Source organism: Giraffa tippelskirchi, chromosome X (assembly GCF_054371585.1).
Source record: "Giraffa tippelskirchi isolate mGirTip1 chromosome X, T2T-mGirTip1v1.2.pri, whole genome shotgun sequence".
Taxonomy (NCBI): domain Eukaryota; kingdom Metazoa; phylum Chordata; class Mammalia; order Artiodactyla; family Giraffidae; genus Giraffa; species Giraffa tippelskirchi.
Window position 1 is genome coordinate 98836848 of NC_137289.1, and position 71448 is coordinate 98908295.

The 71448-nt window shown below is 42.0% G+C and overlaps 4 protein-coding genes across 9 annotated transcripts in view; all 4 read right to left on the reverse strand.

The window, feature by feature from the left end:
- Nucleotides 1-14867: 14867 nt before the first annotated feature.
- Nucleotides 14868-25320, reverse strand: LOC145537179 (uncharacterized). The gene is made up of 6 exons (XM_081567992.1): nucleotides 25117-25320; nucleotides 20597-21338; nucleotides 19598-19677; nucleotides 18985-19123; nucleotides 18453-18611; nucleotides 14868-14980 (listed from the first exon to the last, which is right to left on the reverse strand). The coding sequence occupies exons 2-5, from the start codon at nucleotides 20736-20738 to the stop codon at nucleotides 18499-18501; spliced, it is 474 nt and encodes a 157-aa protein (XP_081424118.1). The 5' UTR covers nucleotides 20739-21338; nucleotides 25117-25320; the 3' UTR covers nucleotides 14868-14980; nucleotides 18453-18498.
- Nucleotides 25321-28812: 3492 nt separating this feature from the next.
- Nucleotides 28813-39284, reverse strand: LOC145537185 (uncharacterized). 2 transcript variants are annotated; one of them, XM_081568007.1, is made up of 6 exons: nucleotides 39064-39284; nucleotides 34545-35286; nucleotides 33546-33625; nucleotides 32932-33070; nucleotides 32400-32558; nucleotides 28813-28925 (listed from the first exon to the last, which is right to left on the reverse strand). In XM_081568007.1, exons 2-5 carry the CDS (start codon nucleotides 34684-34686, stop codon nucleotides 32446-32448), a joined length of 474 nt encoding a protein of 157 aa, XP_081424133.1. In that variant the 5' UTR covers nucleotides 34687-35286; nucleotides 39064-39284; the 3' UTR covers nucleotides 28813-28925; nucleotides 32400-32445. The 2 variants fall into 2 exon arrangements, with proteins under 2 accessions (XP_081424133.1, XP_081424134.1); XM_081568008.1 differs by lacking the exon at nucleotides 39064-39284 and having other exon boundaries at nucleotides 34545-34763; nucleotides 34929-35166.
- Nucleotides 39285-42759: 3475 nt separating this feature from the next.
- On the reverse strand, nucleotides 42760-58166 carry LOC145537184 (uncharacterized). 5 transcript variants are annotated; one of them, XM_081568005.1, is made up of 11 exons: nucleotides 57923-58166; nucleotides 53899-54147; nucleotides 53408-53626; nucleotides 52179-52350; nucleotides 51881-51960; nucleotides 50055-50652; nucleotides 48489-49230; nucleotides 47490-47569; nucleotides 46876-47014; nucleotides 46344-46502; nucleotides 42760-42872 (listed from the first exon to the last, which is right to left on the reverse strand). In XM_081568005.1, exons 7-10 carry the CDS (start codon nucleotides 48628-48630, stop codon nucleotides 46390-46392), a joined length of 474 nt encoding a protein of 157 aa, XP_081424131.1. In that variant the 5' UTR covers nucleotides 48631-49230; nucleotides 50055-50652; nucleotides 51881-51960; nucleotides 52179-52350; nucleotides 53408-53626; nucleotides 53899-54147; nucleotides 57923-58166; the 3' UTR covers nucleotides 42760-42872; nucleotides 46344-46389. The 5 variants fall into 5 exon arrangements, with proteins under 5 accessions (XP_081424131.1, XP_081424130.1, XP_081424129.1 ...); XM_081568004.1 differs by lacking the exon at nucleotides 57923-58166 and adding an exon at nucleotides 55473-57420 and having other exon boundaries at nucleotides 49916-50652; XM_081568003.1 differs by lacking the exon at nucleotides 57923-58166 and having other exon boundaries at nucleotides 49916-50652; nucleotides 53408-55747.
- Nucleotides 58167-61619: 3453 nt separating this feature from the next.
- LOC145537183 (uncharacterized) overlaps nucleotides 61620-71448 on the reverse strand; it is a 15408-nt gene continuing 5579 nt past the window's right edge. The window contains exons 2-8 of the mRNA XM_081568000.1: nucleotides 70742-70821; nucleotides 69405-69513; nucleotides 67351-67569; nucleotides 66351-66430; nucleotides 65737-65875; nucleotides 65205-65363; nucleotides 61620-61732 (exon numbers count right to left, since the gene is read on the reverse strand). Coding sequence (XP_081424126.1) covers nucleotides 65251-65363; nucleotides 65737-65875; nucleotides 66351-66430; nucleotides 67351-67569; nucleotides 69405-69462 — 609 coding nt within the window. The 5' untranslated portion in view covers nucleotides 69463-69513; nucleotides 70742-70821 and the 3' untranslated portion in view covers nucleotides 61620-61732; nucleotides 65205-65250. The remainder of the gene's footprint in view (nucleotides 61733-65204; nucleotides 65364-65736; nucleotides 65876-66350; nucleotides 66431-67350; nucleotides 67570-69404; nucleotides 69514-70741; nucleotides 70822-71448) is intronic.

Genomic DNA, 71448 nt, shown 5'->3' on the forward strand with positions numbered 1-71448 from the left:
AGAACAGTGTCAGGCACATGCACATAGTACGTACTCTATAGAGATGTCTCTTTAGCCAAGGAAGTCTTTGATCCAGCAGTCTCACTGCTATGAATGTGCCTTAAGGAAATATTCCCACATGCTCAGAGATGTGTGTACAATGACAGCCAATTTCTAGGGAAAACTCTAGTGCCCATTGATAGTCAGTGATCACTTGTTTATATTTTCATTAATTTCTTTCAACTAGGTTTGTCACTTTCAATGTACAAATCTTACACATCCTTGGTTAAATAAATTCCTAAGTACATTGTTCCTTTTTACTGTATTGTAACTGGAATTTTCTTACTTAATAGGAGTATTCACCACCAATATAGAAATACAGTAGAGTTTTGTATCTTGAAGCTGGTGATGATTTCACCGGTGTGTACACAGCTTTTTACATCTCAAACATACCGCAATAAAGTGGTTTAAGAAAATACAGAAGAAAGCAAAATAAAGGTATGCCCAAATTAAAGAAAAAACAATTCAGGGAATTTGTTGGTAGAACTGGCTTACAAGAAAAACTAAAGGAAGTTCTTCAGGCTGCAACAAGTGAATTCAGACGTTATTCAAAATCCATGTGAAAAAGCAAAGAGCGCAAGTAATGGTAATTATATGAACAAAAGTACTTTATGAATACATATTTCACTCTTTTCTTCCTGTATTTAAAAAGCAACTGTCTAAAACAGTATCACATAAATTATTGTTGTGAAAGTGGTGGTTGCTCAGTTGTGTCTGACTCTTGGCGACCCCATTACTGTAGCCCGCCAGGCTCCTCTGTCCATGGGATTCTCCAGGCAAGAGTACTGGAGTGGTTAGTCATTCCCTTCCTCAGGGGCTCTTCCAGGGTTTGAAACTGGGTCTCCTGCATTGCAGGCAGAGTCTTTACCATCTGAGCCACCAGAGAAGCCCAATTATTGTTGGGCCAATAACGCATGGGATGTAATATATTCGCTGTAACAGCACAAAGGAGGTGGTTGGGAGCAAAGCTGTATCAGGTAAGGAAACAAGTCTGGATGGTGTCAAATCCATACAAACGTATGCAAAGAATCAGAAATCATGACAAATAAGGTGAATATAACAGAAGCTATAAATAGATACCTGATATCCTGCCTTATATCAGCTTTTCATCACATAACATGATATATAATATAATAATGATCAGAGTGTATTAATGGGGTTACCCTTTGTAGATTTACTATATATGTGACAATATGAGGTTAAGAGGGAAACCAGAATAGAGCGATATAGGAGGAATGTTTCTGTATCTCATTAGAATTAGTGTAAATTTCAAGCTGATTGTGAGCAAGTAAAGTGTTTTTACGGTGGCATACAGCTAAGGAAATAACTTAAAAGTAGTGGAGAGGCGGGGCTAAGATGGCGGAGGAATAGGACGGGGAGACCACTCTCTCCTCCACAAATTTATCGAAAGAACATCTGAACGCTGACCAAACTTCACAAAACTACTTCTGAAGGCTGGCTGAGGACGTCAGGCTTCCACAAAAACAGCGCATTATCTTCAAAATAGGTAGGAGAAATTATAAAAGATACAAAGGAAGGAAAAAAAAAAAAAAAAAAAGATAAAAAGAGAGACAAAAGAGTTAGGGACGGAGACCCGTCCCGGGGAGGGAGTCGTAAAAGAGGAGGAATTTCCAAGCACCAGGAAACCCTCTCACCGGCGGGTGTGGGGGAGGATTTCTTATCTCGGAGAGCAACGTAACTGGGAGGAAAAAATAAATAAAATCCACAGATTACGTGCCTAAAGCAACTCCCAGCAAAGAACCCCAGACGCTCGCATCATCCGCCACCAGCAAGTGGGGGCTGAACGTAGAGGAGCGGGCGGCATTGCCTAGGGTAAGGACCGGGCCCGAGTGCCCCGAGGGCAATCTGAGGGAGCTAAGGTGAGATAGTAACCTAAACTGTGGGACAGCGAGAGAGAGAGAGAGAGAGAGAGAGAGAGAGAGAGAGAGAGAGAGAGAACTATCCCGCGAAAAGCCCAACTCTAAGGCACTGCCGGCCGCTCACAGAAAAAGGACTGAGCGATACCAGAGGAGAGCTAGCCGGCTGCGGACCGCCCCATCCCCCGCCGGACACAGCGGGCAGGCGGGGCCCGCCAGAGCCGGAAAGGGGCAAACTCGGCTCCAGAGAGGGCACCCCCTACCAAACTGCAAACAGGCTCCCAGTTTCTAAGCAAAGGCTGCCTGAGATCCCGGAGGGTCGACAGCCGCCGGGAGGGTCGCAGCCAGAGACCAGCTCCCCAGAACCGACACAAAGCACACCGGAGCCGGGCGCGCCCGTAAACCGAGGCGGGGACCAGGGAGGTGATAAGCCGCACCGCCCCAACGGGGGGGGAGCGCGCTCGCCAAATTCCTGGTCGCCGGGGCAGCTCCGACCGGGAACGGCACAAGCCGCGGGCGAAACCGAGTCTGCGCCTTTGTGGAGTAACCGGGAGCCTGAACCTGAGCGGCTTAGACCTGGGAAGTGCACGCAGCTCAGGGCCCGCTCCCCGGCCGAGTAACCTGAAGCCTGAGCAGGGTAGACGGGGAAAGCACACACGCCGTGAGCGGGGGCGAACCCAGTGCGGCCGAGACACTGCGAGCTTACCACACACACGCCAGATTTGCAGTGTTCCTTCCTCCCCACAGCACGATTGAACAAGCGAACCTAAAGAGATCACCTCCACCGCTTTGTTGCAGGGCGGAAATTAGATACTGAAGAGATCTCCAAACAGAAGCCAAATAAACAGAGGGAAGCGCTTTGGAAGGGACAGGCAAACAGATTAAAATCCCTGTAGTTAATACCGACTGCATTGAAAAGGACCTATAGATCTTGAAAAGTATAAGCAGGAATAAGGATCTATCTGAAACTGAGCAGATCCCACACTGCTCACAACAGCTCCAGAGAAAGTCCGGGATATATATATTTTTTTTTACTATTATTATTTTTTTTTTTAATTTTTTTTTTAATTAAAAAAAAATTTTTTTTTCCTCTTCTTTCCTTTTTCTTCAAGTCCTCTGTTACACCTTTAAATTTCATTTTCATAACCCACTATTAACTTGCAAAAAAAAACCACCCTATTTTTGAAGCAAACTACATACATATATCTTATACCTTTTGTGTTTTCTTTTTTTAATGTTTTTTTTCCTGTTTTACTTTTTTTTACTGTTTCTTTTTTTACTGTTTTACTGTTTTTTTTCTTTTTACACTGTTTCCTTTTTTCTTTTTTTTTATATTGTAAGTTTTCTAAGAGTCTAACCTCTACTATAGATTTTTAATCTTTGTTTTACATATTTGATATCAATTTTGTACATTTAAGAACCCAATCTTTAGGACCCATTTTTAGTCAGGAGTGTGATCACTGGCCTGATCACTCTCTCCCCCTATTGATGCTCTTTCTTCTCCCCCAGGGAACCTCTATCTCCCACCCTCCTCCTTCTCTTCTCAACCCAATTCTGTGAATCTCTGAGGGTGTTCTGGGTACCGGAGAACACTTCAGGAACAGGATACTGCCCAGATCTCTCTCTCCCCTCTTGATTCCTCCCTTTCTACTCATGCTCACCTCTATTACCTTCCTCCCCCTTCTCTATGTATCTCTGTGAACCACTCTGAGGGTTCCAAACTGTGGAAAGCACAGAGGGAAGTGCTTACTGGCTAGATTGCTCTCTCCACATTTGAATTCCCCTCTTCCCCTCCTGGTCACCCCAAACCGCCCCCCCCACCTCATCTCTCCATGTAACTCAGAGAACCTTTCTGGGTATCCCTCACTGTGGTGAATCTTTTCACCATTAACCTAAAAGTTTTATTATTGAGGCTGTATGGAAGGAGAAGTCTAGAGGCTACTGCAAGAATAAGACTGAAAGCCAGGGGAAACATTAATTAATAAGAGACCATCCAATAGCCTCCATATATACACTGAAACCAAACTCCACCCAAGAGCCAGTAAGTTCCAGAGCAAGACATACCACGCAAATTATCCAGCAACGCAGGAACATAGACCTGAGCATCAGTATACAGGCTGCCCAGAGGCACACCAAATCCATAGACATCTCAAAAATTAATACTGGTCACTCCATTGCACTCTAGAGAGCAGAATTCCAGCTCCACCCACCAGAACACCGACACAAGCTCCCCCAACCAGGAAGCCTTGACAAGCCACCTGTCCAACCCCAACCGCAGTGAGAAACCTCCACAATAAAGAGGAACTTCATACTACCAGAATACAGAAGGGCCACGCCTAACACAGCAATCTAAACAAGATGAAAAGGCAGAGATATACTCAGCAAGTAAAGGAAAATGAGAAATGCCCACAAAGCCAAACAAAAGAGGAGGAGATAGGGAATCTATCTGAAAAAGAATTTAGAATAATGATAATAAAAATGATCCAAAATCTTGAAAGCAAAATGGAGTTACAGATAAATAGCCTGGAGACAAAGATTGAGAAGATGCAAGAAATGTTTATCAAGGACGTAGAAGAAATAAAGAGGAGTCAATATAGAATGAATAATGAAATAAAGGAGATAAAAGACACTCTGGAGGGAACCAACAGTAGAATAACGGAGGCAGAAGATAGGATAAGTGAGGTAGAAGATAGAATGATGGAAATAAACGAAGCAGAGAGGAAAAAAGAAAAAAGAATCAAAAGAAATGAGGAAAACCTCCGGGACCTCTGGGACAATATGAAACGCCGCAACATTCGAATCATAGGAGTCCCAGAAGAAGAAGATAAAAGGAAAGGCCATGAAAAAATACTCGAGGAGATAATAGTTGAAAATTTCCCTAAAATGAGGAAAGAAATAGTCACAGAAATCCAAGAAACCCAGAGAGTTCCAAACAGGATAAACCCAAGGCGAAACACCCCAAGACACATATTAATCAAATTAACAAAGATCAAACACAAAGAACAAATATTAAAAGCAGCAAGGGAAAAACAACAAATAACACACAAGGGGATCCCCATAAGGATAACAGCTGATCTTTCAATAGAAACCCTTCAGGCTAGAAGGGAATGGCAGGACATACTTAAAGTAATGAAAGAGAATAATCTACAACCCAGATTACTGTACCCAGCAAGGATCTCATTCAGATATGAAGGAGAATTCAAAAGCTTTACAGACAAGCAAGAGCTGAGGGAATTCAGCACCACCAAACCAGCTCTCCAACAAATGCTAAAGGATCTTCTCTAAACAGGAAACACAGAAAGGATGTTTCAACACGAACTCAAAACAACAAAGTAAATGGCAACGGGATCATACTTATCAATAATTACCTTAAATGTAAATGGGTTGAATGCCCCAACCAAAAGACAAAGGCTTGCTGAATGGATACAAAAACAAGACCCCTATATATGCTGTCAACAAGAGACCCACCTCAAAACTAGGGACACACACAGGCTGAAAGTGAAGGGATGGAAAAACATATTTCATGCAAACGGAGACCAAAAGAAAGCAGGAGTCGCAATACTCATTTCAGATAAAATAGACTTTAAAATAAAGGATGTGAAAAGGGACAAAGAAGGACACTACATAAAGATCAAAGGTTCAATCCAAGAAGAAGACGTAACAATCGTAAATATATATGCACCCAACATAGGAGCACCACAATATATAAGGCAAATACTAACAAGTATGAAAGGGGAAATTAACAATAACACAATAATAGTGGGAGACTTTAATACTCCACTCACGCATATGGATAGATCAACTAAACAGAAAATTAATAAGGAAACACAAACTTTAAATGATACAATAGACAAATTAGATTTAATTGATATTTACAGGACTTTCCACCCCAAAACAATCAATTTTACCTTTTTCTCAAGTGCACATGGAACTTTCTCCAGGATAGATCACATCCTGGGCCATAAATCTAGCCTTGGTAAATTCAAAAAAGTTGAAATCATCCCAGCCATCTTCTCTGACCACAATGCAGTAAGATTAGACCTCAATTACAGGAAAAAAACTATTAAAAATTCCAACATATGGAGGCTAAACAACACGCTTCTGAATAACCAACAAATCACAGAAGAAATCAAAAAAGAAATCAAATTATGCATAGAAACGAATGAAAATGAAAACACAACAACCCAAAACCTATGGGACACTGTAAAAGCAATACTAAGGGGAAGGTTCATAGCAATACAGGCGTACCTCAAGAAACAAGAAAAAAATCAAATAAATCAACTAACTCTACACCTAAAGCAACTAGAGAAGGAAGAAATGAAAAACCCCAGGGTCAGTAGAAGGAAAGAAATCTTAAAAATTAGGGCAGAAATAAATGCAAAAGAAACAAAAGAGACCATAGCAAAAATCAACAAAACTAAAAGCTGGTTTTTCGAGAAGATAAACAAAATTGACAAGCCATTAGCCAGACTCATCAAGAAACAACGGGAGAAGAATCAGATCAACAAAATTAGAAATGAAAATGGAGAGATCACAACAGACTCCACAGAAATACAAAGGATCATAAGAGACTACTACCAACAACTATATGCCAATAAAATGGACAACTTGGAAGAAATGGACAAATTCTTAGAAAAGTATAACTTTCCAAAACTGAACCAGGAAGAAATAGAAGATCTTAACAGACCCATCACAAGCACGGAAATCGAAACTGTAATCAGAAATCTTCCAGCAAACAAAAGCCCAGGACCAGACGGCTTCACAGCGGAATTCTACCAAAAATTTAGAGAAGAGCTAACACCTATCCTACTCAAACTCTTCCAGAAAATTGCAGAAGATGGTAAACTCCCAAACTCATTCTATGAGGCCACCATCACCCTAATTCCAAAACCAGACAAAGATGTCACAAAAAAGGAAAACTACAGGCCAATATCACTGATGAACATAGATGCAAAAATCCTTAATAAAATTCTAGCAAACAGAATCCAACATCATATTAAAAAGATCATACATCATGACCAAGTGGGTTTTACCCCAGGAATGCAAGGTTTTTTTAACATCCGCAAATCAATCAATGTAATACACCACATTAACAAATTGAAAGAAAAAAACCATATGGTTATCTCAATAGATGCAGAAAAAGCCTTTGACAAAATTCAGCATCCATTTATGATAAAAACCCTCCAGAAAGCAGGAATAGAAGGAACATATCTCAACATAATAAAAGCTATATATGACAAACCCACAGCAAACATTATCCTCAATGGTGAAAAATTGAAAGCATTTCCCCTAAAGTCAGGAACAAGGCAAGGATGCCCACTCTCACCACTACTATTCAACATAGTTTTGGAAGTTTTGGCCACAGCAATCAGAGCTGAAAAAGAAATAAAAGGAATACAGATAGGAAAAGAAGAAGTAAAACTCTCACTGTTTGCAGATGACATGATCCTCTACATAGAAAACCCTAATGACTCTACTAGAAAATTACTAGAGTTGATCAATGAATATAGTAAAGTTGCAGGATATAAAATTAACACACAGAAATCCCTTGCATTCCTATACTCCAAGAATGAGAAAACAGAAAGAGAAATTAAGGAAACAATACCATTCACCATTGCAACAAAAAGAATAAAATACTTAGGAATATATCTACCTAAAGAAACAAAAGACTTATATATAGAAAAGTATAAAACACTGATGAAAGAAATCAAAGAGGACACAAACAGATGGAGAAATATACCGTGTTCATGGATTGGAAGAATTAATATAGTGAAAATGAGTATACTACCCAAAGCAATCTATAGATTCAATGCAATCCCTATCAAGCTACCAATGGTATTTTTCACAGAACTAGAACAAATCATCTCACAATTTGTATGGAAATATAAGAAACCTCGAATAGCCAAAGCAATCTTGAGGAAGAAGAATGGAACTGGAGGAATCAACCTGCCTGACTTCAGGCTCTACTACAAAGCCACAGTCATCAAGACAGTATGGTACTGGCACAAAGATAGAAATATAGATCAATGGAACAAAATAGAAAGCCCAGAGATAAACCCACGCACATATGGACACCTTATCTTCGACAAAGGAGGCAAGAATATACAATGGAGAAAAGACAATCTCTTTAACAAGTGGTGCTGGGAAAACTGGTCAACCACTTGTAAAAGAATGAAACTAGAACACTTCCTAACACCGTACACAAAAATAAACTCAAAATGGATTAAAGATCTAAACGTAAGACCAGAAACTATAAAACTCCTAGAGGAAAACATAGGCAAAACACTCTCCGACATAAATCACAGCAGGATCCTCCATGACCCACCTCCCAGAATATTGGAAATAAAAGCAAAAATAAACAATTGGGACCTAATTAAAATTAAAAGCTTTTGCACAACAAAGGAAACTATAAGCAAGGTGAAAAGACAGCCTTCAGAATGGGAGAAAATAATAGCAAATGAAGCAACAGACAAACAATTAATCTCAAAAATATACAAGCAACTTCTGCAGCTGAATTCCAGAAAAATAAACGACCCAATCAAAAAATGGGCCAAAGAACTAAACAGACATTTCTCCAAAGAAGACATACAGATGGCTAACAAACACATGAAAAGATGCTCAACATCACTCATTATTAGAGAAATGCAAATCAAACCCACAATGAGGTATCATTTCACACCAGTCAGAATGGCTGCTATCCAAAAGTCTACAAGCAATAAATGCTGGAGAGGGTGTGGAGAAAAGGGAACCCTCTTACACTGCTGGTGGGAATGCAAACTAGTACAGCCACTATGGAGAACAGTGTGGAGATTCCTTAAAAAACTGGGAATAGAACTGCCATATGACCCAGCAATCCCACTGCTGGGCATATACACCGAGGAAACCAGAATTGAAAGAGACACGTGTACCCCAATGTTCATCGCAGCACTGTTTACAATAGCCAGGACATGGAAGCAACCTAGATGTCCATCAGCAGACGAATGGATAAGGAAGCTGTGGTACATATACACAATGGAATATTACTCAGCCATTAAAAAAAATACATTTGAATCGGTTCTACTGAGATGGATGAAACTGGAGCCCATTATACAGAGTGAAGTAAGCCAGAAAGAAAAACAACAATACAGTATACTAATGCATATATATGGAATTTGAAAGATGGTAACGATAACCCTATATGCGAGACAGAATAAGAGACACAGATGCATGGAACAATTTTATGCACCCTGAGGGAGAAGGTGAGGGTGGGACGTTCTGGGAGAATAGCATTGAAACATGTATATTATCGTATGTGAAACAGAACACCATTCCATGTTCGATGCATGAGACAAGGGCTCAGGGCCGGGGCAATGGGATGACCCAGAGGGATGGGATGGGGAGGGAGGTGGGTGGGGGGTCCAGGAAGGGGAACACATGTAAACCCATGGCTGATTCATGTCAATGTATGGCAAAAACTATTACAATATTGTAAAGTAATTAGCCCCCAACTAAAATAAATAAATTTATAAAATAAAATAAAATAAATAAAAAAAATAAAAAATAAAAAAAAATAAAAGTAGTGGAAAAATCAGGAAAGAGTTTAAACTGCTGCATTAGAAAATATCCATTGAATGCAAAAGAAAGCAGTAAAATCAGGACCAAAGAACAAAATGACATGAGACAGAAATATATACTGGCAGATATAAGTCTGTATCAACATTAAATGTGAATACATAAAAGAATCCAACCAGAAGGCAGACATTGAGAGACCAGTTTAAAAAATAAATCCAACTGTGTGTTGACTAAAGAGGACACAGTTTAGATTCTAAGATACATAAATTACCGTGTGTGTGTGTGTGTGTTCAGTCGCTCAGTCATGTTCAACTCTTTTGGGCCCCATGGACTGTAACCCGCCAGGACTCCTGTTCATGGAATTTTCCAGGCAAGAATACTGGAGCGGCTTGTTGTTTCCTACTCCAGGGGATCTTCCAGAGCGAGGGATCGAACCTGAGTCTCCTGCATTGGCAGATGGATTCTGTACCACTAGCACCACCTGCAAAGCCTTATATGACCCAGAAATTCTACTCCTAGACAATTTTACCCAAGAGAAATGAAAACATGCTCACTCAAACACCTGTACTCAAATATTCCACGCATGTATTCCTAACAGCCAAAGCCAGAAACAATCCAACTATTCAACAACTGATATACACATGAGAGAAAACCCAAAGCGTATACCCGTATACAAAGGAACACTACACGGTAATAAAAAAAAAAAAAAAAGGAACTACTAATGCATGTAACAGCAAGGATGCATCTCAACTGTGCAAATGAGAGAAACTAGACCCACAAGGCTACATATCATATGATTTCATGTCAATGGATTTCTGGAAAAGGCACAACTCTTGGCACAGAAATGTATCTGTGGTTGCCAGGGTATAGAGGTGGAGGAAGGAGTCTGATGGCAAATAGCCCAAGGGAGCAAGAAAAATGAGACATTTTCTACATTTTTATTGTGGTAGCATTTACACCACGGCATACATTTTTCAAAACTCTGCAAACTATAATGCTTCAAAGTGTTGGCTTTTATTGTATACAAATTATACCTCAATACTTTTTTTAAAAGGAGAAAGAACATTTAAGTATTTAAATATTGGTTATTGTATCCATCTAGACCATGAGCTCAAAAATATAAAAATCTTCTTTTGGAATTCTTCCGAGACCTGGCCAACTTCTAGGATTCCCCATGGCAGTTTCGTACTCTTATGACAGGACACACAAACGTGTTCTTAACCACGTTTACAAGTCCCTCTCCTTCTCCTCAAGTTCAAATTCTTGCTGAGTTCTGCGCATTTTATTTCGTAAACGTCTAATGTGTCTCCTTTTACCCACATACACATCTGCTCTAGTCCAAAGCCTCCCTCCATTTAATTGTCAACCCCCTTCTAACGGGTCTCTCACATCCACTCAGGGTGTCTGTCTCTCTCTTCCCGCCTTCTCCCTCCCTCTCTTACAGTTGCAAAACTGTCTATGAGTTTCTAGATAAAGGCTACTCCCCTATACAAGGACTTGAAGGCATGGTCTAGCCTCTGCCCACTTTGCTAGCAACATCGAAAGGAGAGCTTCCTTTTCTTTTCTCTCTTATCAGGCTTCCTTCACACCATCCAATTTCCTAAGCTTCTTCACTTAGATTGTCCCCAATTTCTGAAGCCTCCTGGTTAGTAAACTCCTTCAAGCTAGGCTTCAACAGTACAAGAACCAAGAACTTCCAGATATACAACTTAGGTTTGGAGAAGGCAGAACAACCAAAGATCAAATTGCCAACATCCGTTAGATCATGGGGAAAGCAAGGGAATTCCAGAAAAACATCTAATTCTTTGTCATTGACTACACTAAGACCTCTGACTGCGTGGATCACAACCAACTACAGAAAATTCTTAAACAGAGGGCAGTACCAGACTACTCGACCTGTCTCCTGAGAAACCTGTATGCGGGGCAAGAAGCAACCGTTAGAACCAGAGTTGGAACAAATGACTGCTGTATAATTGGGAAAGGAGTACGACAAGACTGTATATTGCCATGCTGCTTATTTAACTTATACACAGAGTACATCATGCGAAATGCCCGACTCACAAGCTGGAATCAAGATTGCTGCCAGAAATATCGACAAAATCAGATACACAGATGATACCAGGCTTATGGCAGAAAATGAAGAGCAACTAAAGAACCTTTTGATAAGGGTGAAAGAGGAGAGTGAAAAAACTGGCTTAAAACTCAACTATGCAAAAACTAAGACCATGGCATCTGGTCCTATCACTTCATGGCAAATAGAGGGGGGCGGGGGGAGTGGAAGCAGTCCATCCTAAAGGAGATCAGTCCTGGGTGTTCATTGGAAGGGCTGATGTTGAAGCTGAAACTCCAATACTTTGGCCACCAGATGCGAAGAGCTGACTCATTTGAAAAGACCCTGATGCTGGGAAAGGTTGAGGGCAGGAGGAGAAGGGGATGACCCAGGACGAGATGGCTGGATGGCATCATCGATTCGATGGACGTGGGTTTGGGTGGACTCCAGGAGTTGGTGATGAACAGGGAGGCCTGTCTCCCTGCACCCAAAAAAACTTGGAAGGCAAGTCAGAAATGTGTGAAAGATACGTTGTGGCATTTGCCGTGGAACTTGACATCAGTTTTTTTCCTGTCTCCCTACAACCTTTAACAATGGCTTTGGCGTTCCATTTCTCTATAGGACAATACAAATATATTAAGCTTTAAAAAATGTTTCTCTGTCATTGATTTCATCAGAGACACCATATGAGATTTGGGTGACACATTTTGTAAACCCATTTATTCAAGAGAAGACCAAAGGCTTTTATGCATTTTTCATGTGTGGGTATATATATGTGTGTATATGTATCAACATGTAGATTACACCTAAAGAATGTGTTATGACCAAAAAATTTTTTTAACCCTAGAAGTGCAAGGGTGGTTGAAATGTGTAAGGTTACCAATTATATTCACCACATTAATGGAAAAATGGAGGGAAAACAATGCTATGATAATCGCGATTGATGCATTATAAGTGTTTGATGAAAATTAATCTATATTAATCTATATGGAAAAGAAATGCAAAAAAGCAAAATGGCTGTCTGAGGAGGCCTTACAGATAGCTGGGAAGAGAAGAGAAGCGAAAAGCAAAGGAGAAAAGGAAAGATATTCCCATCTGAATGCAGAGTTCCAAAGAATAGCAAGGAGAGATAAGAAAGCCTTCCTCAGGGATCAGTGCAAAGAAATAGAGGAAAACAACAAAATGGGAAAGACTAGAGATCTCTTCAAGAAAATTAGAGATACCAAAGGAACATTTCATGCAAAGATAGGCTCGGTAAAGGACAGAAATGGTATGGACCTAAAAGAAGCAGAAGATATTAACAAGAGGTGGCAAGAATACACAGAAGAACTGTACAAAAAAGATCTTCATGACCCAGATAATCACGATGGTGAGATCACTCACCTAGAGCCAGACATCCTGGAATGTGAAGTCAAGTGGGCCTTAGAAAGCATCACTACGAGCAAAGCTAGTGGAGGTGATGGAATTCCAGTTGAGCTATTTCAAATCCTCAAAGGTGATGCTGTGAAAGTGCTGCACTCGATATGCCAGCAAATATGGAAAACTCAGCAGTGGCCACAGGACTGGAAGAGGTCAGTCTTCGTTCCAATCCCAAAGAAAGGCAATGCCAAAGAATGCTCAAACTACCGCACAATTGCACTCATCTCACATGCTAGTAAAGTAATGCTCAAAATTCTGCAAGCCAGGCTTCAGCAATACGTAAACCGTGAACTTCCAGATGTTCAAGCTGGTTTTAGAAAAGGCAGAGGAACCAGAGATCAAATTGCCAATATCCGCTGGATCATTGAAAAAGCAAGAGAGTTCCACAAAAACATCTATTTCTGCTTTATTGACTATGCCAAAGCCTTTGACTGTGTGGATCACAATAAACTGTGGAAAATTCTGAAAGAGATGGGAATACCAGACCATCTGACCTGTCTCTTGAGAAACCTGTATTCAGGTCAGGAAGCAACAGTTAGAACCGGACATGGAACAACAGACTGGTTCCAAATAGGAAAAGGAGTACATCAAGGCTGTATATTGTCACCCTGCTTATTTAACTTATATGCAGAGTACATCATGAGAAACGCTGGGCTGGAAGAAACACAAGCTGGAATCAAGATTGCCGGGAGAAATATCAATAACCTCAGATATGCGGATGACACCACCCTTGTGGCAGAAAGTGAAGAAGAACTAAAGAGCCTCTTGATGAAGGTGAAAGAGGAGAGTGAAAAAGTTGGCTTAAAGCTCCACGTTCAGAAAACTAAGATCAAGGCATCTGGTCCCATCACTTCATGGGAAATAGATGGGGAAACAGTGGAAACAGTGTCAGACTTTATTTTTTTGAGCTCCAAAATCACTGCTGATGGTGATTGTAGCCATGAAATTAAAAGACACTTACTCCTTGGAAGGAAGGTTATGGCCAACCTAGATAGCATATTTAAAAGGAGAGACATTACTTTGCCAACAAAAGTCCGTCTAGTCAAGGCTATGGTTTCTCCAGTGGTGATGTATGGATGTGAGAGTTGGACGGTGAAGAAAGCTGAGCACCGAAGAATTGATGCTTTTGGACTGTGGTGTTGGAGAAGACTCTTGAGAGTCACTTGGACTGCAAGAAGATCCAATCAATCCATCCTAAAAGAGATCAATCCTGGGTGTACATTGGAAGGTCTGATGCTGAAGCTAAAACTCCAATACTTTGGCCACCTCATGCGAAGGGCTGACTCATTGGAAAAGACCCTAATGCTGGGTAGGATTGGGGGCGGAAGGAGAAGGGGACGACAGAGGCTGAGATGGGTGGATGGCATAACCGACTCGATGGACATGAGTTTGGGTGGACTCCAGGAGTTGGTGATGGACAGAGAGGCCTGGCGTGCTGCAATTCATGGGGTCGCAGAGAGTCGGACACGACTGAGCGAGTGAACTGAACTGAACTGAACTGAATCTATATTCAAGACAGCAAGCTAGGAATAGAATAGAACTTACTCTGATAAAGTATATCTACAAAAAAGCAACGTAAACAGGTCGAAATGGAGAAGATTACTCATTTCCTATCGGGAAAAGTGCCGCTTATCACCTGCTTTAGTCAAGAGTATTCTGGCTGGTTTGTTCAATCCTGCCAAATGAGGAAAGGTTTAAGGTTTAAGCCAGTAGAAACTGCTGATATTCAAATATTATAGTATATTTTGAAAAGCAAAAATAATCTAGATCTAAATTTGTGGAATTAATATGCATATTTAGAGGAACTGTGGAACAGAAAATCTATATACAAACATTCTATCTCTACATACATCCTCAACTAGACCAAAAAAATCACAAACCATGAATTTTCAATACCATTAAATCCTCGGGGATAAATGTAACAAAAAATGTGCAAGGAGAAAATGAAACTTTATTGACAGAACTTTAACAGTCAAATATACAACATAAGAACAGCACAGATGGTTTCAGTCTATCTTCTTTCAAGCAAACCGTCGCCCTTCACCTATAATATATACATTAAAAAGGTTACTTAGCAGAAATTTCGATGACAGGAGAGGTGTACAGAGTTCATCGCAGTTGTAGTTTTATAAAGTGGACTAAAACAAGAACACTACGGGCGACCCTTTGGATTACCTTCAGTTAATCCTCTCTAGAGATTTTATCGACTTTTCAAGCGTATTACCAGTATTTTTAAAAACACACTACCCTTCCTAGTTATACAAGAAAATAAGGACACTGAGTTCAGAACAAATGAAATCAATTGAACCTATCAGAAGGTCGTTTTCAGTAGAGGGCAAAACTGTGTACACATTCAGTAAAATATCTAACAACAAAAAACACCCTAAGACAAACAAAACACACAAACACTAAAACCAAAAAATCCCCCAAAAGTATCATTGAACTGTGTTGGTTTGAAATAATATTCCGAATATAGGACAGCTCAACAGTTGTTATCTCTGTTACTGCTTAAGTGAAGTAAAGGAAAAGGCCAGTAGTACATTTGTTTCTTCTCTACTGTGGAAAAGTGTAGAAATTTTCATTTGTTCTAATTCATCCCTGATGTGGTTGTTTTTAAGTCAGTTAAACATTTATCCCCCTTTTTACTTGTGGCCCTCTTGTAATTCTAAATGTTTCTTGTCACCTTGGAAAGCATTCCAGTTGGTATAATAAATTATGTGGGGACACTAATTTTCAGTCATTACTATCACTGGCGACATCAACATGTGAAGCAGAAATAGGACTTTCTCACAGCCACACCAAAAGAAGAAAGAGAAAAAGGAGAGAAGAAAAGAAACGGGAGAGCTAGAGGGAGTATGAGTGAGAGAGAAAAGCAAGTAGGAAGAGAGAAGAAAATCTGGAAAAGGAGATTTTTTGGTTTGTTTCTGAATGACAATGGCTTTTGAGAGACAACTCTGACCAATTTCAAAAGTTCATCCACGGTATCTTGTGATGTTTACTTATTTAGTTACTCTGGGCTATGTTAAATAATATTTCTTTTTCTACCCTATTAGACACATCCCATCAATATTCTAAAAATATGTGAGTTCCAGATTATACTCTGTTTTAATTCTGTAATCTACTGTTAGTGTCTTGTTCATATTTCTTATTAGGTATACTTGGGCTTTGTCCATTTTCTTCACAATCATGTAAACTGAGAGGAATGGACTGGCAATTTGGGGTTGGCAGATACAAACTATCACATTCAGAATGGATAAACAACAAAGTCCTACTATACAGCACAGGGAACTATGTCCAACCTCCTGTGATAAATCACAACAGAAAAGAATATTAAAAAATGTGTGTGTATATATATGTGTGTTACAAAATTATGTAAATTACCACATTGTGTTTATTTCTTAGTTGAGTTTATTTTCCTCTTCCTGACGATTCATACCTGTCTTTTATTAAGTATCTTTTTCGTTTTCCGTTAGGTTTATTCTGTCGCTCTTTTTCATACCTGTTTGTTGGGGGTAGGATTTTATATTTATGTACTTTATAATTAATGTATTTTTCTTTTTAAATACCACACATATTTAGGGCTAAGATGTTTCTAAGAGCACATTTTAATCATGTTCTGTAGTTACTTGAAAGTACTCTGAAAGTTGTCTTTTCATCTACATGTTCTAATGGGATGGAACAAAAAGGTAAAGTGAAAATATTTAGAAGGCTAATACACAGTAAAATCTTCCCTAACCATGAAGTTCTTCCTGTAAAATTAGAACCATGCAATTAATTGTCAGCAATCTGGAGAACACCTGTGTGAAAGATACTACGCTGATTACGTGGGAAGAACTAGAGTTACAGACTTTAACCTTCAAAACTTTTTAAACTCACGTATCAAAGAGGAAAAATAACATATTTGATATAGTGAGAGACGATTATATCGTGAGGCTCAGATTTTTACTAGTTCCTTAAGAGTGAGAGCTGGGTTTATGGCAAAAACCATCAGAATAGTGTAAAGTAATGATCCTCCACTTAAAATAAGCAAAAAAACGCCCCCCAAAACAGACCAAACATGGGGGCAGGTAGTGTGCTTAGCATATGTATCTCACTCACACCTGCCTGGAATATCACTGACTAAATGCACTCTCTCAACTTGATCAGCCACAGAAACAGGAAACTAGACTACCTTTTGCCATTTTATTATTTAGTCACATCATGCTTCAATGGAGAAAGGATTTAAAATGCAACTAATTTTCTTAAGAGCTAGAGAATTCAGAATTTGAGAGAATTTAACAAACGTCAAGCAGAATGTTGGCTCATTTTCTTTTTTAAAAAAATTAATTTTTTAATCTTAATTGGAGGCTAATTACTTTACAATAGTGTGGTGTTTTTTGCAATACATTGATATGAATCAGCCACGGGTGTACATGGGCCCCCATCAGAAAATGAAATCTCAATTCCCCTGTTATAATTTGACTCTAGATGATATTTTATGATAAATCAATCAAGAAAAACAGAGTATTCTTGTATGCATTCCATCGAAGGGAATCAGAGAGTGCAAAAATCAGCATGGAAAAATTGGCATTTTAGTGTATCTGTTCTGAATTCACAACTTAAATGAATAAAGTTCAGTTTAGAAGTTAAGGGATTTACCTGAATCACACACATTATGTTAAAGCTGGTACTAGAACCTACTGAGCATATTTCATGTAAACTGATATTTATTACAAATGCATTCCGTATTTGTTACAAGCAGAAATTAGAAAAGAACCTGAAAATTATTAGCTGTTGCTTAAAGTACTTATACTCAAGGAAAGAAAACGGTTTCCTTTTGAATCAGTTCTATTGAGAAGGATGAAACTGGAGCCCATTATACAGAGTGAAGTAAGCCAGACGGAAAAACACCAATACAGTATACTAATGCATATATATGGAATTTGAAAGATGGTAACGATAACCCTATATGCGAGACAGAATAAGAGACACAGATGCATAGAACAGTCTTATGGACTCTGAGGGAGAAGGTGAGGGTGGGACGTTCTGAGAGAATAGCATTGAAACATGTATATTATCATATGTGAAACAGAACATCATTCCAGGTTCGATGCATGAGACAAATGCTCAGGGCTGGGGCAGTGGGATGACCCGGAGGGATGGGAGGGGGAGGGAGGTGTGGGGGGTTCAGGATGGGGAACACATGTAACCCCATGGCTGATTCATGTCAATGTATGGCAAAAACCACTACAATATTGTAAAGTAATTAGCCTCCAACTAAAATAAATAAATTTATTTAAAAATAAAAAAAAAAAAGGAAAACGGTTTCCTATTTTCAGTTCGATATGGCTTTGATCCTGTCTCTTTATTGGAAAGTCTGTAAGTCAGGCACTCAGGCATCTGGGATGTGAACTATCTTTCAAAGAATATGTGAATTCTATTATTAAAATAATAGTAATGTTCCCTCTATATTATTAAAGATATAATATTCTGAAAAACAGAAACCACATAAATTACTTTCTGAATGGATGACATACCTGCTTCTGGCATTTCAACAGGCTCTATATTTGACGCAATCTCCTCCTAGACATCAGGACCATCTCCACCTTGACCCCCAGTCTTTGCCACAGCCAATTCCGGGAGATCAATTTCCAGGTAAGGATCATTAAAAAAACGCATCAATTTAGCTGTAAAACCTACAATATAAACAAGGGAATGATGATATTCATTCCCTCAGTGTTATGAATTAAAAGCCTTAGGTTAGTATGGTAAAAATGTGATGAGTAAGAAACTCAGGAGCATTATTCCAGGAATGTGTTGCTGGAGAAAAAGGAAAGCAGAATTTCCCGAAAGTCATTACCATTTTCCTTTTCCAGGGTTGTCCTCAGACAACTTAGATGCTCCCCCGACTTCTCTGTCTTGAAAACAAGGGAAAATTTCACCAACCACACGAACCTGCAAACTATACTCTCCTCAGTTTTTCAGGAACTGTCTGAAGTCCTTTTCTAATGTTTCCTTTCCTCCACTCACTGGGTATGTCTTAAGGCAGGATGCACTGATACACTTTACCTTGACAGGCACGCGGCAGCTTCTCTTCACCACGATCCACTGGATGCTCTTCATGTACTTCCTCCTTTGCAGGTGTGATATCATGAATTTCAGCTGGTGGTTCCCCTTGTTGAGGTTGCTCAACACTGGGCTGCTGGTCCTAGTAGAGTGGGCATGCAAATAAAAACTTTTTGTTGTTAATACATCTAATAGCATAACTATACACAAGACACAGATGTATCTGATCATAAGTAAACCTAACAACATTTTCCCAACACAATTCTATGTACTTACTTTTAATAAAGTTTCTCTTCCCACAGAGAAAAGTTAACTCCCATAAGAGTTACTCAGAAAGACTTTGGAAGCTATTTAACTCTATGTTGGGATGGAAGTATGCAATCTGTTGTTATAAGCAGGAGGAGGGAGTCACTGGGCACATTTCCAGGGAATTTAACAGTATACTCATCCAGGCAACGCCAGACTGTAATATATCTGGATCAATGTTCCTTCCTAAGACACACTGTCACCCTTTATCAGCATGAAAGACCTTTATCACTGCATCTGTACTACTTAACATCATTTTCTCAAAAATAAACTTCTGCTAATAGAAAACACCAAATGGTAAGGTACTCACAACCACAGGTGCATCCAGCTGGGAGGACTCTTGATCTATAGGTCCCAGTGTTGATGCCACTTGCCCACTCATATTTCTCCCTGAAAGTAGAATGTTGTGATTTAGAAAATGTATTTATGACTAGAGCTATATTTGATCACTTTTATGGCCATATGTTGACTTATTACTTTTTTTAAAAATGTGAAAATACTTTCAAAAGAAAACGATGGTTAAGTATGAGTGTACATGCATTCCAATCACACTAAATACAGTTACTAGAAAAGCCATTTTTGTCTTTGCTAAGCTGGCAGAGAAATTACCTTAAGGTACACAGGAAGGCTCAATTTTTGTGAGGAAGTTTGATTTCACAACAGAATTCTCCATTATGAAGATATTTAGTGAAATACTGCTAAGAGTTAAAAATTCAGGACTATTCCTTTTGTCACACCCCTATTCACCAGACGTATCTCCCCAGCTCCCTTGGAATTCAGTTGGAACAAGAAGGCTCAGTCTTTACAGCCTGACTATGGCGATTTTCTCAGTGTCTGGGGCTGAAGTGAGTCTGCATGCAGAGCAACCGGTCCACGTCTCCCTTGACACCTTATCACAAAACCCGGGAGACAGTCACAACCCACCCCCCCCACCCCCGCGGTCCGGTTTCTAGGCCTTTCCTTAATCGCCCACCCCGCCCCCTGCCCAGGTCCCACTGCCGGCCCCAGATTCTGTGCTCTGTCGTCAGTTCCAGGGCCCCAGTGAACCAGATATTTCAAATAGCACTCCCAAGTCTCCCCCCCGCCCACCATCACCCGACCCCTCCCTCTTCTGCCCACCGAGCTTCCTCTCCAGCCACCAGGGCAAGAACTATGGCGTCACGACACCTCTGAAGAGCAAGATGACGACCTCGAGGGCCTTCCTCCTCAAAGGCCCGAAAACGCGCTGCCCGACCCGCCCGAAACTCGCTGGCTCCCCCTCACACGCTCGCACACATCAACTCCAGACAGGACAGATCTGTGGACCTACCCGGTGACTCGCAAGCAGTGAGAAGGAACCGGGACTGAGTAAACACAACCGCCTCAGGCCCAACGCTCCTCACAGAATGCGCGCTACTTATGCGCACCAAGGCGCATGCGCAGTAGCGGGTGTACCTGCACACACTGCGCATGCTCCCTGAGTTCGGCGTGTGCCGAGCACGTTGAGCTTTTCTCGCTACTGAGGTAGAGTCCTGGAACCGCAGGGTCTCTGGAGGATGAGAAAGGGGGTTGAAGACTATCTTTTTTTCCTTCCAGTGCAGTCTTTCTTACGCATCCACAAACTGTGGTGATAGGTAGTCCCAGGTTACCCTTAGTGGAGAATGTGTCTCAGGAAGACATTTATGACAGGAATAGACATTACTGGTTTGAATACCTATTTTTATACATGCTTTGATGAACCATTTCCTTCTCTGCTTCTGGGTTTTCCATCATGCTTGCAATGGCTTTACTCACTTCCATAGAATAGACACAGAAATATGTACCTCCGTTTCCATCTGTTGCTTGGAGCATTGCACATTTATATCTCTGAACTGGTAACTGATTTCTCAGAATATACCTCTGGTTCCTGTACAATATTGTTCTTTTAGCATCGGACTTGACTTTCACCACCAGACACATCCACAGCTGGGGGCTGTTTCCACTTTAGCTTAGCCTTTTCATTCCTTTTGTAGCTATTTCTTCACTCTTCTCCGGTAGCATATTCTTCTTATTCTCAAGAATTTCGGTACTTCCTAGGAGTTTTAATTTTAGCCAATTTTACCCAAGAGAAAGGAAAACATATTCACACAAGGACCATTACTAAAATATCCTACTCATGTACTCCTAATAGCCAAAACCAGAAACAACCAAACTATTCAACAACTGGTATGTAGATGAAAGAAAAAAGAATATACTCATGCATAAGAATACTACACAGTCATTTCAAAAGGAACTCCTAATGCATGTAACAGCAAGGATGCATCTCAGCTGTGCCACTGAGAGATGTCAGACACAGAAGGCTATGTGTTATATGATTCCATGTCAATGGATTCCTGGAAAAGGCACAACTATAGGCACAGAAATATATCTGCGGTGGCCAGGGTATAGGAATGGAGGAAGGAGTCTCAATGCAAATAGCCCAAAGGAGCGTTTTCAAACGAATGGGGCGTTTTCTACATTTTTGCTGTGGTAGCATTTACGCAATGGTATGCATATGTGAAAACTTGACAAACGGTAATGCTTTAAAGCATCGACTTCTATTGTATATAAATTATATCTCAATACCTCTCACTTTTTTTTAAAAGGAAAAGGAACTTTTAAGTATGTAAATACTGGTTATTGTATCCATCTAGACCATGAGCTCATAAACATAAAAATCTTATTTGGAATTCTTTCCAGACCTGGCCAACTTCCAGGATTTCTCATGACACCTTTGTACCCTTATGACAGGACACAGAAACTTGGTCTTAACCATGTTTACAATTCCCTCTCCTTCACTTCAAGTCCATATTCTTGCTGAGTTCTGTCACTTTTACTTCGAAAATCTCTAATGCATCTACTTTTTCCAAAGTCCACCGCATCTGCTCTAGTCCAAAGCCTCCCTCCATTTAATTGTCAACCCCCTTGAGTTTGTGTCATACCCCTTGGGTTTGTGCATCAGAGAAAACAGACAACCCTGTCACATGCTGTCAGTGAAGACAGCCTGGCAGTAGGGAAAATAAGACCATGCCTCTGGTCCAGTAGTGCCTAGACACGTTGTCCATGTCAATCAGAACTGAGGAATTCTTGTAAAAAGTGCAGATGCCATGATCTACATTCAGTGGATCTCACTCAGTGCGGCTACAACAGTGCCCTAGAATCTGTGAGATTACACTATACTTGGGAAACTTTCAGAGACTTTATTAAACCCCTTTGGTAGCGAGACTCAGCAAAATAAGGGAAAAAGAGATCGGAACAGATATTAGAAAAAATATATAGATAATCGACAAAACCCAAAGCTGGCTCTTTCAAAAGGTCACTACGAATTCATAAATTTCCACCCAGAAGAATAAAACAAAAGCAAGATAACTATAGACAAAACTTACCAATATCAGGAAAGAAATAGGTTACAGATTCCACAGAAATTAAAAGGATTCTATGAATAAGTTTATAGTCATAGAATAACTACATCTGGCAATTTAGGTGAAGCGGAACAAACTATCAAATTTCAGTGAAAAAGGAACAGATAACCTATTTTAAAAGCAAGCTTGTAGTTGAAAAATTCACAGAAAAGAAATCTCCAGCCCCAGGTGGTATCCCAGGCACAAAAGAGAAGGGGAGGGAAAGAAAGGGTAGGGACAGGGACAAAGTAAAAAAAAAAAAAATATATATATATATATATATCACTCCAATCATTTAATCAAGGTGATTTGGGCCAAATCCAAGCAATGTGATGAGACCATTCATTTTTTTTTCTCATTGTCCTCCAGCTTCCCCTTCCTGCCTCTCTCCTTTGCCCCAGTTCCCTTTCTCCTTCTTAAGTCCTGCCCTCCATCAAGGGCAGGCAACGATATGAGGCATGATTCCCACATTAAAACTGAGGTACGCTGCTCGGCTGACATTCAACGTGGATGCTATCATCCCTGCAGCTGGTACACTCAAGTTCTCTGTCTCTCCTGACGGACCAGAAGGTTTCACTCCTAATTTCAGGTATAGGTAGGAGAGAAGGTGCAGGGCACATGTTGGAGCCTTGAGTCCTTCATCTGTGAAATGCAGATGACCACAAACTGGGGGACAAACAGAAATAGCAGCACCAGGCCCCTTTCAATGAGAGCTACGTGCCAAACCCAGTGCATCACAGGACTCCTTGACGTTCAGGAGCACGCCAAGTAGATTTCCATGCGAGGACTGTTGCATTTGTTGTTCCTTCTGCCTGGAATGCTCTTCCCTTAGGTAACCCCACGACCTGCTCCCTCACTTCCTCCAGATCTCTGCTTACTTGGCATCTTTCAGGGAGACTTTCCCTCATTATCTTGAAGAAAATCATAATATCATACCCACATACACCTTTTCCCCTGATCTAGCAATATCTTTCTTCATAGTGCCTGCCACCCTTGATTTACTTACTGACCACCAAGTCTATGCAATGAGAGACTTGGTTAGTTTTGCCCTGTCCCAAACTCCTCCAATAGTGCTCAGGTCTATGGCAGGTGCTCAGAAAACATTTGCTGAAGGACAGTCTGGAGGCAGGCCCTTTAAACACATTGCTAACATGCACAGGTACCCTCCAAGATGGGCACTGGCCCCACTGTATTAATTATGATACATACTGAGATTTCACGAGACAAGTGATACACTCAACAACACACAGTCAGCATGTCAGGTTCCCGGCTTCAGAATCATATCTGCCAGCTACCAAATCCTCACTTCCTGGACAGAGACCTCACAGCCAAGAACGTAAGAGGTTTTATTTCTAACACGAAGACTTCCAACAGCTCATAGACAGCCAGAGACACCAAAAAGAGCTCACTGAATCTCTGCACAGAGAGCACACAACTCGAGTCTCAGACGCTCAAACACAACAGAGACCATAACCATACACGCTGTGACAGAGACCCTGCAAACAGTCCAAAGTCTTCCAGACAGAAACAAATGAGAACTGCACAGATGCTTCACATCATGGAGACTGACTCCCAAACCACGCGGACACTTACCGACCTAATACAAACCCTCCTAAACGGAAAGGCAGAAGTTTTAATAACTCAAGAATATCATATAATCTTAAGACAAAGTTCCCAGACAAAGGAAAAATTTGCAACCTCTGCATAGAGCCCCAGGCAGCTGATCCTTTACACCTTTAGACTAACCCATCCTTAAAGCAGCACAGAGGCATCACAACTTGGAACCCAGAATCAAAAAGCTCAGTGATCTCACATTCTGGGGTGCAGACTCCTAACACAGAGATCTCACACACAGGGACTGAGAGGCAAGAAACCTCCAAAGATGCACATCCCGGTATACAGGCACACATCCTAGAGGCTTTGTATTATGGCTCACAAAATCCACTCACATCAAATGTCCCATCACTCACAATTCCGCCCAAAGGCTCAAGGAGATCAAATGTAGCCAAACAGCACCTGTGTTGTCACACGTAGCAACACACAATCCCAAGGTGCCAGATACAGTATACTCTCCAGGGAGAGACACCAAACTCAGAGACCTCTCCCTGGACATGAATTGCGTGCATTTGTGTGAAGACCGTGCGCTGCCACAGGATCCAGACTGAGCGAGAGCTAAACAAGACTGAAACGCAGTCACCATGCACGGCCAGTGACCGCGCCAAACCTCGCCACTAACCAGAGCAGCTATTCGACCCCTTTGGGAAAAGCAATAAAACTCGGAGGAAAATTGCATGCTCTGCATCGTTGCGCACGCTAACGCAGGCGCACGCGTATACACGCGCCTCTCGCCCTCAGTTCCAGTTCTGTGCCCACAGTGCCCGCAATCACGCGGTGACCAGTCACTACCCAGAAAGCTTCTCTGACGCCATACCCAAACCGACAGCAGGTCTCTCGCTCCGTAGTCGTCCCACCAACGAAGGGGTGGAGTTGGAAAAGAGACGAAGAAAGTTTCCGCTGAATACCAGTGTCCACTCGGATTCGAAAGCAGCGGGAAGACGAAGAGGAGCGAATCGGGATAGACCCAGAGGCGCCCTGAGCGCCGCGCCTGGGAACTGTGGTCCATGCCTGACGCGGTGTAAGGGGGCCCTCCCTGCTGTGGAACGCCCTCTCCCAATGGTACCTTCCAGAGTGGGGGGGGGTCTTACCGCTTCCCCTCAGTGGTATATCCCAGGACAGAACTGTTTCATCTCGCGCGCCCCTTGCTGGTGGGATTGGGGAACAGCAGATATAGATGCCTGGGGACCATTCCAGGATGATCCGCAAAGGGCGGAAGGGCAAGGTTAGGGTGAAAACCCCACAGATTGCTGCCATCTTGGACTCAAAAAGAAGTCTTCGTAAACTGAAGATTACTTGTCTATAGTGACCACTGTCGTAACAAAGAGCATTGAAAGCATTTTATCTATGCTGCGCATCGTAGTTGTTTGAGCTTTCCTGTTTAAGGCAGAAATATCCAGCCACAGTCCCCCAGTGGGCAGGGTAAGTAAAGCTTCCGACTGGAATCTGAGGTCCTGGCGTGGGGAAGGCCTCTGACGTTGACCGCGAGTAATATGTGAAAAAGACAACAGGACCTTCCATTCTGTTAGGAAAGGGGTCAATTTCGAGGGGACCCAAGGACACCACCTCGTAGGTGAGATAAAGGTCACAGCTTTGTCATCATCTTATCATCCCTGAATATGTTCTCTAGCAGAATCCTCAGCCTGTCTAGCTATGCTTCTCTCAACAGGTTTAACTTTGTTTATTCATTCCGTTGTTCATGCATTCTCTCCAAAGTATGTGTCAAGCACAAATTTGTGTGTTTGGAAAGAGAAAATCGACCTTTTCCTCATGGAGCTTACCTTCTCTTGGGATCATGTGGTCCCCAAATACAAGTAATTTATCAGGTGTTTGTAACTGCCATAATTAACATTAAATTGGGATAGTGAAATAGAGAGAGGGGATGATATCTAGAAAGAGTGGTCAGGGAAGTTCTAAGATTGTGACATTTGAGCAACAGCCTAGAGGAGATACCTATCTGGGAGAAAAGTATCCTAGATCCTAGTGGAAAAACTGGGGAGTGAAATCCTGATGTCTCCATTTTACTCCTGGGGAGTAAAATCCTCTCTTTCTCTAGAGAATGACTCAGTTGCCCATGGCCTGGGCCTTAATCACGCTCCCTTCACACACATCAGGGGCCTCTGCCCATCAGGAAAAGGACATTCTCCATTCCTGGGGAGGCTCATGCTGCACACAGGGTCCCTCACAACCTATCCTGCCCAGACTGCCCTCTTGCTGATCTCCCTGCCAATGACTGCTCTAATGGGGGAAAGAGAGGCAGGGATCTCTGCATTTGTGGTGGAGCCTCATGCAAACTGGTGAATGTGAGATTTCCCCCCAGCTGCTTGGAGGCTCAACTCTGTACCTTCCATGATCACGTCCCCAGGGAATGTGACGAGTCCATTCCATCCATCAGATAAGAAGCTGGGTGTGTGATGGGGAGACACAGAGACATACCCTGACAGTGAGTCAGCCATAGGGTCCCTGTGGCCCTGTGCCAACGCCCCCCTCCCCCACTCCCTGGCCAGGGTTGTGCTGAGTCTTTCCCGCCTCCTCCAAGGAGCCCAAGCTTCCATCCAGTTCCTCCCCTCCTCATGAGCTGAGACCTTCCCTCTGCACTGGGCCTTGGGCGCCCATCTGCTAACGGTGCCCTCCTTGTTGTGGGTTGGGCAGATGGACTGAGAGAGTGTGTGTACACAGTTTTTGTCACAGGGCCCCTATCAAGGGTGGCAGTCATATCAGCAAGTATTTTTCTTAACAGGATTATTACCTGGGCTTCTGTGAACTGTGCATTATTACCCTCTCTGAGGATGGGGCCCCAAGCTTTTCTCTCTGTAGGGAGGCATGGTAGAAATCGTAGCAAATGTGACATCACAGGCCTGCTTCTAAGGCCCGTGAGAGTGGGGTCCATCCAGCCTCTCTCTTCAGACTGTTCTCGTGTGCAGATATATGAACAGCTGAGAGGCCCAACCCTCTGGACACAGACCCCCCCCCCAAACAGTTCTGAGATTTCATGCCCTGGGACAGAGATCTGCAAACAGTTTAGAGTGCTCATCCTGGATGCCAACCCAAAACAGCTCTAATAGGTCACACCTGAGGACACAGATGCACTCCAGCTCAGAAATTCCATCTCTGGCTTCAGATGAATTAGGATCCCTAACAGAAACAGCGTTGCTCACAGCCAGTTCTACAGGGGTAAGTTGTAACCTCTGCGATCCCTGAATGTCACTGCGTCATGAAGGAATTCTGGGTGAAAAACAGGAAGAGGCACACAGTGCTTTGGACAAACTGGCCCTTATTTAGTCACACGCCATATCCTCAGATATGCAGGTGACACCACCCTTATGGCAGAAAGTGAAGAACTAAAGAGCCTCCTGATGAAAGAGAAAGAGGAGAGTGAAAAAGGTGGCTTAAAACTCAACATTCAGAAAACTAAGATCATGGCATCCGGTTCCATCACTTCATGGCGAATAGATGGGGAAACACTGGAAACAGTGTCAGACTTTATTTTTGGGGGCTCCAAAACCACTGCTGATGGTGATTGCAGCCATGAACTTAAAAGACGCTTACTCCTTGGAAGGAAGGTTATGGCCAACCTAGATAGCATATTTAAAAGCAGAGACATTACTTTGCCAACAAAAGTCCGTCTAGTCAAGGCTATGGTTTTTCCAGTGGTCATGTATGGATGTGAGAGTTGGACGGTGAAGAAAGCTGAGCACCGAAGAATTGATGCTTTTGGACTGTGGTGTTGGAGAAGACTCTTGAGAGTCACTTGGACTGCAAGGAGATCCAACCAATCCATCCTAAAAGAGATCAATCCTGGGTGTTCACCGGAAGGTCTGATGTTGAAGCTGAAACTCCAATACTTGGGCCACCTCATGCGAAGGGCTGACTCATTGGAAAAGACCCTAACGCTGGGTAGGATTGGGGGCGGAAGGAGAAGGGGACGACAGAGGCTGAGATGGTTGGATGGCATAACCGACTCGATGGACATGGGTTTGGGTGGACTCCAGGAGTTGGTGATGGACAGAGAGGCCTGGCGTGCTGCAATTCATGGGGTCGCAGAGAGTCGGACACGACTGAGCGACTGAACGGAACTGAACTGAATCTATATTCAAGACAGCAAGCTAGGAATAGAATGGAACTTACTCTGATAAAGTGTATCTACAAAAAAGCAACGTAAACAGGTCGAAATGGAGAAGATTACTCATTTCCTATCGGGAAAAATGCCGATTATCACCTGCTTTAGTCAAGAGTATTCTGGCTGGTTTGTTCAATCCTGCAAAATGAGGAAAGGTTTAAGGTTTAAGCCAGTAGAAACTGTTGATATTCAAATATTATAGTATATTTTGAAAAGCAAAATAATCTAGATCTAAATTTGTGGAATTAATATGCATATTTAGAGGAACTGTGGAACAGAAAATCTATATACAAACATTCTATCTCTACATACATCCTCAACTAGGCCATAAAAATCACAAACCATGGATTTTCAATACCATTAAATCCTCGGGGATAAATGTAACAAAAAATGTGCAAGGAGAAAATGAAACTTTATTGACAGAACTTTAACAGTCAAATATACAACATAAGAACAGCACAGATGGCTTCAGTCTATCTTCTTTCAAGCAAATCGTCGCCCTTCACCTATAATATATACATTAAAAAAGTTACTTAGCAGAAATTTCGATGACAGGAGAGGTGTACAGAGTTCATCGCAGTTGTAGTTTTATAAAGTGGACTAAAACAAGAACACTACGGGCGACCCTTTGGCTTACCTTCAGTTAATCCTCTCTAGAGATTTTATAGGCTTTTCAAGCGTATTACCAGTATTTTTAAAAACACACTACCCTTCCTAGTTATACAAGAAAATAAGGACACTGAGTTCAGAACAAATGAAATCAATTGAACCTATCAGAAGGTCGTTTTCAGTAGAGGGCAAAACTGTGTACACATTCAGTAAAATATCTAACAACAAAAAACACCCTAAGAAAAACAAAATACACAAAAACTAAAACCAAAAAATCCCCCAAAAGTATCATTGAACTGTGTTGGTTTGAAATAATATTCCGAATATAGGACAGCTCAACAGTTGTTATCTCTGTTACTGCTTAAGTGAAGTAAAGAAAAAGGCCAGTAGTACATTTGTTTCTTCTCTACTGTGGAAGAGTGTAGAAATTTTCATTTGTTCTAATTCATCCCTGATGTGGTTGTTTTAAGTCAGTTAAACATTTATCCCCCTTTTTACTTGTGGCCCTCTTGTAATTCTAAATGTTTCTTGTCACCTTGGAAAGCATTCCAGTTGGTATAATAAATTATATGGGGACACTAATTTTCAGTCATTACTATCACTGGCGACATCAACATGTGAAGCAGAAATAGGACTTTCTCACAGCCACACCAAAAGAAGAAAGAGAAAAAGGAGAGAAGAAAAGAAACGGGAGAGCTAGAGGGAGTATGAGTGAGAGAGAAAAGCAAGTAGGAAGAGAGAAGAAAATCTGGAAAAGGAGATTTTTTGGTTTGTTTCTGAATGACAATGGCTTTTGAGAGACAACTCTGACCAATTTCAAAAGTTCATCCACGGTATCTTGTGATGTTTACTTATTTAGTTACTCTGGGCTATGTTAAATAATATTTCTTTTTCTACCCTATTAGACACATCCCATCAATATTCTAAAAATATGTGAGTTCCAGATTATACTCTGTTTTAATTCTGTAATCTACTGTTAGTGTCTTGTTCATATTTCTTATTAGGTATACTTGGGCTTTGTCCATTTTCTTCACAATCATGTAAACTGAGAGGAATGGACTGGCAATTTGGGGTTGGCAGATACAAACTATCACATTCAGAATGGATAAACAACAAGGTCCTACTATACAGCACAGGGAACTATGTCCAACCTCCTGTGATAAATCACAACAGAAAAGAATATTAAAAAATGTGTGTGTATATATATGTGTGTTACAAAATTATGTAAATTACCACATTGTGTTTATCTATTCATTGAGTTTATTTTCCTCTTCCTGACGATTCATACCTGTCTTTTATTAAGTATCTTTTTCTTTTTCCGTTAGCTTTATTCTGTCGCTCTTTTTCTTACCTGTTTGTTGGGGGTAGGATTTTATATTTATGTACTTTATAATTAATGTATTTTTCTTTTTAAATACCACACATATTTAGGGCTAAGATGTTTCTAAGAGAACATTTTAATCATGTTCTGTAGTTACTTGAAAGTAGTCTGAAAGTTGTCTTTTCATCTACATGTTCTAATGGAATGGAACAAAAAGGTAAAGTGAAAATATTTAGAAGGCTAATACACAGTAAAATCTTCCCTAACCATGAAGTTCTTCCTGTAAAATTAGAACCATGCAATTAATTGTCAGCAATCTGGAGAACACCTATGTGAAAGATACTACGCTGATTACGTGGGAAGAACTAGAGTTACAGACTTTAACCTTCAAAACTTTTTAAACTCACGTATCAAAGAGGAAAAATAACATATTTGATATAGTGAGAGACGATTATATCGTGAGGCTCAGATTTTTACTAGTTCCTTAAGAGTGAGAGTTGGGTGTATGGCAAAAACCATCAGAGTAGTGTAAAGTAATGATCCTCCACTTAAAATAAGCAAAAAAACGCCCCCCAAAACAGACCAAACATGGGGGCAGGTAGTGTGCTTAGCATATGTATCTCACTCACACCTGCCTGGAATATCACTGACTAAATGCACTCTCTCAACTTGATCAGCCACAGAAACAGGAAACTAGACTACCTTTTGCCATTTTATTATTCAGTCATATCATGCTTCAATGGGGAAAGGATTTAAAATGCAACTAAGTTTCCTAAGAGCTAGAGAATTCAGAATTTGAGAGAATTTAACAAACATCAAGCGGAATGTTGGCTCATTTTCTTTTTTAAAAAAATTAATTTTTTAATTTTAATTGGAGGCTAATTACTTTACAATAGTGTGGTGTTTTTTGCAATACATTGATATGAATCAGCCACGGGTGTACATGGGTCCCCCATCAGAAAATGAAATCTCAATTCCCCTGTTATAATTTGACTCTAGATGATATTTTATGATAAATCAATCAAGAAAAACAGAGTATTCTTGTATGCATTCCATCGAAGGGAATCAGAGAGTGCAAAAATCAGCATGGAAAAATTGGCATTTTAGTGTATCTGTTCTGAATTCACAACTTAAATGAATAAAGTTCAGTTTAGAAGTTAAGGGATTTACCTGAATCACACACATTATGTTAAAGCTGGTACTAGAACCTTCTGAGCATATTTCATGTAAACTGATATTTATTACAAATGCATTCCGTATTTGTTACAAGCAGAAATTAGAAAAGAACCTGAAAATTATTAGCTGTTGCTTAAAGTACTTATACTCAAGGAAAGAAAACGGTTTCCTTTTGAATCAGTTCTATTGAGAAGGATGAAACTGGAGCCCATTATACAGAGTGAAGTAAGCCAGACAGAAAAACACCAATACAGTATACTAATGCATATATATATGGAATTTGAAAGATGGTAACGATAACCCTATATGCGAGACAGAATAAGAGACACAGATGCATAGAACAGTCTTATGGACTCTGAGGGAGAAGGTGAGGGTGGGACGTTCTGAGAGAATAGCATTGAAACATGTATATTATCATATGTGAAACAGAACATCATTCCAGGTTCGATGCATGAGACAAATGCTCAGGGCTGGGGCAGTGGGATGACCCGGAGGGATGGGAGGGGGAGGGAGGTGTGGGGGGGTTCAGGATGGGGAACACATGTAACCCCATGGCTGATTCATGTCAATGTATGGCAAAAACCACTACAATATTGTAAAGTAATTAGCCTCCAACTAAAATAAATAAATTTATTTAAAAATAAAAAAAAAAAGGAAAACGGTTTCCTATTTTCAGTTCGATATGGCTTTGATCCTGTCTCTTTATTGGAAAGTCTGTAAGTCAGGCACTCAGGCATCTGGGATGTGAACTATCTTTCAAAGAATATGTGAATTCTATTATTAAAATAATAGTAATGTTCCCTCTATATTATTAAAGATATAATATTCTGAAAAACAGAAACCACATAAATTACTTTCTGAATGGATGACATACCTGCTTCTGGCATTTCAACAGGCTGTATATTTGACGCAATCTCCTCCTAGACATCAGGACCATCTCCACCTTGACCCCCAGTCTTTGCCACAGCCAATTCCGGGAGATCAATTTCCAGGTAAGGATCATTAAAAAAACGCATCAATTTAGGTGTAAAACCTACAATATAAACAAGGGAATGATGATATTCATTCCCTCAGTGTTATGAATTAAAAGCCTTAGGTTAGTATGGTAAAAATGTGATGAGTAAGAAACTCAGGAGCATTATTCCAGGAATGTTTTGCTGGAGAAAAAGGAAAGCAGAATTTCCCGAAAGTCATTACCATTTTCCTTTTCCAGGGTTGTCCTCAGACAACTTAGATGCTCCCCCGACTTCTTTGTCTTGAAAACAAGGGAAAATTTCACCAACCACACGAACCTGCAAACTATACTCTCCTCAGTTTTTCAGGAACTGTCTGAAGTCCTTTTCTAATGTTTCCTTTCCTCCACTCACTGGGTATGTCTTAAGGCAGGATGCACTGATACACTTTACCTTGACAGGCACGCGGCAGCTTCTCTTCACCACGATCCACTGGATGCTCTTCATGTACTTCCTCCTTTGCAGGTGTGATATCATGAATTTCAGCTGGTGGTTCCCCTTGTTGAGGTTGCTCAACACTGGGCTGCTGGTCCTAGTAGAGTGGGCATGCAAATAAAAACTTTTTGTTGTTAATACATCTAATAGCATAACTATACACAAGACACAGATGTATCTGATCATAAGTAAACCTAACAACATTTTCCCAACACAATTCTATGTACTTACTTTTAATAAAGTTTCTCTTCCCACAGAGAAAAGTTAACTCCCATAAGAGTTACTCAGAAAGACTTTGGAAGCTATTTAACTCTATGTTGGGATGGAAGTATGCAATCTGTTGTTAATAAGCAGGAGGAGGGAGTCACTGGGCACATTTCCAGGGAATTTAACAGTATACTCATCCAGGCAACGCCAGACTGTAATATATCTGGATCAATGTTCCTTCCTAAGACACACTGTCACCCTTTATCAGCATGAAAGACCTTTATCACTGCATCTGTACTACTTAACATCATTTTCTCAAAAATAAACTTCTGCTAATAGAAAACACCAAATGGTAAGGTACTCACAACCACAGGTGCATCCAGCTGGGAGGACTCTTGATCTATAGGTCCCAGTGTTGATGCCACTTGCCCACTCATATTTCTCCCTGAAAGTAGAATGTTGTGATTTAGAAAATGTATTTATGACTAGAGCTATATTTGATCACTTTTATGGCCATATGTTGACTTATTACTTTTTTAAAAAATGTGAAAATACTTTCAAAAGAAAACGATGGTTAAGTATGAGTGTACATGCATTCCAATCACACTAAATACAGTTACTAGAAAAGCCATTTTTGTCTTTGCTAAGCTGGCAGAGAAATTACCTTAAGGTACACAGGAAGGCTCAATTTTTGTGAGGAAGTTTGATTTCACAACAGAATTCTCCATTATGAAGATATTTAGTGAAATACTGCTAAGAGTTAAAAATTCAGGACTATTCCTTTTGTCACACCCCTATTCACCAGACGTATCTCCCCAGCTCCCTTGGAATTCAGTTGGAACAAGAAGGCTCAGTCTTTACAGCCTGACTATGGCGATTTTCTCAGTGTCTGGGGCTGAAGTGAGTCTGCATGCAGAGCAACCGGTCCACGTCTCCCTTGACACCTTATCACAAAACCCGGGAGACAGTCACAACCCACCCCCCCCACCCCCGCGGTCCGGTTTCTAGGCCTTTCCTTAATCGCCCACCCCGCCCCCTGCCCAGGTCCCACTGCCGGCCCCAGATTCTGTGCTCTGTCGTCAGTTCCAGGGCCCCAGTGAACCAGATATTTCAAATAGCACTCCCAAGTCTCCCCCCCGCCCACCATCACCCGACCCCTCCCTCTTCTGCCCACCGAGCTTCCTCTCCAGCCACCAGGGCAAGAACTATGGCGTCACGACACCTCTGAAGAGCAAGATGACGACCTCGAGGGCCTTCCTCCTCAAAGGCCCGAAAACGCGCTGCCCGACCCGCCCGAAACTCGCTGGCTCCCCCTCACACGCTCGCACACATCAACTCCAGACAGGACAGATCTGTGGACCTACCTGGTGACTCGCAAGCAGTGAGAAGGAACCGGGACTGAGTAAACACAACCGCCTCAGGCCCAACGCTCCTCACAGAATGCGCGCTACTTATGCGCACCAAGGCGCATGCGCAGTAGCGGGTGTACCTGCACACACTGCGCATGCTCCCTGAGTTCGGCGTGTGCCGAGCACGTTGAGCTTTTCTCGCTACTGAGGTAGAGTCCTGGAACCGCAGGGTCTCTGGAGGATGAGAAAGGGGGTTGAAGACTATCTTTTTTTCCTTCCAGTGCAGTCTTTCTTACGCATCCACAAACTGTGGTGATAGGTAGTCCCAGGTTACCCTTAGTGGAGAATGTGTCTCAGGAAGACATTTATGACAGGAATAGACATTACTGGTTTGAATACCTATTTTTATACATGCTTTGATGAACCATTTCCTTCTCTGCTTCTGGGTTTTCCATCATGCTTGCAATGGCTTTACTCACTTCCATAGAATAGACACAGAAATATGTACCTCCGTTTCCATCTGTTGCTTGGAGCATTGCACATTTATATCTCTGAACTGGTAACTGATTTCTCAGAATATACCTCTGGTTCCTGTACAATATTGTTCTTTTAGCATCGGACTTGACTTTCACCACCAGACACATCCACAGCTGGGGGCTGTTTCCACTTTAGCTTAGCCTTTTCATTCCTTTTGTAGCTATTTCTTCACTCTTCTCCGGTAGCATATTCTTCTTATTCTCAAGAATTTCGGTACTTCCTAGGAGTTTTAATTTTAGCCAATTTTACCCAAGAGAAAGGAAAACATATTCACACAAGGACCATTACTAAAATATCCTACTCATGTACTCCTAATAGCCAAAACCAGAAACAACCAAACTATTCAACAACTGGTATGTAGATGAAAGAAAAAAGAATATACTCATGCATAAGAATACTACACAGTCATTTCAAAAGGAACTCCTAATGCATGTAACAGCAAGGATGCATCTCAGCTGTGCCACTGAGAGATGTCAGACACAGAAGGCTATGTGTTATATGATTCCATGTCAATGGATTCCTGGAAAAGGCACAACTATAGGCACAGAAATATATCTGCGGTGGCCAGGGTATAGGAATGGAGGAAGGAGTCTCAATGCAAATAGCCCAAAGGAGCGTTTTCAAACGAATGGGGCGTTTTCTACATTTTTGCTGTGGTAGCATTTACGCAATGGTATGCATATGTGAAAACTTGACAAACGGTAATGCTTTAAAGCATCGACTTCTATTGTATATAAATTATATCTCAATACCTCTCACTTTTTTTTAAAAGGAAAAGGAACTTTTAAGTATGTAAATACTGGTTATTGTATCCATCTAGACCATGAGCTCATAAACATAAAAATCTTATTTGGAATTCTTTCCAGACCTGGCCAACTTCCAGGATTTCTCATGACACCTTTGTACCCTTATGACAGGACACAGAAACTTGGTCTTAACCATGTTTACAATTCCCTCTCCTTCACTTCAAGTCCATATTCTTGCTGAGTTCTGTCACTTTTACTTCGAAAATCTCTAATGCATCTACTTTTTCCAAAGTCCACCGCATCTGCTCTAGTCCAAAGCCTCCCTCCATTTAATTGTCAACCCCCTTGAGTTTGTGTCATACCCCTTGGGTTTGTGCATCAGAGAAAACAGACAACCCTGTCACATGCTGTCAGTGAAGACAGCCTGGCAGTAGGGAAAATAAGACCATGCCTCTGGTCCAGTAGTGCCTAGACACGTTGTCCATGTCAATCAGAACTGAGGAATTCTTGTAAAAAGTGCAGATGCCATGATCTACATTCAGTGGATCTCACTCAGTGCGGCTACAACAGTGCCCTAGAATCTGTGAGATTACACTATACTTGGGAAACTTTCAGAGACTTTATTAAACCCCTTTGGTAGCGAGACTCAGCAAAATAAGGGAAAAAGAGATCGGAACAGATATTAGAAAAAATATATAGATAATCGACAAAACCCAAAGCTGGCTCTTTCAAAAGGTCACTACGAATTCATAAATTTCCACCCAGAAGAATAAAACAAAAGCAAGATAACTATAGACAAAACTTACCAATATCAGGAAAGAAATAGGTTACAGATTCCACAGAAATTAAAAGGATTCTATGAATAAGTTTATAGTCATAGAATAACTACATCTGGCAATTTAGGTGAAGCGGAACAAACTATCAAATTTCAGTGAAAAAGGAACAGATAACCTATTTTAAAAGCAAGCTTGTAGTTGAAAAATTCACAGAAAAGAAATCTCCAGCCCCAGGTGGTATCCCAGGCACAAAAGAGAAGGGGAGGGAAAGAAAGGGTAGGGACAGGGACAAAGTAAAAAAAAAAATATATATATATATATATATATCACTCCAATCATTTAATCAAGGTGATTTGGGCCAAATCCAAGCAATGTGATGAGACCATTCATTTTTTTTTCTCATTGTCCTCCAGCTTCCCCTTCCTGCCTCTCTCCTTTGCCCCAGTTCCCTTTCTCCTTCTTAAGTCCTGCCCTCCATCAAGGGCAGGCAACGATATGAGGCATGATTCCCACATTAAAACTGAGGTACGCTGCTCGGCTGACATTCAACGTGGATGCTATCATCCCTGCAGCTGGTACACTCAAGTTCTCTGTCTCTCCTGACGGACCAGAAGGTTTCACTCCTAATTTCAGGTATAGGTAGGAGAGAAGGTGCAGGGCACATGTTGGAGCCTTGAGTCCTTCATCTGTGAAATGCAGATGACCACAAACTGGGGGACAAACAGAAATAGCAGCACCAGGCCCCTTTCAATGAGAGCTACGTGCCAAACCCAGTGCATCACAGGACTCCTTGACGTTCAGGAGCACGCCAAGTAGATTTCCATGCGAGGACTGTTGCATTTGTTGTTCCTTCTGCCTGGAATGCTCTTCCCTTAGGTAACCCCACGACCTGCTCCCTCACTTCCTCCAGATCTCTGCTTACTTGGCATCTTTCAGGGAGACTTTCCCTCATTATCTTGAAGAAAATCATAATATCATACCCACATACACCTTTTCCCCTGATCTAGCAATATCTTTCTTCATAGTGCCTGCCACCCTTGATTTACTTACTGACCACCAAGTCTATGCAATGAGAGACTTGGTTAGTTTTGCCCTGTCCCAAACTCCTCCAATAGTGCTCAGGTCTATGGCAGGTGCTCAGAAAACATTTGCTGAAGGACAGTCTGGAGGCAGGCCCTTTAAACACATTGCTAACATGCACAGGTACCCTCCAAGATGGGCACTGGCCCCACTGTATTAATTATGATACATACTGAGATTTCACGAGACAAGTGATACACTCAACAACACACAGTCAGCATGTCAGGTTCCCGGCTTCAGAATCATATCTGCCAGCTACCAAATCCTCACTTCCTGGACAGAGACCTCACAGCCAAGAACGTAAGAGGTTTTATTTCTAACACGAAGACTTCCAACAGCTCATAGACAGCCAGAGACACCAAAAAGAGCTCACTGAATCTCTGCACAGAGAGCACACAACTCGAGTCTCAGACGCTCAAACACAACAGAGACCATAACCATACACGCTGTGACAGAGACCCTGCAAACAGTCCAAAGTCTTCCAGACAGAAACAAATGAGAACTGCACAGATGCTTCACATCATGGAGACTGACTCCCAAACCACGCGGACACTTACCGACCTAATACAAACCCTCCTAAACGGAAAGGCAGAAGTTTTAATAACTCAAGAATATCATATAATCTTAAGACAAAGTTCCCAGACAAAGGAAAAATTTGCAACCTCTGCATAGAGCCCCAGGCAGCTGATCCTTTACACCTTTAGACTAACCCATCCTTAAAGCAGCACAGAGGCATCACAACTTGGAACCCAGAATCAAAAAGCTCAGTGATCTCACATTCTGGGGTGCAGACCCCTAACACAGAGATCTCACACACAGGGACTGAGAGGCAAGAAACCTCCAAAGATGCACATCCCGGTATACAGGCACACATCCTAGAGGCTTTGTATTATGGCTCACAAAATCCACTCACATCAAATGTCCCATCACTCACAATTCCGCCCAAAGGCTCAAGGAGATCAAATGTAGCCAAACACCACCTGTGTTGTCACACGTAGCAACACACAATCCCAAGGTGCCAGATACAGTATACTCTCCAGGGAGAGACACCAAACTCAGAGACCTCTCCCTGGACATGAATTGCGTGCATTTGTGTGAAGACCGTGCGCTGCCACAGGATCCAGACTGAGCGAGAGCTAAACAAGACTGAAACGCAGTCACCATGCACGGCCAGTGACCGCGCCAAACCTCGCCACTAACCAGAGCAGCTATTCGACCCCTTTGGGAAAAGCAATAAAACTCGGAGGAAAATTGCATGCTCTGCATCGTTGCGCACGCTAACGCAGGCGCACGCGTATACACGCGCCTCTCGCCCTCAGTTCCAGTTCTGTGCCCACAGTGCCCGCAATCACGCGGTGACCAGTCACTACCCAGAAAGCTTCTCTGACGCCATACCCAAACCGACAGCAGGTCTCTCGCTCCGTAGTCGTCCCACCAACGAAGGGGTGGAGTTGGAAAAGAGACGAAGAAAGTTTCCGCTGAATACCAGTGTCCACTCGGATTCGAAAGCAGCGGGAAGACGAAGAGGAGCGAATCGGGATAGACCCAGAGGCGCCCTGAGCGCCGCGCCTGGGAACTGTGGTCCATGCCTGACGCGGTGTAAGGGGGCCCTCCCTGCTGTGGAACGCCCTCTCCCAATGGTACCTTCCAGAGTGGGGGGGGTCTTACCGCTTCCCCTCAGTGGTATATCCCAGGACAGAACTGTTTCATCTCGCGCGCCCCTTGCTGGTGGGATTGGGGAACAGCAGATATAGATGCCTGGGGACCATTCCAGGATGATCCGCAAAGGGCGGAAGGGCAAGGTTAGGGTGAAAACCCCACAGATTGCTGCCATCTTGGACTCAAAAAGAAGTCTTCATAAACTGAAGATTACTTGTCTATAGTGACCACTGTCGTAACAAAGAGCATTGAAAGCATTTTATCTATGCTGCGCATCGTAGTTGTTTGAGCTTTCCAGTTTAAGGCAGAAATATCCAGCCACAGTCCCCCAGTGGGCAGGGTAAGTAAAGCTTCCGACTGGAATCTGAGGTCCTGGCGTGGGGAAGGCCTCTGACGTTGACCGCGAGTAATATGTGAAAAAGACAACAGGACCTTCCATTCTGTTAGGAAAGGGGTCAATTTCGAGGAGACCCAAGGACACCACCTCGTAGGTGCGATAAAGATCACAGCTTTGTCATCATCTTATCATCCCTGAATATGTTCTCTAGCAGAATCCTCAGCCTGTCTAGCTATGCTTCTCTCAACAGGTTTAACTTTGTTTATTCATTCCGTTGTTCATGCATTCTCTCCAAAGTATGTGTCAAGCACAAATTTGTGTGCTTGGAAAGAGAAAATCGACCTTTTCCTCATGGAGCTTACCTTCTCTTGGGATCATGTGGTCCCCAAATACAAGTAATTTATCAGGTGTTTGTAACTGCCATGATTAACATTAAATTGGGATAGTGAAATAGAGAGAGGGGATGATATCTAGAAAGAGTGGTCAGGGAAGTTCTAAGATTGTGACATTTGAGCAACAGCCTAGAGGAGATACCTATCTGGGAGAAAAGTATCCTAGATCCTAGTGGAAAAACTGGGGAGTGAAATCCTGATGTCTCCATTTTACTCCTGGGGAGTAAAATCCTCTCTTTCTCTAGAGAATGACTCAGTTGCCCATGGCCTGGGCCTTAATCACGCTCCCTTCACACACATCAGGGGCCTCTGCCCATCAGGAAAAGGACATTCTCCATTCCTGGGGAGGCTCATGCTGCACACAGGGTCCCTCACAACCTATCCTGCCCAGACTGCCCTCTTGCTGATCTCCCTGCCAATGACTGCTCTAACGGGGGAAAGAGAGGCAGGGATCTCTGCATTTGTGGTGGAGCCTCATGCAAACTGGTGAATGTGAGATTTCCCCCCAGCTGCTTGGAGGCTCAACTCTGTACCTTCCATGATCACGTCCCCAGGGAATGTGACGAGTCCATTCCATCCATCAGATAAGAAGCTGGGTGTGTGATGGGGAGACACAGAGACATACCCTGACAGTGAGTCAGCCATAGGGTCCCTGTGGCCCTGTGCCAACGCCCCCCTCCCCCACTCCCTGGCCAGGGTTGTGCTGAGTCTTTCCCGCCTCCTCCAACGAGCCCAAGCTTCCATCCAGTTCCTCCCCTCCTCATGAGCTGAGACCTTCCCTCTGCACTGGGCCTTGGGCGCCCATCTGCTAACGGTGCCCTCCTTGTTGTGGGTTGGGCAGATGGACTGAGAGAGTGTGTGTACACAGTTTTTGTCACAGGGCCCCTATCAAGGGTGGCAGTCATATCAGCAAGTATTTTTCTTATCAGGATTATTACCTGGGCTTCTGTGAACTGTGCATTATTACCCTCTCTGAGGATGGGGCCCCAAGCTTTTCTCTCTGTAGGGAGGCATGGTAGAAATCGTAGCAAATGTGACATCACAGGCCTGCTTCTAAGGCCCGTGAGAGTGGGGTCCATCCAGCCTCTCTCTTCAGACTGTTCTCGTGTGCAGATATATGAACAGCTGAGAGGCCCAACCCTCTGGACACAGACCCCCCCCCAAACAGTTCTGAGATTTCATGCCCTGGGACAGAGATCTGCAAACAGTTTAGAGTGCTCATCCTGGATGCCAACCCAAAACAGCTCTAATAGGTCACACCTGAGGACACAGATGCACTCCAGCTCAGAAATTCCATCTCTGGCTTCAGATGAATTAGGATCCCTAACAGAAACAGCGTTGCTCACAGCCAGTTCTACAGGGGTAAGTTGTAACCTCTGCGATCCCTGAATGACACTGCGTCATGAAGGAATTCTGGGTGAAAAACAGGAAGAGGCACACAGTGCTTTGGACAAACTGGCCCTTATTTAGTCACACGCCATATCCTCAGATATGCAGGTGACACCACCCTTATGGCAGAAAGTGAAGAACTAAAGAGCCTCCTGATGAAAGAGAAAGAGGAGAGTGAAAAAGGTGGCTTAAAACTCAACATTCAGAAAACTAAGATCATGGCATCCGGTCCCATCACTTCATGGCGAATAGATGGGGAAACACTGGAAACAGTGTCAGACTTTATTTTTTTTGGGCTCCAAAATCACTGCTGATGGTGATTGCAGCCATGAACTTAAAAGACGCTTACTCCTTGGAAGGAAGGTTATGGCCAACCTAGATAGCATATTTAAAAGCAGAGACATTACTTTGCCAACAAAAGTCCGTCTAGTCAAGGCTATGGTTTTTCCAGTGGTCATGTATGGATGTGAGAGTTGGACGGTGAAGAAAGCTGAGCACCGAAGAATTGATGCTTTTGGACTGTGGTGTTGGAGAAGACTCTTGAGAGTCCCTTGGACTGCAAGGAGATCCAACCAATCCATCCTAAAAGAGATCAATCCTGGGTGTTCACTGGAAGGTCTGATGTTGAAGCTGAAACTCCAATACTTGGGCCACCTCATGCGAAGGGCTGACTCATTGGAAAAGACCCTAACGCTGGGTAGGATTGGGGGCGGAAGGAGAAGGGGACGACAGAGGCTGAGATGGTTGGATGGCATAACCGACTCGATGGACATGGGTTTGGGTGGACTCCAGGAGTTGGTGATGGACAGAGAGGCCTGGCGTGCTGCAATTCATGGGGTCGCAGAGAGTCGGACACGACTGAGCGACTGAACGGAACTGAACTGAATCTATATTCAAGACAGCAAGCTAGGAATAGAATGGAACTTACTCTGATAAAGTATATCTACAAAAAAGCAACGTAAACAGGTCGAAATGCAGAAGATTACTCATTTCCTATCGGGAAAAATGCCGATTATCACCTGCTTTAGTCAAGAGTATTCTGGCTGGTTTGTTCAATCCTGCAAAATGAGGAAAGGTTTAAGGTTTAAGCCAGTAGAAACTGTTGATATTCAAATATTATAGTATATTTTGAAAAGCAAAAATAATCTAGATCTAAATTTGTGGAATTAATATGCATATTGAGAGGAACTGTGGAACAGAAAATCTATATACAAACATTCTATCTCTACATACATCCTCAACTAGGCCATAAAAATCACAAACCATGAATTTTCAATACCATTAAATCCTCGGGGATAAATGTAACAAAAAATGTGCAAGGAGAAAATGAAACTTTATTGACAGAACTTTAACAGTCAAATATACAACATAAGAACAGCACAGATGGCTTCAGTCTATCTTCTTTCAAGCAAATCGTCGCCCTTCACCTATAATATATACATTAAAAAAGTTACTTAGCAGAAATTTCGTTGATAGGAGAGGTGTACAAAGTTCATCGCAGTTGTAGTTTTATAAAGTGGACTAAAACAAGAACACTACGGGCGACCCTCTGGCTTACCTTCAGTTAATCCTCTCTAGAGATTTTATCGACTTTTCAAGCCTATTACCAGTATTTTTAAAAACACACTACCCTTCCTAGTTATACAAGAAAATAAGGACACTGAGTTCAGAACAAATGAAATCAATTGAACCTATCAGAAGGTCGTTTTCAGTAGAGGGCAAAACTGTGTACACATTCAGTAAAATATCTAACAACAAAAAACACCCTAAGACAAACAAAATACACAAAAACTAAAACCAAAAAATCCCCCAAAAGTATCATTGAACTGTGTTGGTTTGAAATAATATTCCGAATATAGGACAGCTCAACAGTTGTTATCTCTGTTACTGCTTAAGTGAAGTAAAGAAAAAGGCCAGTAGTACATTTGTTTCTTCTCTACTGTGGAAGAGTGTAGAAATTTTCATTTGTTCTAATTCATCCCTGATGTGGTTGTTTTAAGTCAGTTAAACATTTATCCCCCTTTTTACTTGTGGCCCTCTTGTAATTCTAAATGTTTCTTGTCACCTTGGAAAGCATTCCAGTTGGTATAATAAATTATATGGGGACACTAATTTTCAGTCATTACTATCACTGGCGACATCAACATGTGAAGCAGAAATAGGACTTTCTCACAGCCACACCAAAAGAAGAAAGAGAAAAAGGAGAGAAGAAAAGAAACGGGAGAGCTAGAGGGAGTATGAGTGAGAGAGAAAAGCAAGTAGGAAGAGAGAAGAAAATCTGGAAAAGGAGATTTTTTGGTTTGTTTCTGAATGACAATGGCTTTTGAGAGACAACTCTGACCAATTTCAAAAGTTCATCCACGGTATCTTGTGATGTTTACTTATTTAGTTACTCTGGGCTATGTTAAATAATATTTCTTTTTCTACCCTATTAGACACATCCCATCAATATTCTAAAAATATGTGAGTTCCAGATTATACTCTGTTTTAATTCTGTAATCTACTGTTAGTGTCTTGTTCATATTTCTTATTAGGTATACTTGGGCTTTGTCCATTTTCTTCACAATCATGTAAACTGAGAGGAATGGACTGGCAATTTGGGGTTGGCAGATACAAACTATCACATTCAGAATGGATAAACAACAAGGTCCTACTATACAGCACAGGGAACTATGTCCAACCTCCTGTGATAAATCACAACAGAAAAGAATATTAAAAAATGTGTGTGTATATATATGTGTGTTACAAAATTATGTAAATTACCACATTGTGTTTATCTATTAGTTGAGTTTATTTTCCTCTTCCTGACGATTCATACCTGTCTTTTATTAAGTATCTTTTGCTTTTTCCGTTAGGTTTATTCTGTCGCTCTTTTTCTTACCTGTTTGTTGGGGGTAGGATTTTATATTTATGTACTTTATAATTAATGTATTTTTCTTTTTAAATACCACACATATTTAGGGCTAAGATGTTTCTAAGAGAACATTTTAATCATGTTCTGTAGTTACTTGAAAGTAGTCTGAAAGTTGTCTTTTCATCTACATGTTCTAATGGAATGGAACAAAAAGGTAAAGTGAAAATATTTAGAAGGCTAATACACAGTAAAATCTTCCCTAACCATGAAGTTCTTCCTGTAAAATTAGAACCATGCAATTAATTGTCAGCAATCTGGAGAACACCTATGTGAAAGATACTACGCTGACTACGTGGGAAGAACTAGAGTTACAGACTTTAACCTTCAAAACTTTTTAAACTCACGTATCAAAGAGGAAAAATAACATATTTGATATAGTGAGAGACGATTATATCGTGAGGCTCAGATTTTTACTAGTTCCTTAAGAGTGAGAGCTGGGTTTATGGCAAAAACCATCAGAATAGTGTAAAGTAATGATCCTCCACTTAAAATAAGCAAAAAAACGCCCCCCAAAACAGACCAAACATGGGGGCAGGTAGTGTGCTTAGCATATGTATCTCACTCACACCTGCCTGGAATATCACTGACTAAATGCACTCTCTCAACTTGATCAGCCACAGAAACAGGAAACTAGACTACCTTTTGCCATTTTATTATTTAGTCACATCATGCTTCAATGGAGAAAGGATTTAAAATGCAACTAATTTTCCTAAGAGCTAGAGAATTCAGAATTTGAGAGAATTTAACAAACGTCAAGCAGAATGTTGGCTCATTTTCTTTTTTAAAAAAATTAATTTTTTAATCTTAATTGGAGGCTAATTACTTTACAATAGTGTGGTGTTTTTTGCAATACATTGATATGAATCAGCCACGGGTGTACATGGGCCCCCATCAGAAAATGAAATCTCAATTCCCCTGTTATAATTTGACTCTAGATGATATTTTATGATAAATCAATCAAGAAAAACAGAGTATTCTTGTATGCATTCCATCGAAGGGAATCAGAGAGTGCAAAAATCAGCATGGAAAAATTGGCATTTTAGTGTATCTGTTCTGAATTCACAACTTAAATGAATAAAGTTCAGTTTAGAAGTTAAGGGATTTACCTGAATCACACACATTATGTTAAAGCTGGTACTAGAACCTACTGAGCATATTTCATGTAAACTGATATTTATTACAAATGCATTCCATATTTGTTACAAGCAGAAATTAGAAAAGAACCTGAAAATTATTAGCTGTTGCTTAAAGTACTTATACTCAAGGAAAGAAAACGGTTTCCTTTTGAATCAGTTCTATTGAGAAGGATGAAACTGGAGCCCATTATACAGAGTGAAGTAAGCCAGACGGAAAAACACCAATACAGTATACTAATGCATATATATGGAATTTGAAAGATGGTAACGATAACCCTATATGCGAGACAGAATAAGAGACACAGATGCATAGAACAGTCTTATGGACTCTGAGGGAGAAGGTGAGGGTGGGACGTTCTGAGAGAATAGCATTGAAACATGTATATTATCATATGTGAAACAGAACATCATTCCAGGTTCGATGCATGAGACAAATGCTCAGGGCTGGGGCAGTGGGATGACCCGGAGGGATGGGAGGGGGAGGGAGGTGTGGGGGGTTCAGGATGGGGAACACATGTAACCCCATGGCTGATTCATGTCAATGTATGGCAAAAACCACTACAATATTGTAAAGTAATTAGCCTCCAACTAAAATAAATAAATTTATTTAAAAATAAAAAAAAAAAAGGAAAACGGTTTCCTATTTTCAGTTCGATATGGCTTTGATCCTGTCTCTTTATTGGAAAGTCTGTAAGTCAGGCACTCAGGCATCTGGGATGTGAACTATCTTTCAAAGAATATGTGAATTCTATTATTAAAATAATAGTAATGTTCCCTCTATATTATTAAAGATATAATATTCTGAAAAACAGAAACCACATAAATTACTTTCTGAATGGATGACATACCTGCTTCTGGCATTTCAACAGGCTCTATATTTGACGCAATCTCCTCCTAGACATCAGGACCATCTCCACCTTGACCCCCAGTCTTTGCCACAGCCAATTCCGGGAGATCAATTTCCAGGTAAGGATCATTAAAAAAACGCATCAATTTAGCTGTAAAACCTACAATATAAACAAGGGAATGATGATATTCATTCCCTCAGTGTTATGAATTAAAAGCCTTAGGTTAGTATGGTAAAAATGTGATGAGTAAGAAACTCAGGAGCATTATTCCAGGAATGTGTTGCTGGAGAAAAAGGAAAGCAGAATTTCCCGAAAGTCATTACCATTTTCCTTTTCCAGGGTTGTCCTCAGACAACTTAGATGCTCCCCCGACTTCTCTGTCTTGAAAACAAGGGAAAATTTCACCAACCACACGAACCTGCAAACTATACTCTCCTCAGTTTTTCAGGAACTGTCTGAAGTCCTTTTCTAATGTTTCCTTTCCTCCACTCACTGGGTATGTCTTAAGGCAGGATGCACTGATACACTTTACCTTGACAGGCACGCGGCAGCTTCTCTTCACCACGATCCACTGGATGCTCTTCATGTACTTCCTCCTTTGCAGGTGTGATATCATGAATTTCAGCTGGTGGTTCCCCTTGTTGAGGTTGCTCAACACTGGGCTGCTGGTCCTAGTAGAGTGGGCATGCAAATAAAAACTTTTTGTTGTTAATACATCTAATAGCATAACTATACACAAGACACAGATGTATCTGATCATAAGTAAACCTAACAACATTTTCCCAACACAATTCTATGTACTTACTTTTAATAAAGTTTCTCTTCCCACAGAGAAAAGTTAACTCCCATAAGAGTTACTCAGAAAGACTTTGGAAGCTATTTAACTCTATGTTGGGATGGAAGTATGCAATCTGTTGTTAATAAGCAGGAGGAGGGAGTCACTGGGCACATTTCCAGGGAATTTAACAGTATACTCATCCAGGCAACGCCAGACTGTAATATATCTGGATCAATGTTCCTTCCTAAGACACACTGTCACCCTTTATCAGCATGAAAGACCTTTATCACTGCATCTGTACTACTTAACATCATTTTCTCAAAAATAAACTTCTGCTAATAGAAAACACCAAATGGTAAGGTACTCACAACCACAGGTGCATCCAGCTGGGAGGACTCTTGATCTATAGGTCCCAGTGTTGATGCCACTTGCCCACTCATATTTCTCCCTGAAAGTAGAATGTTGTGATTTAGAAAATGTATTTATGACTAGAGCTATATTTGATCACTTTTATGGCCATATGTTGACTTATTACTTTTTTAAAAAATGTGAAAATACTTTCAAAAGAAAACGATGGTTAAGTATGAGTGTACATGCATTCCAATCACACTAAATACAGTTACTAGAAAAGCCATTTTTGTCTTTGCTAAGCTGGCAGAGAAATTACCTTAAGGTACACAGGAAGGCTCAATTTTTGTGAGGAAGTTTGATTTCACAACAGAATTCTCCATTATGAAGATATTTAGTGAAATACTGCTAAGAGTTAAAAATTCAGGACTATTCCTTTTGTCACACCCCTATTCACCAGACGTATCTCCCCAACTCCCTTGGAATTCAGTTGGAACAAGAAGGCTCAGTCTTTACAGCCTGACTATGGCGATTTTCTCAGTGTCTGGGGCTGAAGTGAGTCTGCATGCAGAGCAACCGGTCCACGTCTCCCTTGACACCTTATCACAAAACCCGGGAGACAGTCACAACCCACCCCCCCCACCCCCGCGGTCCGGTTTCTAGGCCTTTCCTTAATCGCCCACCCCGCCCCCTGCCCAGGTCCCACTGTCGGCCCCAGATTCTGTGCTCTGTCGTCAGTTCCAGGGCCCCAGTGAACCAGATATTTCAAATAGCACTCCCAAGTCTCCCCCCCGCCCACCATCACCCGACCCCTCCCTCTTCTGCCCACCGAGCTTCCTCTCCAGCCACCAGGGCAAGAACTATGGCGTCACGACACCTCTGAAGAGCAAGATGACGACCTCGAGGGCCTTCCTCCTCAAAGGCCCGAAAACGCGCTGCCCGACCCGCCCGAAACTCGCTGGCTCCCCCTCACACGCTCGCACACATCAACTCCAGACAGGACAGATCTGTGGACCTACCTGGTGACTCGCAAGCAGTGAGAAGGAACCGGGACTGAGTAAACCCAACCGCCTCAGGCCCAACGCTCCTCACAGAATGCGCGCTACTTATGCGCACCAAGGCGCATGCGCAGTAGCGGGTGTACCTGCACACACTGCGCATGCTCCCTGAGTTCGGCGTGTGCCGAGCACGTTGAGCTTTTCTCGCTACTGAGGTAGAGTCCTGGAACCGCAGGGTCTCTGGAGGATGAGAAAGGGGGTTGAAGACTATCTTTTTTTCCTTCCAGTGCAGTCTTTCTTACGCATCCACAAACTGTGGTGATAGGTAGTCCCAGGTTACCCTTAGTGGAGAATGTGTCTCAGGAAGACATTTATGACAGGAATAGACATTACTGGTTTGAATACCTATTTTTATACATGCTTTGATGAACCATTTCCTTCTCTGCTTCTGGGTTTTCCATCATGCTTGCAATGGCTTTACTCACTTCCATAGAATAGACACAGAAATATGTACCTCCGTTTCCATCTGTTGCTTGGAGCATTGCACATTTATATCTCTGAACTGGTAACTGATTTCTCAGAATATACCTCTGGTTCCTGTACAATATTGTTCTTTTAGCATCGGACTTGACTTTCACCACCAGACACATCCACAGCTGGGGGCTGTTTCCACTTTAGCTTAGCCTTTTCATTCCTTTTGTAGCTATTTCTTCACTCTTCTCCGGTAGCATATTCTTCTTATTCTCAAGAATTTCGGTACTTCCTAGGAGTTTTAATTTTAGCCAATTTTACCCAAGAGAAAGGAAAACATATTCACACAAGGACCATTACTAAAATATCCTACTCATGTACTCCTAATAGCCAAAACTAGAAACAACCAAACTATTCAACAACTGGTATGTAGATGAAAGAAAAAAGAGTATACTCATGCATAAGAATACTACACAGTCATTTCAAAAGGAACTACTAATGCATGTAACAGCAAGGAGGCATCTCAGCTGTGCCACTGAGAGATGTCAGACACAGAAAGCTATGTGTTATATGATTTCATGTCAATGGGTTTCTGGAAAACGCACAACTATAGGCACAGAAATATATCTGTGGTTGCCAGGGTATAGGAATGGAGGAAGGAATCTGAATGCAAATAGCCGGAGGGAGCATTTGCTTTTTTTTTTTTTTTAATAAATTTATTTATTTTAGTTGGGGGCTAATTACTTTACAATATTGTAGTGGCTTTTGCCATACATTGACATGAATCAGCTATGGGTTTACATGTGTTCCCCATCCTGAACCCCCCTCCCACCCACTCCCCATCCCATCCCTCTGGGTCATCCCATTGCCCCAGCCCTGAGCATTTGTCTCATGCATCGAACCTGGAATGGTGTTCTGTTTCACATATGATAATATACATGTTTCAGTGCTATTCTCTCAGAACGTCCCACCCTCACCTTCTCCCTCAGAGTCCATAAGACTGTTCTATGCATCTGTGTCTCTTATTCTGTCTCGCAATAGGGTTATGGTTACCGTCTTTCAAATTCCATATATATGCATTAGTATACTCTATTGGTGTTTTTCTTTCTGGCTTACTTCACTCTGAATAATGGGCTCCGGTTTCATCCATCTCAATAGAAATGATTCAAATGTATTCTTTCTAATGGCTGAGTAATATTCCATTGGGTATATGTACCAATGCTTCCTTATTCATTCGTCTGCTGATGGACATCTAGGTTGCTTCCATGTCCTGCCTATTGTAAACAGTGCTGTGATGAACACTGGGCTACACGTGTCTCTTTCAATTCTGGTTTCCTTGGTGTGTATGCCCAGCAGAGGGATTGCTGTGTCGTATGGCAGTTCTATTCCCAGTTTTTTAAGGAATCTCCACACTGTTCTCCATAGTGGCTGTACTAGTTTGCATTCTCACCCGAGGGAGCATTTTCAAACCAACGGGACGTTTTCTACCTTTTTGTTGTGGTAGCATTTACGCAATGGTATGCATATGTCAAAACTCGACAAACAGGAATGCTTTAAAGCATTGACTTCTCTTGTATATAAATTATGTCTCAAGCTTCTCTTCACCACGATCCACTGGATCCTCTTCATTTATTTCCTCCTTTGCCGGTGTGATATCCTGCATTTCAGCTGGTGGTTCCCCTTGTTGAGGTTGCTCAACACTGGGCTACTGGTCCTAGTAGAGTGGGCATGCAAATAAAAACCTTTTGTTGTTAATACATCTAATAGCATAAATATACATAAGACACAGATATATCTGATCATAAGTTAACCTAACAACATTTTCCCAACACAATTCTATGTACTTACTTTTAATAAAGTTACTCTTCCCACAGAGAAAAGTTAGCTCCCCTAAGAGTTACCCAGGAAGACTTTGGAAGCTATTTAAATCTATGTTGGGATGGAAGTATGCAATCTGTTGTTAATAAGCAGGAGGAGGGAGTCACTGGGCACATTTCCAGGGAATTTAACGGTATACTCATCCAGGCAACACCAGACTGTAATATATCTGGATCAATGTTCCTTCCTAAGACAAACTGTCACCCTTTATCAGCATGAAAGACCTTTATCGCTGCATCTGTACTACTGAGAGGGCAACCGGCAGGAAGGCCAGGAGTCTCCAAACGGAGGAAATAGGCTGCAAGTGTCAGACATTTTCTCTCTCTCTTAAGCGGCAGGATGAAACAAACTAGGGATATTTTTTCCCTTCTCTATACAAATTTAAAAGAGGTTTCTCTTAAAATACTGTGTGGCCATGACACCTGGTTTCACCTGAAGTTAACTATTCTCAAACTTTGAGTTAACCAATGCATTTTTCTTATGGAAATGTTTGTCTTAAGCTATGTTACTGTACTCTGCATTTACCCCAAGCGCTGTCTTCCGCCTAATGGCTCAGAACCTACTTGACAAACCAGTATGTTATACTCAGACACTGTTCCCCTAATCTATGTAGATGAAACTATTTGCATGATCTGCCTTTCTGCAAAATTCAAGTCAATCGTTTTATGACCCGGGATGTCTGGTGCCCAGATTATTCCAAAATACATCTTATGGATGAGGGGCCTGGTGCCCTTCTGAGTTTAAGACATTCCTTTCTTTCATTAACAAACTGCTAGTGACTATATATCATCCAGCTGAAGACTAGCAGGGGGGTACTCTTTCTACCCCCTTCCGATGCCTATGTCAGAAGCTTTCTCTATCTCGTTTACACTTTAATAAAACTTTATCACACCAAAGCTCTGGGCGATCCAGCCTCGTCTCTGGCCCCGGATTGAATTCTTCTCCTCCAGAGGCCAAGAATCCCGGCCGTCTTTCTGCGGCTCAGCAACGACCTCACTACTTAACAATATTTTCTCCAAAATAAACTTGTGCTAATAGAAAACATCAAATGGTAAGGTACTCACAACCACAGGTTCACCCGGCTGGGAGGACTCTTGATCTATAGGTCCCAATGTTGATGCCACTTGCAAACTCATATTTCTCCCTGAAAGTAGAATATTGTGATTTAGAAAATGTATTTAAGAGTACAGCTATATTTGATCACTTTTATGACCATACGTTGACTTATTATTTTTTTAAAAATGTGAAAATACTTTCAAAAGAAAACTCTGGTTAAGTACGAGTGTACATGCATTCCAAGTACACCAAATACAGTTGCTAGAAAAGCCATATTTGTCTTTGCTAAGCTGGCAGAGAAATCACCTTAAGGTACACAGGAAGGCTGAATTTTTGTGAGGAAGTTTGATTTCACAACAGAATTCTCCATCATGAAGATATTTAGTGAAACGCTGCTAGGAATTAAAAATCCAGGACTATTCCTTTTGTCACACTCCTTTTCACCAGGCATATCTCCCCCAACTCCCTTGGAATTCAGCTGGAACAAGAAGAAAGGCTCCGTCTTTACAGCCTGATTTTCTCAGGGTCTGGGGCTGAGGTGAGTGCATGCAGAGCAACTGGTCCACGTCTCCCTTGACACCTTATCACAAAACCCGGGATAATGAAGAAGGAATTCCTGGGGCCTGGACTCCATCTTAGGCCTGTTGGTGCTGATCATGCTCGGCCACCTCTCTAATGGACTCTGAACTCTGTGCCTAGTGCCTGTGAAAACGACAATAGAAGGATAAGACCCCCTCCGGACAGGGGAACCTTGAAGATCCTATCCAGGTTACTCATCGCCTAAGAGAAAACATACACTAATCACCCCTGTCTCTGGACAGGCCGTAAATGTTTCTGTACCTATCGGAGTGTAACCTCCGGCTTATTGATTATTGGCCAACTGTTTAACTGTTTGAACACATAACACCTAAATGATGAGATTACTGTGATTGTATTTACCCTTCCTTTGTTTATGTAAGTCTCCAGGAATTTGGGGTGGTGAGTTCGGACACGTACACATGGGGTATAAAAGATTTTCACAAATGCTGGTCGGGGTCCTTGGCTAAGAGGAGACTCTGCCTTGGGCCCGCCGGTGTAATAAACTGCCCTCCATTACCTGCATTGTCCTTCTGAGTGAGTTTGTTCCCCAAAACGCGTGGCTATAACAATACAGTCACAACCCCCCCGCGGTCCGGTTTCTAGGCCTTTCCTTAATCGCCCACCCCGCCCCCTGCCCAGGTCCCACTGCCGGCCCCAGATTCTGTGCTCTGTCGTCAGTTCCAGGGCCCCAGTGAACCAGATATTTCAAATAGCACTCCCAAGTCTCCCCCCCACCATCACCCGACCCCTGCCCTCTTCTGCCCACCGCCCTTCCTCTCCAGCCACCAGGGCAAGAACTATGGCGTCGCGACACCTCTGAGGAGAAAGATGACCACCTCGAGGGCTTTCCTCCTCAAAGGCCCCAGATCGCACTGCCCGACCCGCCCGAAACTCGCTGGCTCCCCCTCACACACTCGCGCACTTCAACTCCAGACAGGACAGATCTGTGGACCTACCTGGTGACTCGCAAGCAGTGAGAAGGAACCGGGACTGAGTAAACCCAACCGCCTCAGGCCCAACGCTCCTCACAGAACGCTCAGGATGTATGTGCACCAAGGCGCATGCGCAGCAACGGGTGCACGTGCACACACTGCGCATGCTCCCGGAGTTCGGCGTGTGCCGTGCACGTTGAGGTTTTCTCGCCACTGAGGTGGAGTCCTGGAACGGCAGGGTCTCTGGAGGATGAGAAAGGGGCTTGAAGACTATATATTTTTCCTTCCAGGGCAGTCTTTCTTATGCATCCACAAACTGGTGATAGGTAGTCCCAGGTTACCCTTAGTGGAGAATGTGTCTCAGAAAGACATTCGTGACAGAAACAGACATTACGGTTTTTAATACCTATTTTTATACATGCTTTGATGAACCATTTCCTTCTCTGCTTCTGGGTTTTCCATCACGCTTGCGATGGCTTTACTCACTTCCATGGAATAGACACAGAAATACATACCTCTGTTTCCATCTGTTGCTTGCAGCACTGCACCTTTATATCTCTGAACTGGTAACTGATTTCTCAGAATATACCTCTGGTTCCTGTACAATATTGTTCTTTTAGCATCGGACTTGACTTTCACCACCAGACACAACCACAGCCGGGGGTTGTTTCCACTTTGGCTTAGCCTTTTCATTCCTTCTGTAGCTATTTCTTCACTCTTCTCCAGTAGCACATTCTTCTTATTCTCAGGAATTTTCGTACTTACTAGGAGTTTTAATTTTACCAAAGACAAAGGAAAACATATTCACACAAGGACCATTACTAAAATATCCTACTCATGTACTCCTAATAGCCAAAACCAGAAACAGCCCAACTATTCAACAACTGGCATAGAGATGAAAGAGAAACAAAAGTGTATACTCGTGCAGGAGAATACTACACAGTCATTTCAAAAGGAACTCCTAATGCATGTAACAGCAAGGATGCATCTCAGCTGTGCCACTGAGAGATGTCAGACACAGAAGGCTATGTGTTATATGATTCCATGTCAATGGATTCCTGGAAAAGGCACAACTATAGGCACAGAAATATATCTGCGGTGGCCAGGGTATAGGAATGGAGGAAGGAGTCTCAATGCAAATAGCCCAAAGGAGCGTTTTCAAACGAATGGGGCGTTTTCTACATTTTTGCTGTGGTAGCATTTACGCAATGGTATGCATATGTGAAAACTCGATAAACGGTAATGCTTTAAAGCATTGACTTCTATTGTATATAAATTATATCTCAATACCTCTCACTTTTTTTTAAAAGGAAAAGGAACTTTAAGTATGTAAATACTGGTTATTGTATCCATCTAGACCATGAGCTCATAAACATAAAAATCTTATTTGGAATTCTTTCCAGACCTGGCCAACTTCCAGGATTTCCCATGACACCTTTGTACCCTTATGACAGGACACAGAAACTTGGTCTTAACCATGTTTACAATTCCCTCTCCTTCACTTCAAGTCCATATTCTTGCTGAGTTCTGTCACTTTTACTTCGAAAATCTCTAATGCATCTACTTTTTCCAAAGTCCACCGCATCTGCTCTAGTCCAAAGCCTCCCTCCATTTAATTGTCAACGCCCTTGAGTTTGTGTCATACCCCTTGGGTTTGTGCATCAGAGAAAACAGACAACCCTGTCACATGCTCTCAGTGAAGACAGCCTGGCAGTAGGGAAAATAAGACCATGCCTCTGCTCCAGTAGTGCCTAGACACGTTGTCCACGTCAATCAGAACTGAGGAATTCTTGTAAAAAGTGCAGATGCCATGATCTACATTCAGTGGATCTCACTCAGTGCGGCTACAACAGTGCCCTAGAATCTGTGAGATTACACTATACTTGGGAAACTTTCAGGGACTTTATTAAACCCCTTTGGTAGCGAGACTCAGCAAAATAAGGGAAATAGAGATCGGAACAGATATTAGAAAAAATATACAGATAATCGACAAAACCCAAAGCTGGCTCTTTCAAAAGGTCACTACGAATTCATAAATTTCCACCCAGAAGAATAAAACAAAAGCAAGATAACTATAGACAAAACTTACCAATATCAGGAAAGAAATAGGTTACAGATTCCACAGAAATTAAAAGGATTCTATGAATAAGTTTATAGTCATAGAATAACTACATCTGGCAATTTAGGTGAAGCGGGACAAACTATCAAATTTCAGTGAAAAAGGAACAGATAACCTATTTTAAAAGCAAGCTTGTAGTTGAAAAATTCACAGAAAAGAAATCTCCAGCCCCAGGTGGTATCCCAGGCACAAAAGAGAAGGGGAGGGAAAGAAAGGGTAGGGACAGGGACAAAGTAAAAAATATATATCTATATATCTATATATCTATATATCACTCCAATCATTTAATCAAGGTGATTTGGGCCAAATCCAAGCAATGTGATGAGACCATTCATTTTTTTTTCTCATTGTCCTCCAGCTTCCCCTTCCTGCCTCTCTCCTTTGCCCCAGTTCCCTTTCTCCTTCTTAAGTCCTGCCCTCCATCAAGGGCAGGCAACGATATGAGGCATGATTCCCACATTAAAACTGAGGTACGCTGCTCGGCTGACATTCAACGTGGATGCTATCATCCCTGCAGCTGGTACACTCAAGTTCTCTGTCTCTCCTGACGGACCAGAAGGTTTCACTCCTAATTTCAGGTATAGGTAGGAGAGAAGGTGCAGGGCACATGTTGGAGCCTTGAGTCCTTCATCTGTGAAATGCAGATGACCACAAACTGGGGGACAAACAGAAATAGCAGCACCAGGCCCCTTTCAATGAGAGCTACGTGCCAAACCCAGTGCATCACAGGACTCCTTGACATTCAGGAGCACGCCAAGTAGATTTCCATGCGAGGACTGTTGCATTTGTTGTTCCTTCTGCCTGGAATGCTCTTCCCTTAGGTAACCCCACGACCTGCTCCCTCACTTCCTCCAGATCTCTGCTTACTTGGCATCGTTCAGGGAGACTTTCCCTCATTATCTTGAAGAAAATCATAATATCATACCCACATACACCTTTTCCCCTGATCTAGCAATATCTTTCTTCATAGTGCCTGCCACCCTTGATTTACTTACTGACCACCAAGTCTATGCAATGAGAGACTTGGTTAGTTTTGCCCTGTCCCAAACTCCTCCAATAGTGCTCAGGTCTATGGCAGGTGCTCAGAAAACATTTGCTGAAGGACAGTCTGGAGGCAGGCCCTTTAAACACATTGCTAACATGCACAGGTACCCTCCAAGATGGGCACTGGCCCCACTGTATTAATTATGATACATACTGAGATTTCACGAGACAAGTGATACACTCAACAACACACAGTCAGCATGTCAGGTTCCCGGCTTCAGAATCATATCTGCCAGCTACCAAATCCTCACTTCCTGGACAGAGACCTCACAGCCAAGAACGTAAGAGGTTTTATTTCTAACACGAAGACTTCCAACAGCTCATAGACAGCCAGAGACACCAAAAAGAGCTCACTGAATCTCTGCACAGAGAGCACACAACTCGAGTCTCAGACGCTCAAACACAACAGAGACCATAACCATACACGCTGTGACAGAGACCCTGCAAACAGTCCAAAGTCTTCCAGACAGAAACAAATGAGAACTGCACAGATGCTTCACATCATGGAGACTGACTCCCAAACCACGCGGACACTTACCGACCTAATACAAACCCTCCTAAACGGAAAGGCAGAAGTTTTAATAACTCAAGAATATCATATAATCTTAAGACAAAGTTCCCAGACAAAGGAAAAATTTGCAACCTCTGCATAGAGCCCCAGGCAGCTGATCCTTTACACCTTTAGACTAACCCATCCTTAAAGCAGCACAGAGGCATCACAACTTGGAACCCAGAATCAAAAAGCTCAGTGATCTCACATTCTGGGGTGCAGACCCCTAACACAGAGATCTCACACACAGGGACTGAGAGGCAAGAAACCTCCAAAGATGCACATCCCGGTATACAGGCACACATCCTAGAGGCTTTGTATTATGGCTCACAAAATCCACTCACATCAAATGTCCCATCACTCACAATTCCGCCCAAAGGCTCAAGGAGATCAAATGTAGCCAAACACCACCTGTGTTGTCACACGTAGCAACACACAATCCCAAGGTGCCAGATACAGTATACTCTCCAGGGAGAGACACCAAACTCAGAGACCTCTCCCTGGACATGAATTGCGTGCATTTGTGTGAAGACCGTGCGCTGCCACAGGATCCAGACTGAGCGAGAGCTAAACAAGACTGAAACGCAGTCACCATGCACGGCCAGTGACCGCGCCAAACCTCGCCACTAACCAGAGCAGCTATTCGACCCCTTTGGGAAAAGCAATAAAACTCGGAGGAAAATTGCATGCTCTGCATCGTTGCGCACGCTAACGCAGGCGCACGCGTATACACGCGCCTCTCGCCCTCAGTTCCAGTTCTGTGCCCACAGTGCCCGCAATCACGCGGTGACCAGTCACTACCCAGAAAGCTTCTCTGACGCCATACCCAAACCGACAGCAGGTCTCTCGCTCCGTAGTCGTCCCACCAACGAAGGGGTGGAGTTGGAAAAGAGACGAAGAAAGTTTCCGCTGAATACCAGTGTCCACTCGGATTCGAAAGCAGCGGGAAGACGAAGAGGAGCGAATCGGGATAGACCCAGAGGCGCCCTGAGCGCCGCGCCTGGGAACTGTGGTCCATGCCTGACGCGGTGTAAGGGGGCCCTCCCTGCTGTGGAACGCCCTCTCCCAATGGTACCTTCCAGAGTGGGGGGGGTCTTACCGCTTCCCCTCAGTGGTATATCCCAGGACAGAACTGTTTCATCTCGCGCGCCCCTTGCTGGTGGGATTGGGGAACAGCAGATATAGATGCCTGGGGACCATTCCAGGATGATCCGCAAAGGGCGGAAGGGCAAGGTTAGGGTGAAAACCCCACAGATTGCTGCCATCTTGGACTCAAAAAGAAGTCTTCATAAACTGAAGATTACTTGTCTATAGTGACCACTGTCGTAACAAAGAGCATTGAAAGCATTTTATCTATGCTGCGCATCGTAGTTGTTTGAGCTTTCCAGTTTAAGGCAGAAATATCCAGCCACAGTCCCCCAGTGGGCAGGGTAAGTAAAGCTTCCGACTGGAATCTGAGGTCCTGGCGTGGGGAAGGCCTCTGACGTTGACCGCGAGTAATATGTGAAAAAGACAACAGGACCTTCCATTCTGTTAGGAAAGGGGTCAATTTCGAGGAGACCCAAGGACACCACCTCGTAGGTGCGATAAAGATCACAGCTTTGTCATCATCTTATCATCCCTGAATATGTTCTCTAGCAGAATCCTCAGCCTGTCTAGCTATGCTTCTCTCAACAGGTTTAACTTTGTTTATTCATTCCGTTGTTCATGCATTCTCTCCAAAGTATGTGTCAAGCACAAATTTGTGTGTTTGGAAAGAGAAAATCGACCTTTTCCTCATGGAGCTTACCTTCTCTTGGGATCATGTGGTCCCCAAATACAAGTAATTTATCAGGTGTTTGTAACTGCCATGATTAACATTAAATTGGGATAGTGAAATAGAGAGAGGGGATGATATCTAGAAAGAGTGGTCAGGGAAGTTCTAAGATTGTGACATTTGAGCAACAGCCTAGAGGAGATACCTATCTGGGAGAAAAGTATCCTAGATCCTAGTGGAAAAACTGGGGAGTGAAATCCTGATGTCTCCATTTTACTCCTGGGGAGTAAAATCCTCTCTTTCTCTAGAGAATGACTCAGTTGCCCATGGCCTGGGCCTTAATCACGCTCCCTTCACACACATCAGGGGCCTCTGCCCATCAGGAAAAGGACATTCTCCATTCCTGGGGAGGCTCATGCTGCACACAGGGTCCCTCACAACCTATCCTGCCCAGACTGCCCTCTTGCTGATCTCCCTGCCAATGACTGCTCTAACGGGGGAAAGAGAGGCAGGGATCTCTGCATTTGTGGTGGAGCCTCATGCAAACTGGTGAATGTGAGATTTCCCCCCAGCTGCTTGGAGGCTCAACTCTGTACCTTCCATGATCACGTCCCCAGGGAATGTGACGAGTCCATTCCATCCATCAGATAAGAAGCTGGGTGTGTGATGGGGAGACACAGAGACATACCCTGACAGTGAGTCAGCCATAGGGTCCCTGTGGCCCTGTGCCAACGCCCCCCTCCCCCACTCCCTGGCCAGGGTTGTGCTGAGTCTTTCCCGCCTCCTCCAACGAGCCCAAGCTTCCATCCAGTTCCTCCCCTCCTCATGAGCTGAGACCTTCCCTCTGCACTGGGCCTTGGGCGCCCATCTGCTAACGGTGCCCTCCTTGTTGTGGGTTGGGCAGATGGACTGAGAGAGTGTGTGTACACAGTTTTTGTCACAGGGCCCCTATCAAGGGTGGCAGTCATATCAGCAAGTATTTTTCTTATCAGGATTATTACCTGGGCTTCTGTGAACTGTGCATTATTACCCTCTCTGAGGATGGGGCCCCAAGCTTTTCTCTCTGTAGGGAGGCATGGTAGAAATCGTAGCAAATGTGACATCACAGGCCTGCTTCTAAGGCCCGTGAGAGTGGGGTCCATCCAGCCTCTCTCTTCAGACTGTTCTCGTGTGCAGATATATGAACAGCTGAGAGGCCCAACCCTCTGGACACAGACCCCCCCCCCAAACAGTTCTGAGATTTCATGCCCTGGGACAGAGATCTGCAAACAGTTTAGAGTGCTCATCCTGGATGCCAACCCAAAACAGCTCTAATAGGTCACACCTGAGGACACAGATGCACTCCAGCTCAGAAATTCCATCTCTGGCTTCAGATGAATTAGGATCCCTAACAGAAACAGCGTTGCTCACAGCCAGTTCTACAGGGGTAAGTTGTAACCTCTGCGATCCCTGAATGACACTGCGTCATGAAGGAATTCTGGGTGAAAAACAGGAAGAGGCACACAGTGCTTTGGACAAACTGGCCCTTATTTAGTCACACGCCATATCCTCAGATATGCAGGTGACACCACCCTTATGGCAGAAAGTGAAGAACTAAAGAGCCTCCTGATGAAAGAGAAAGAGGAGAGTGAAAAAGGTGGCTTAAAACTCAACATTCAGAAAACTAAGATCATGGCATCCGGTCCCATCACTTCATGGCGAATAGATGGGGAAACACTGGAAACAGTGTCAGACTTTATTTTTTTTGGGCTCCAAAATCACTGCTGATGGTGATTGCAGCCATGAACTTAAAAGACGCTTACTCCTTGGAAGGAAGGTTATGGCCAACCTAGATAGCATATTTAAAAGCAGAGACATTACTTTGCCAACAAAAGTCCGTCTAGTCAAGGCTATGGTTTTTCCAGTGGTCATGTATGGATGTGAGAGTTGGACGGTGAAGAAAGCTGAGCACCGAAGAATTGATGCTTTTGGACTGTGGTGTTGGAGAAGACTCTTGAGAGTCCCTTGGACTGCAAGGAGATCCAACCAATCCATCCTAAAAGAGATCAATCCTGGGTGTTCACTGGAAGGTCTGATGTTGAAGCTGAAACTCCAATACTTGGGCCACCTCATGCGAAGGGCTGACTCATTGGAAAAGACCCTAATGCTGGGTAGGATTGGGGGCGGAAGGAGAAGGGGACGACAGAGGCTGAGATGGTTGGATGGCATAACCGACTCGATGGACATGGGTTTGGGTGGACTCCAGGAGTTGGTGATGGACAGAGAGGCCTGGCGTGCTGCAATTCATGGGGTCGCAGAGAGTCGGACACGACTGAGCGACTGAACGGAACTGAACTGAATCTATATTCAAGACAGCAAGCTAGGAATAGAATGGAACTTACTCTGATAAAGTATATCTACAAAAAAGCAACGTAAACAGGTCGAAATGCAGAAGATTACTCATTTCCTATCGGGAAAAATGCCGATTATCACCTGCTTTAGTCAAGAGTATTCTGGCTGGTTTGTTCAATCCTGCAAAATGAGGAAAGGTTTAAGGTTTAAGCCAGTAGAAACTGTTGATATTCAAATATTATAGTATATTTTGAAAAGCAAAAATAATCTAGATCTAAATTTGTGGAATTAATATGCATATTGAGAGGAACTGTGGAACAGAAAATCTATATACAAACATTCTATCTCTACATACATCCTCAACTAGGCCATAAAAATCACAAACCATGAATTTTCAATACCATTAAATCCTCGGGGATAAATGTAACAAAAAATGTGCAAGGAGAAAATGAAACTTTATTGACAGAACTTTAACAGTCAAATATACAACATAAGAACAGCACAGACGGCTTCAGTCTATCTTCTTTCAAGCAAATCGTCGCCCTTCACCTATAATATATACATTAAAAAAGTTACTTAGCAGAAATTTCGTTGATAGGAGAGGTGTACAAAGTTCATCGCAGTTGTAGTTTTATAAAGTGGACTAAAACAAGAACACTACGGGCGACCCTCTGGCTTACCTTCAGTTAATCCTCTCTAGAGATTTTATCGACTTTTCAAGCCTATTACCAGTATTTTTAAAAACACACTACCCTTCCTAGTTATACAAGAAAATAAGGACACTGAGTTCAGAACAAATGAAATCAATTGAACCTATCAGAAGGTCGTTTTCAGTAGAGGGCAAAACTGTGTACACATTCAGTAAAATATCTAACAACAAAAAACACCCTAAGACAAACAAAATACACAAAAACTAAAACCAAAAAATCCCCCAAAAGTATCATTGAACTGTGTTGGTTTGAAATAATATTCCGAATATAGGACAGCTCAACAGTTGTTATCTCTGTTACTGCTTAAGTGAAGTAAAGAAAAAGGCCAGTAGTACATTTGTTTCTTCTCTACTGTGGAAGAGTGTAGAAATTTTCATTTGTTCTAATTCATCCCTGATGTGGTTGTTTTAAGTCAGTTAAACATTTATCCCCCTTTTTACTTGTGGCCCTCTTGTAATTCTAAATGTTTCTTGTCACCTTGGAAAGCATTCCAGTTGGTATAATAAATTATATGGGGACACTAATTTTCAGTCATTACTATCACTGGCGACATCAACATGTGAAGCAGAAATAGGACTTTCTCACAGCCACACCAAAAGAAGAAAGAGAAAAAGGAGAGAAGAAAAGAAACGGGAGAGCTAGAGGGAGTATGAGTGAGAGAGAAAAGCAAGTAGGAAGAGAGAAGAAAATCTGGAAAAGGAGATTTTTTGGTTTGTTTCTGAATGACAATGGCTTTTGAGAGACAACTCTGACCAATTTCAAAAGTTCATCCACGGTATCTTGTGATGTTTACTTATTTAGTTACTCTGGGCTATGTTAAATAATATTTCTTTTTCTACCCTATTAGACACATCCCATCAATATTCTAAAAATATGTGAGTTCCAGATTATACTCTGTTTTAATTCTGTAATCTACTGTTAGTGTCTTGTTCATATTTCTTATTAGGTATACTTGGGCTTTGTCCATTTTCTTCACAATCATGTAAACTGAGAGGAATGGACTGGCAATTTGGGGTTGGCAGATACAAACTATCACATTCAGAATGGATAAACAACAAGGTCCTACTATACAGCACAGGGAACTATGTCCAACCTCCTGTGATAAATCACAACAGAAAAGAATATTAAAAAATGTGTGTGTATATATATGTGTGTTACAAAATTATGTAAATTACCACATTGTGTTTATCTATTAGTTGAGTTTATTTTCCTCTTCCTGACGATTCATACCTGTCTTTTATTAAGTATCTTTTGCTTTTTCCGTTAGGTTTATTCTGTCGCTCTTTTTCTTACCTGTTTGTTGGGGGTAGGATTTTATATTTATGTACTTTATAATTAATGTATTTTTCTTTTTAAATACCACACATATTTAGGGCTAAGATGTTTCTAAGAGAACATTTTAATCATGTTCTGTAGTTACTTGAAAGTAGTCTGAAAGTTGTCTTTTCATCTACATGTTCTAATGGAATGGAACAAAAAGGTAAAGTGAAAATATTTAGAAGGCTAATACACAGTAAAATCTTCCCTAACCATGAAGTTCTTCCTGTAAAATTAGAACCATGCAATTAATTGTCAGCAATCTGGAGAACACCTATGTGAAAGATACTACGCTGATTACGTGGGAAGAACTAGAGTTACAGACTTTAACCTTCAAAACTTTTTAAACTCACGTATCAAAGAGGAAAAATAACATATTTGATATAGTGAGAGATGATTATATCGTGAGGCTCAGATTTTTACTAGTTCCTTAAGAGTGAGAGTTGGGTGTATGGCAAAAACCATCAGAGTAGTGTAAAGTAATGATCCTCCACTTAAAATAAGCAAAAAAACGCCCCCCAAAACAGACCAAACATGGGGGCAGGTAGTGTGCTTAGCATATGTATCTCACTCACACCTGCCTGGGATATCACTGACTAAATGCACTCTCTCAACTTGATCAGCCACAGAAACAGGAAACTAGACTACCTTTTGCCATTTTATTATTCAGTCACATCATGCTTCAATGGGGAAAGGATTTAAAATGCAACTAATTTTCCTAAGAGCTAGAGAATTCAGAATTTGAGAGAATTTAACAAACATCAAGCGGAATGTTGGCTCATTTTCTTTTTTAAAAAAATTAATTTTTTAATTTTAATTGGAGGCTAATTACTTTACAATAGTGTGGTGTTTTTTGCAATACATTGATATGAATCAGCCACGGGTGTACATGGGTCCCCCATCAGAAAATGAAATCTCAATTCCCCTGTTATAATTTGACTCTAGATGATATTTTATGATAAATCAATCAAGAAAAACAGAGTATTCTTGTATGCATTCCATCGAAGGGAATCAGAGAGTGCAAAAATCAGCATGGAAAAATTGGCATTTTAGTGTATCTGTTCTGAATTCACAACTTAAATGAATAAAGTTCAGTTTAGAAGTTAAGGGATTTACCTGAATCACACACATTATGTTAAAGCTGGTACTAGAACCTACTGAGCATATTTCATGTAAACTGATATTTATTACAAATGCATTCCGTATTTGTTACAAGCAGAAATTAGAAAAGAACCTGAAAATTATTAGCTGTTGCTTAAAGTACTTATACTCAAGGAAAGAAAACGGTTTCCTTTTGAATCAGTTCTATTGAGAAGGATGAAACTGGAGCCCATTATACAGAGTGAAGTAAGCCAGACGGAAAAACACCAATACAGTATACTAATGCATATATATGGAATTTGAAAGACGGTAACCATAACCCTATATGCGAGACAGAATAAGAGACACAGATGCATAGAACAGTCTTATGGACTCTGAGGGAGAAGGTGAGGGTGGGACGTTCTGAGAGAATAGCATTGAAACATGTATATTATCATAAGTGAAACAGAACATCATTCCAGGTTCGATGCATGAGACAAATGCTCAGGGCTGGGGCAGTGGGATGACCCGGAGGGATGGGAGGGGGAGGGAGGTGTGGGGGGGTTCAGGATGGGGAACACATGTAAACCCATGGCTGATTCATGTCAATGTATGGCAAAAACCACTACAATATTGTAAAGTAATTAGCCTCCAACTAAAATAAATAAATTTATTTAAAAATAAAAAAAAAAAGGAAAACGGTTTCCTATTTTCAGTTCGATATGGCTTTGATCCTGTCTCTTTATTGGAAAGTCTGTAAGTCAGGCACTCAGGCATCTGGGATGTGAACTATCTTTCAAAGAATATGTGAATTCTATTATTAAAATAATAGTAATGTTCCCTCTATATTATTAAAGATATAATATTCTGAAAAACAGAAACCACATAAATTACTTTCTGAATGGATGACATACCTGCTTCTGGCATTTCAACAGGCTCTATATTTGACGCAATCTCCTCCTAGACATCAGGACCATCTCCACCTTGACCCCCAGTCTTTGCCACAGCCAATTCCGGGAGATCAATTTCCAGGTAAGGATCATTAAAAAAACGCATCAATTTAGCTGTAAAACCTACAATATAAACAAGGGAATGATGATATTCATTCCCTCAGTGTTATGAATTAAAAGCCTTAGGTTAGTATGGTAAAAATGTGATGAGTAAGAAACTCAGGAGCATTATTCCAGGAATGTGTTGCTGGAGAAAAAGGAAAGCAGAATTTCCCGAAAGTCATTACCATTTTCCTTTTCCAGGGTTGTCCTCAGACAACTTAGATGCTCCCCCGACTTCTCTGTCTTGAAAACAAGGGAAAATTTCACCAACCACACGAACCTGCAAACTATACTCTCCTCAGTTTTTCAGGAACTGTCTGAAGTCCTTTTCTAATGTTTCCTTTCCTCCACTCACTGGGTATGTCTTAAGGCAGGATGCACTGATACACTTTACCTTGACAGGCACGCGGCAGCTTCTCTTCACCACGATCCACTGGATGCTCTTCATGTACTTCCTCCTTTGCAGGTGTGATATCATGAATTTCAGCTGGTGGTTCCCCTTGTTGAGGTTGCTCAACACTGGGCTGCTGGTCCTAGTAGAGTGGGCATGCAAATAAAAACTTTTTGTTGTTAATACATCTAATAGCATAACTATACACAAGACACAGATGTATCTGATCATAAGTAAACCTAACAACATTTTCCCAACACAATTCTATGTACTTACTTTTAATAAAGTTTCTCTTCCCACAGAGAAAAGTTAACTCCCATAAGAGTTACTCAGAAAGACTTTGGAAGCTATTTAACTCTATGTTGGGATGGAAGTATGCAATCTGTTGTTAATAAGCAGGAGGAGGGAGTCACTGGGCACATTTCCAGGGAATTTAACAGTATACTCATCCAGGCAACGCCAGACTGTAATATATCTGGATCAATGTTCCTTCCTAAGACACACTGTCACCCTTTATCAGCATGAAAGACCTTTATCACTGCATCTGTACTACTTAACATCATTTTCTCAAAAATAAACTTCTGCTAATAGAAAACACCAAATGGTAAGGTACTCACAACCACAGGTGCATCCAGCTGGGAGGACTCTTGATCTATAGGTCCCAGTGTTGATGCCACTTGCCCACTCATATTTCTCCCTGAAAGTAGAATGTTGTGATTTAGAAAATGTATTTATGACTAGAGCTATATTTGATCACTTTTATGGCCATATGTTGACTTATTACTTTTTTAAAAAATGTGAAAATACTTTCAAAAGAAAACGATGGTTAAGTATGAGTGTACATGCATTCCAATCACACTAAATACAGTTACTAGAAAAGCCATTTTTGTCTTTGCTAAGCTGGCAGAGAAATTACCTTAAGGTACACAGGAAGGCTCAATTTTTGTGAGGAAGTTTGATTTCACAACAGAATTCTCCATTATGAAGATATTTAGTGAAATACTGCTAAGAGTTAAAAATTCAGGACTATTCCTTTTGTCACACCCCTATTCACCAGACGTATCTCCCCAGCTCCCTTGGAATTCAGTTGGAACAAGAAGGCTCAGTCTTTACAGCCTGACTATGGCGATTTTCTCAGTGTCTGGGGCTGAAGTGAGTCTGCATGCAGAGCAACCGGTCCACGTCTCCCTTGACACCTTATCACAAAACCCGGGAGACAGTCACAACCCACCCACCCCCACCCCCGCGGTCCGGTTTCTAGGCCTTTCCTTAATCGCCCACCCCGCCCCCTGCCCAGGTCCCACTGCCGGCCCCAGATTCTGTGCTCTGTCGTCAGTTCCAGGGCCCCAGTGAACCAGATATTTCAAATAGCACTCCCAAGTCTCCCCCCCGCCCACCATCACCCGACCCCTCCCTCTTCTGCCCACCGAGCTTCCTCTCCAGCCACCAGGGCAAGAACTATGGCGTCACGACACCTCTGAAGAGCAAGATGACGACCTCGAGGGCCTTCCTCCTCAAAGGCCCGAAAACGCGCTGCCCGACCCGCCCGAAACTCGCTGGCTCCCCCTCACACGCTCGCACACATCAACTCCAGACAGGACAGATCTGTGGACCTACCTGGTGACTCGCAAGCAGTGAGAAGGAACCGGGACTGAGTAAACACAACCGCCTCAGGCCCAATGCTCCTCACAGAATGCGCGCTACTTATGCGCACCAAGGCGCATGCGCAGTAGCGGGTGTACCTGCACACACTGCGCATGCTCCCTGAGTTCGGCGTGTGCCGAGCACGTTGAGCTTTTCTCGCTACTGAGGTAGAGTCCTGGAACCGCAGGGTCTCTGGAGGATGAGAAAGGGGGTTGAAGACTATCTTTTTTTCCTTCCAGTGCAGTCTTTCTTACGCATCCACAAACTGTGGTGATAGGTAGTCCCAGGTTACCCTTAGTGGAGAATGTGTCTCAGGAAGACATTTATGACAGGAATAGACATTACTGGTTTGAATACCTATTTTTATACATGCTTTGATGAACCATTTCCTTCTCTGCTTCTGGGTTTTCCATCATGCTTGCAATGGCTTTACTCACTTCCATAGAATAGACACAGAAATATGTACCTCCGTTTCCATCTGTTGCTTGGAGCATTGCACATTTATATCTCTGAACTGGTAACTGATTTCTCAGAATATACCTCTGGTTCCTGTACAATATTGTTCTTTTAGCATCGGACTTGACTTTCACCACCAGACACATCCACAGCTGGGGGCTGTTTCCACTTTAGCTTAGCCTTTTCATTCCTTTTGTAGCTATTTCTTCACTCTTCTCCGGTAGCATATTCTTCTTATTCTCAAGAATTTCGGTACTTCCTAGGAGTTTTAATTTTAGCCAATTTTACCCAAGAGAAAGGAAAACATATTCACACAAGGACCATTACTAAAACATCCTACTCATGTACTCCTAATAGCCAAAACTAGAAACAACCAAACTATTCAACAACTGGTATGTAGATGAAAGAAAAAAGAGTATACTCATGCATAAGAATACTACACAGTCATTTCAAAAGGAACTACTAATGCATGTAACAGCAAGGAGGCATCTCAGCTGTGCCACTGAGAGATGTCAGACACAGAAAGCTATGTGTTATATGATTTCATGTCAATGGGTTTCTGGAAAACGCACAACTATAGGCACAGAAATATATCTGTGGTTGCCAGGGTATAGGAATGGAGGAAGGAATCTGAATGCAAATAGCCGGAGGGAGCATTTGCTTTTTTTTTTTTTTAATAAATTTATTTATTTTAGTTGGGGGCTAATTACTTTACAATATTGTAGTGGCTTTTGCCATACATTGACATGAATCAGCTATGGGTTTACATGTGTTCCCCATCCTGAACCCCCCTCCCACCCACTCCCCATCCCATCCCTCTGGGTCATCCCATTGCCCCAGCCCTGAGCATTTGTCTCATGCATCGAACCTGGAATGGTGTTCTGTTTCACATATGATAATATACATGTTTCAGTGCTATTCTCTCAGAACGTCCCACCCTCACCTTCTCCCTCAGAGTCCATAAGACTGTTCTATGCATCTGTGTCTCTTATTCTGTCTCGCAATAGGGTTATGGTTACCGTCTTTCAAATTCCATATATATGCATTAGTATACTCTATTGGTGTTTTTCTTTCTGGCTTACTTCACTCTGAATAATGGGCTCCGGTTTCATCCATCTCAATAGAAATGATTCAAATGTATTCTTTCTAATGGCTGAGTAATATTCCATTGGGTATATGTACCAATGCTTCCTTATTCATTCGTCTGCTGATGGACATCTAGGTTGCTTCCATGTCCTGCCTATTGTAAACAGTGCTGTGATGAACACTGGGCTACACGTGTCTCTTTCAATTCTGGTTTCCTTGGTGTGTATGCCCAGCAGAGGGATTGCTGTGTCGTATGGCAGTTCTATTCCCAGTTTTTTAAGGAATCTCCACACTGTTCTCCATAGTGGCTGTACTAGTTTGCATTCTCACCCGAGGGAGCATTTTCAAACCAACGGGACGTTTTCTACCTTTTTGTTGTGGTAGCATTTACGCAATGGTATGCATATGTCAAAACTCGACAAACAGGAATGCTTTAAAGCATTGACTTCTCTTGTATATAAATTATGTCTCAAGCTTCTCTTCACCACGATCCACTGGATCCTCTTCATTTATTTCCTCCTTTGCCGGTGTGATATCCTGCATTTCAGCTGGTGGTTCCCCTTGTTGAGGTTGCTCAACACTGGGCTACTGGTCCTAGTAGAGTGGGCATGCAAATAAAAACCTTTTGTTGTTAATACATCTAATAGCATAAATATACATAAGACACAGATATATCTGATCATAAGTTAACCTAACAACATTTTCCCAACACAATTCTATGTACTTACTTTTAATAAAGTTACTCTTCCCACAGAGAAAAGTTAGCTCCCCTAAGAGTTACCCAGGAAGACTTTGGAAGCTATTTAAATCTATGTTGGGATGGAAGTATGCAATCTGTTGTTAATAAGCAGGAGGAGGGAGTCACTGGGCACATTTCCAGGGAATTTAACGGTATACTCATCCAGGCAACACCAGACTGTAATATATCTGGATCAATGTTCCTTCCTAAGACAAACTGTCACCCTTTATCAGCATGAAAGACCTTTATCGCTGCATCTGTACTACTGAGAGGGCAACCGGCAGGAAGGCCAGGAGTCTCCAAACGGAGGAAATAGGCTGCAAGTGTCAGACATTTTCTCTCTCTCTTAAGCGGCAGGATGAAACAAACTAGGGATATTTTTTCCCTTCTCTATACAAATTTAAAAGAGGTTTCTCTTAAAATACTGTGTGGCCATGACACCTGGTTTCACCTGAAGTTAACTATTCTCAAACTTTGAGTTAACCAATGCATTTTTCTTATGGAAATGTTTGTCTTAAGCTATGTTACTGTACTCTGCATTTACCCCAAGCGCTGTCTTCCGCCTAATGGCTCAGAACCTACTTGACAAACCAGTATGTTATACTCAGACACTGTTCCCCTAATCTATGTAGATGAAACTATTTGCATGATCTGCCTTTCTGCAAAATTCAAGTCAATCGTTTTATGACCCGGGATGTCTGGTGCCCAGATTATTCCAAAATACATCTTATGGATGAGGGGCCTGGTGCCCTTCTGAGTTTAAGACATTCCTTTCTTTCATTAACAAACTGCTAGTGACTATATATCATCCAGCTGAAGACTAGCAGGGGGGTACTCTTTCTACCCCCTTCCGATGCCTATGTCAGAAGCTTTCTCTATCTCGTTTACACTTTAATAAAACTTTATCACACCAAAGCTCTGGGCGATCCAGCCTCGTCTCTGGCCCCGGATTGAATTCTTCTCCTCCAGAGGCCAAGAATCCCGGCCGTCTTTCTGCGGCTCAGCAACGACCTCACTACTTAACAATATTTTCTCCAAAATAAACTTGTGCTAATAGAAAACATCAAATGGTAAGGTACTCACAACCACAGGTTCACCCGGCTGGGAGGACTCTTGATCTATAGGTCCCAATGTTGATGCCACTTGCAAACTCATATTTCTCCCTGAAAGTAGAATATTGTGATTTAGAAAATGTATTTAAGAGTACAGCTATATTTGATCACTTTTATGACCATACGTTGACTTATTATTTTTTTAAAAATGTGAAAATACTTTCAAAAGAAAACTCTGGTTAAGTACGAGTGTACATGCATTCCAAGTACACCAAATACAGTTGCTAGAAAAGCCATATTTGTCTTTGCTAAGCTGGCAGAGAAATCACCTTAAGGTACACAGGAAGGCTGAATTTTTGTGAGGAAGTTTGATTTCACAACAGAATTCTCCATCATGAAGATATTTAGTGAAACGCTGCTAGGAATTAAAAATCCAGGACTATTCCTTTTGTCACACTCCTTTTCACCAGGCATATCTCCCCCAACTCCCTTGGAATTCAGCTGGAACAAGAAGAAAGGCTCCGTCTTTACAGCCTGATTTTCTCAGGGTCTGGGGCTGAGGTGAGTGCATGCAGAGCAACTGGTCCACGTCTCCCTTGACACCTTATCACAAAACCCGGGATAATGAAGAAGGAATTCCTGGGGCCTGGACTCCATCTTAGGCCTGTTGGTGCTGATCATGCTCGGCCACCTCTCTAATGGACTCTGAACTCTGTGCCTAGTGCCTGTGAAAACGAC

Excerpts from the sequence above, each read along its gene's own strand:
- LOC145537179 (XM_081567992.1), bottom strand. The coding sequence starts at position 20,738 with ATGCGCAGTGTGTGCAGGTACACCCGCTACTGCGCATGCGCCTTGGTG. Across the intron at positions 19,124-19,597 it reads AGCTGGATGCACCTGTGGTT|GACCAGCAGCCCAGTGTTGA; the intron begins GTGAGTACCTTA and ends CCACTCTACTAG. Across the intron at positions 18,612-18,984 it reads GCTGCCGCGTGCCTGTCAAG|GTTTTACAGCTAAATTGATG; the intron begins GTAAAGTGTATC and ends TTTATATTGTAG.
- LOC145537185 (XM_081568007.1), bottom strand. The coding sequence starts at position 34,686 with ATGCGCAGTGTGTGCAGGTACACCCGCTACTGCGCATGCGCCTTGGTG. Across the intron at positions 33,071-33,545 it reads AGCTGGATGCACCTGTGGTT|GACCAGCAGCCCAGTGTTGA; the intron begins GTGAGTACCTTA and ends CCACTCTACTAG. Across the intron at positions 32,559-32,931 it reads GCTGCCGCGTGCCTGTCAAG|GTTTTACACCTAAATTGATG; the intron begins GTAAAGTGTATC and ends TTTATATTGTAG.
- LOC145537184 (XM_081568002.1), bottom strand. The coding sequence starts at position 54,076 with ATGAAAAGGCTAAGCCAAAGTGGAAACAACCCCCGGCTGTGGTTGTGT. Across the intron at positions 53,627-53,898 it reads AGCAACAGATGGAAACAGAG|AGACCCTGCCGTTCCAGGAC; the intron begins GTATGTATTTCT and ends CTCATCCTCCAG. Across the intron at positions 51,961-53,407 it reads CACTGCTTGCGAGTCACCAG|GGAGAAATATGAGTTTGCAA; the intron begins GTAGGTCCACAG and ends TTCTACTTTCAG.